We start from the raw sequence: 72,089 nt of genomic DNA, 5'->3' as shown, positions 1-72,089 counted from the left end.
AATAATAATATAAATATTGTACGAGCAAGAATTGAGTACGAGGCAGTTTAATTTGGGAACGAATTTTTACAAAGTCGAAATGGCGCCCCCCTAGTGTCAAGAGGTTTTAAAGAGGAATGGTCCAAAATGCCTCCTGACCATTGTGCAGGTCTGATCCGCAACTACGGAAAACGTTTGGTTGAGGTTATTGCTGCAAAAGGAGGGTCAATCTGTTATTAAATCCAAGGGTTCACATACTTTTTCCAACCTGCACTGTGAATGCTTACACAGTGTGTTCAATAAAGACATTAACAATTATAATTATTTGTGTGTTATTAGTTTAAGCAGACTGTTTGTCTATTGTTGTGACTTAGATGAAGATCAGATACAATTTATGCAGAAATCCAGGTAATTCTAAAGGGCTCACATACTTTGCCAGCTACAGTGGGAAGAAAAAGTAACTGCTGTTTAAATTAACAGAAAAAAAATAGTGTTTATTCGCAGTGCTGAGCTAGTATTGTAACTGACATGTAACGTTAGGTAATGTTTCATCCCCTCTTGACTGAGGTGAATGAATAAGCTATGCTAGTGAGTAGGTACCACAGCCAGGTCAGTTCTAGCAATCTGTCAGATAGTAATAATAGCAACCCCATAGCGCTATCTAACAGCAGTTGCTTGTATGGAAATGTGTTGTAGACTTTGTTTTGTCCTGTTTCAGAAGTTTTTGCCAGTTGACGTACTGTTAGAGAGAGCTGGCCAAAGGTTGGCTTACATTATCTATTTTTTTTTGCCTCAATCAAACTAGACCTGACTTAAACGATGAAACCATCGGCCAAATGATTGATATTCTGATGTTTTTTCAGTGCAACGTCAGTTGTATTAGTCAGTATGTCAATGTAATGTTATTGATCTGTCAGTTTCCCTAGCTAATTATCTACTTTTCACACTGACACAGTAATAAACAGCTCTAATGTTCCTCGGCTTCACTGTCACAGTGCACATTAGAAGTCTTTTCTGGGACGATTTCTTCATCCCGCTTAGGGCTGTTGAGGTGACCATATTACCGTCATGAAGGCAGTCAAATTCCATGTGACCCTTTAGTCACAGTAATTCGGCTTCTCCAATCTCTGATGCTGCTGATGGTCATGAGTAGCATACCAAACTTGCTAACTGCCTGCTACTCAGCACTCTATTGTCCCTCTAATCACTCTGACATCAATGCAAATGTAATCGAAAATCTAATCAAACAAGTCATGAGAGCCCAAGATCTCATGTTGCGCAACATTTGTATAGGCTATGCAATTGCACAAGAAAACAGAGTGATGGCCTCTTCAAACAAGAGGATCCCATCAGCTTTCTATAGGCTAGGCCTATGTAACGTTGTACGCTGATAGTTGGGAAGCATGTTCAGGGAATGAATACATTTAAGAAACAGGAACAGTGCACCAACATGACAGAGAAACAGAAACAATGACGCCTGGGGAAGAAACCAAAGGGAGTGACATATAAATGACTTAAATGTAAATAAAGGGCAGGTAATCAAGGAGGTGATGGAGTCCAGGTGAGTGTCATTATGTGCAGATGCACATTACAATGGTGACTGGTGTGCGCCTAGTGACCTAGAGGCCGGAGAGGGAGCACACGTGACCGCCTACTATATTTATTTCTCAACTTTACTAATATTAAGCACATTGTTTATCTTTACAACAGGAGTATAGCCTATCTGGCTGGCATGAAAATGAACCACGGGAAAAGGGTCCTCCATTCACTATTTAAGTGCATATACTGTATGACATGTGTTTTTACCTGCTGCCCCTGTTTTGAGATAGGTGCATGATAATGGTCCATTCTAATTCAAAACAAATGTCACACATATATTATTAGTATATGTAAAGACAAGATTAAATCAAGAATGGTCTGATGGGTGACAATATTAGCCAATTATATATTATCACTTTGTCACGCCCTAACCATAGAGAGCCCTCTGTGTTCTTTATGGTGTATAGGTCAGAGCGTGACTAGGGCGGTTTCTAGCGTTTCTATTTCTATGTTGGTGTGAGTATGGTTCCCAATTAGAGGCAGCTGATTATCGTTGTCTCTAATTGGGGATCATACTTAAGTTGCCCATTGTGTTCCCACCTGTGTTGTGGGATATTATTTTCAGTTAGTGTCTAAGTGCGCTCTGTACTGGACGTTCCTTTATTCTTTGTTGTTTTTGTTAAGTTTCATTTTGAAATAAAGTATGTGGAACTATACGCACGCTGCGCCTTGGTCCGCTCCTTTCGACGAACGTGACAGAATATCCCACCAAACAAGGACCAAGCAGCGTGCCAGGGAGGAGAAAGTGAGTTGGACATGGGAGGAGATTATGGGCGGACACGAGACCCTTCCTTGGCAGGAGTCGCAAAGGAGTATAGGGAAACAGCGACGACGCCGGGATCCGCGGCCACAGAAACCTCAAGATATTTTTTTTTGGGGGGGGGGGCACAAGGGGCAGTCGGCTGAGCAGAGGTGTGAGCCAGAGACCGTCTGGCAGACAATGGAGGTGTTTAATGAGGAATACCGGAGAGAGGTGTTGGCGAGGAAAATGCTGCAGCGTAGGCGTGCTGAAGAGCGTGTTGGGGGGGGGGGGCACAAGGAGCTGTCTGTTGAGCCGTGGAGAGAGCCAGAGACCGTCGGGGAGGTGATGGAGCTGTTGGAGGAGAGTGAACGGAGAGAGATGTTAGTTAGGTGTATTCTGAACGGCACTCGCCCTGAAGAGCGTGTCACCAGTCCGGTGCAACCTGTGACGGCTCCACGCACCAGGCCTCCAGTGCGCCTCTCCAGCCCGGTATTTCCTGTGCCGGTTCCCCGCACTCGCCCTGAAGAGCGTGTCACCAGTCCAGTGCCGGCTCCACGCACCAGGCCTCCAGTGCGCCTCCCCAGCCCGGTACGCCCTGTGCCTGCTCCCCGCACTCGTCCACCAGTGTGTGTGTTCAGCCCGGAACCTCCGGCGACGGTCTATGGCCCGGAGCCTCCGGCGACGGTCGACGTCCCGGAGTTTCCTCCCACTCCATGGCCGGAGCCTTCCTCTGCGCCGGTGTCCAGTCCGGGCACGGCGTCCAGTCCCGCTCCATGGCCGGACCCTTCCTCTGTGCCGGTGCCCAGTCCAGGGACGACGTCCAGTCCCGCTCCATGGCCGGAGCCTTCCTCTTCTCCAGTGCTCAGTCCAGGCACGGTGTCCAGTCCTGATCCATGGCTGGAGCCTTCCTCTGCTCCGGAGCTCAGTCCGGACACGGCGTTCAGCCCGGCTTCAGTGCCAGATCCGCGGTCTGAGCGGGGGCTTCGTCCCGCACCGGAGCCATCATCGACGCTAGTTGCTCACCCTAACCCTCCCCATCTAGGTTCAGGTTTTTGCGGTCGGAGTCTGCACCTTTGGGGGTGGGGGGGGTACTGTTAAGCCCTGACCATAGAGAGCCCTCGGGGTGTTTTAGGTCAGGGTGTGACTAGGGGGTGTTCTAGTCTTTAATTTCTATGTTGATGTGAGTATGGTCCCCAATTAGAGGCAGCTGATTACCGTTGTCTCTAATTGGGAATTAATGTTTAAGTGGCTACTGAACTGGAAGCAGCAAGAATGATGACAGCCACACTTGCTAACGTTTCGCATAGTCCTATAGGATATAGCCTACATTTTAGGAGGAACATTTGCAGGCAGAGACAAATAAATGTGTAATCCATAGTTATTGAAAATTTAAAAGGCGCAATGCTCGCTCACCATAGAAGCCTAACACGGAACCCAAACCGGCTGCACGCGTGCGCCATCGTGCGCCATCGTGCGCCATCGTGCGCCATCGTGCATATATGAATTTTGTCCCCCTACACCAAACGCAATCACGACACACAGGTTAAAATATCAAAACAAACTCTGAACCAATGACATTAATTTGGGGACAGGTCAAAAAGCAATAAACATTTATGGCAATTTAGCTAGTTAGTTTGCACTTGCTAGCTAATTTGTCCTATTTAGCTTGCTTGCTGTTGCTAGCTAATTTGTCCTGGGATATAAACATTGAGTTGTTATTTTACCTGAAATGCACAAACTTTCATAGTATTACTACACCGACCGGCAACACAGTTTGTCTTTCAATCACCCACGTGGGTATAACCAATGAGGCGATGGCACGTGGGTACCTGCTTCTATAAACCAATGAGGAGATGGGAGAGGCAGGACTTGCAGCGCGATCTGCGTCAGAAATAGAAAGGACTTCTATTTTAGCCCTTGGCAACGCAAACGCTCGCGAGCAGTGTGGGTGCAATAATTGAATAATATAGATTTCTAAATGTATCGCGCATGCGACGCGAGCGGTGTGGTCAGTCTGTAACGTATGTGTTCACCATAGTATCCTAACCTTTGTGGTCACCATAGTAACCTAATCTATGTGGTCACCATAGTAACCTAATCTATGTGGTCACCATAGAAGCCTAACGTATGTGGTCACCATAGTAACCTAATCTATGTGGTCACCATAGAAGCCTAACGTATGTGGTCACCATAGAAGCCTAACGTATGTGGTCACCATAGTAACCTAATCTATGTGGTCACCATAGAAGCCTAACGTATGTGGTCACCATAGTAACCTAATCTATGTGGTCACCATAGAAGCCTAACATATGTGGTCACCATAGTAACCTAATCTATGTGGTCACCATAGAAGCCTAACGTATGTGGTCACCATAGTAACCTAATCTATGTGGTCACCATAGAAGCCTAACGTATGTGGTCACCATAGTAACCTAATCTATGTGGTCACCATAGTAACCTAATCTATGTGGTCACCATAGAAGCCTAACGTATGTGGTCACCATAGTAACCTAATCTATGTGGTCACCATAGTAACCTAATCTATGTGGTCACCATAGTAACCTAATCTATGTGGTCACCATAGAAGCCTAATCTATGTGGTCACCATAGTAACCTAATCTATGTGGTCACCATAGAAGCCTAATCTATGTGGTCACCATAGTAACCTAATCTATGTGGTCACCATAGAAGCCTAACGTATGTGGTCACCATAGTAACCTAACGTATGTGCGCGTTGTGCATTTGACATGTTTTGATTGCACTTCCACTCACGTTAGTTGAGCGCCCTCCATTTTTCTTTTCATTATCAATATTTATTTACAGACACTGTAGTAAACTACAGTCTAAACATATTCAAGTTAACTGCCACGTGATTCTCTGCCCATGTATTTCATTGAGACCACGCATACTAGGCACACATGAAACCTCTCTCCCATCTAGGAGAGGTAGGCTATTGAAGTTAAAGCAGTGAATTCTGACTGTGTGAATAATGTGAGAAATATGTGTTTTTAATACAATAGGTAGGCTAACAGCATACAAATCAGAAAGAGGACCGTTTCTAAATAATTGGTCTGTCTGACTGCCCGCTCCGCCTGCACCACAGTGGAGTCAGTACACAACACTATGTTCATCATGTCTTAGCAGGATCAGATGGTGACAGGGGTCCTAGAAGGGTCAGACAGCCAGGAAAGACCAGTCTATGGAGCTGATGTGAATTTTGTAGTATATTCGGTGAATGACACAAAGTTCAATCTGGAATTGATGGGTAGACCTACAGTAGCTACGGTAGAGCAGATTGAGATTTAAAGCTACAGTCTGGGATCTGGGAAAAATTGTCATTTCAATTATTGAACCATTGATTCTATTCTTGGATAATATAATGCATGAATGAATTCTCTATAAAGCCTTTCTAGCCTAATTTGTTGTTCATATAGTGGCAATCCTTTTGTTGTTATCCGCAATACTGATGACAGAGCAGGAAGAGATTAGTCTAGGTGTGACCAGCAATCATCAACCATCATCAAGCCAGCAGCATACCACCCTGCATACCACTGCTGGCTTGCTTCTGAAGCTAAGCAGGGTTGGTCCTGGTCAGTCCCTGGATGGGAGACCAGATGCTGCTGGAAGTGGTGTTGGAGGGCCAGTAGGAGGCACTCTTTCCTCTGGTCTAAAAAATATCCCAATGCCCCAGGGCAGTGATTGGGGACACTGCCCTGTGTAGGGTGCCGTCTTTTGGATGGGACGTTAAACGGGTGTCCTGACTCTCTGAGGTCATTAAAGATCCCATGGCACTTATCGTAAGAGTAGGGGTGTTAACCCCGGTGTCCTGGCTAAATTCCCAATCTGGCCCTCAAACCATCATGGTCACCTAATAATCCCCAGTTTACAATTGGCTCACTCATCCCCCTCCTCTCCCCTGTAACTATTCCCCAGGTCGTTGCTGCAAATGAGAACGTGTTCTCAGTCAACTTACCTGGTAAAATAATGGTAAAATAAAAAAAAATCATCAAATCAAGCTTTATTTATACATTTCAGACATGGAATGCAACGCAATGTACTTCACAGGAAAAACGAATATAAAACAATGAAAATAAAAACTGAAATATTTACTACATAACAAACATTAGAGGACATAAAACTTAAGAATAACAATAAAAACGGAATGACTAAAAAGCACCCCAAGGAAAATCAAAGCTAAAAAGGTGTGTTTTAAGATCTATTTTAAAAATGTCTGTAGTTTTGGCCCACCTCAGGTTCTCTGGCAGGCTATTCCGGAGGCTGGGGACATAATAACTAAAGGCTGCCTCTCCATGCCTCTTGGTCATAGGCCTTGGGATAGTTAAAAGGCCAGTGCCAGAGGACCTGAGGGACCTAGTGGGTACATAACTTAAAAGCACGTCTGATATTTATTGGGGTGCACAATTGTGGATTGATTTAAAAACCAACAGAAGAATCTTAAAATGAATTCTAAAACTCACAGGCAGCCAGTGCAGAGACCTTAAAACCCGTTGTAATGTGTGCTCTCCGTCTGGTCTTGGTCTGTACCCGTGCTGCAGCATTCTGTATGTTATGCAGTTGACCAATGGCTTTCTTGGGTAGACCAGACAAGAGAGCATTACAGTAGTCAAGCATGCTTGTCTCTGTATCAGCCTGAGAGAGAAAAGGCCACACCCTTGCAAAAAAGCTATTTTGGCTATTGATTAACCATAACCCAACAATAAGTACCTCAGTCTTATCTTGATTAAGCTGGTGGAAGTTGTGTGCCATCCAAATATTTAAATCACTAATACAGTCTACTAATTTATCTGTGGAGCTCAAATTCTCTGGTGACACAGAAATGCCGAGTTGTATATCGTCTGCGTAGCAGTGAAAATCAATACTGTGGTTTCTGATAACGCTGCCAAGGGGTAACCATCAGTAGCCGGACACCGCCCGGCTACTCAACCCTGCACCTTAGAGGCTGCTGCCCTATAAACACAGACGTGAATCACTGGCCACTTTAATAATGTTTAGATAGTGCTTTACTCATCTCATATGTACACTACAGTTCAAAAGTTTGGGGTCACTTAGAAATGTCCTTGTTTTTTAAAGAAAAGGTACCTTTTTTGTCCATTAAAATAACATAAAATTGATCAGAAATACAGTGTAGACATTGTTAATGTTGTAAATGACTATTGTAGCTGGAAACGTCTGATTCTTAATGGAATATCTACATAGGCGTACAGGGGCCCATTATCAGCAACCATCACTCCTGTGTTCCAATGGTACGTTGTGTTAGCTAATCCAAGTTTATCATTTTAAAGGCTAATTCATCATTAGAAAACCCTTTTGCAGTTATGTTAGCACAGCTGACAACTGTTGTCCTGATTTAAACAAGCAATAAAACGGGCCTTCTTTAGACTAGTTGAGTATCTGGAGCATCAGCTTTTGTGGGTTCGATTACAGGCTCAAAATGGCCAGAAATAAACAACTTTCTTCTGAAACTCGTCAGTCTATTCTTGTTCTGAGAATGAAGGCTATTCCATGGAATATATATGTATGATTTTACTAGACATGTCCAAAGCTCTCCTGACTGCAGTAAGAGAAGTACTGAAATGAATATTAGTGAGTCTTGAAATATTAGTCATTTATATAGTATTAGAAAACACTGTGTGAGTCTAAGTCTTTTTCTCACAGAGGGAGTTGCTTGCTTTAGCAGAACCAACAGTGGAGTCGACCATGGGGATGCAAGAGGACTTAGCAGTGACTAGGACAGTGAACTTATCGACAGTCGTCAACAGAACCTTCCTGGACTCGGACTTCCGTTACACCCTCTTCCCAGTGTTTTACGGTGTTGTGGTCGTCCTTGGTCTGATAGCCAACAGTTACGTGCTGTTCGTGCTGCAGCACATGCACGACTGTTACGCACGCCTCTGAGAAGAGGGAACGCAACACCCTGCTACAACTCAACTCCCCGTGAAGCGAAAGAGGTATGGACTGTAGGTGCGAGTAAGGATGACAAAGGCAGAATTTACCGTTTACTAGGATTTATTTCCTACACGGTAATATGGGGAAAAGGGTCTGGACGGAACCAAAGGAAAGAAAGTAAATATCAAAGCTCCCCCTCTCCTATCTAACCTGCCTACCCACTTAACTTACCTAACTTAGCACCACCTGGTGCCCTAACCAAAATACAGGGGGTGGTCCGCCCAGGTCTTACCTAGTGTGCCTAGACATTGAATATACTATGGGTATATGTATGCCCTCGGGCCTCTTGCCTAAGCACTCCCTAAGTGCCTTCCCCTTCCCCCCTGGGAACAAATGAAACAGAATAATTATTAACAATTTCACAAACACCTTACAACAAAACTGAGTAAACTAACTCAGGCCACTAAAGAAGCTTTGACAAAGCAACAAACACAGAACATATCAAAGCTGCTACCAACAACAGCTAACACATTACATACCACACTTTCTGTTAAACAACCAACACTATATCACAATCTAATTCTCCAGCAAAAAAAAAATCTCTCTCTCTCTAATCTTTCTCATGATCTTCCTTCTTCTGAACAGAACACTGGCTTTTATATCTTCTGGTGGCAATGGTGATTAGAGTCAGCTGCTTCTTGACGAGGGGGCGGGGTCAGCTCCAATCATCAATTAGCCTGGGGTCGACCAATCAGCTGCTTGGGGAGTTACAGGAATTTCTCCTGAAACACACACACACACTCAAATACAAACCAGAACACAGAAACTGGGGAACGTAACAACGACACCAAGGCCATGAGCGAGATCCGCATCTACATGGCCAACCTGACTTGTGCCGACCTCCTCTTCGTGTGCGCCCTCCCCTTCTGGATTGGCTACTACCACCACCGCGGTGACTGGCGCTACGGCGACTTCCTGTGCCGCGTCACCGGTGTGTTCTTCTTCTTCATCAACACCTACTGCTCCATCCTCTTCCTCGCCGCCATCAGCGTCAACCGTTACTGGGCCATCACGCGCCCGTTGTATGCCGCCTCGTCCGACTGTTGGCGCCGCGGGGTGGCCATCACGGCGGTCATCTGGGTGCTCACTCTGTCCATGTCCGTGCCGTACCTCTTGGAGACGGGCATCCAGGTGGATGACGGCAACATGTCGCGCTGCTTTGAGGGCTACCACAACAAGACTGACGACGAGAAGCGGACTGTGGCCACCACCCACCTCATCATCGTGGGGTGCTTCGTCTTGGTCTTCTTCCTCCAGGGCCCCTGGACTCTGGCTGTACTGGAGATCAAGGAGGGCTGGGGCAGAATGGACTGGGGCCAGCGGACCAGGCAGTGGCTTAACGATGCCCACCAGGTCACCTTGATGCTGATGGGGCTCAACTGCCTCCTGGACCCTGTAGTGTACTGCTTCGCCACCAGGAAGTTCCGCCTTGTCACCAGGAAGTTCCGGGAGGGGGAAAGGATGCTCGGAAACAGCCATCACACACATTTCTAGGGTGGAGTGCAAGAATGTGAGCCAGCGGCTCCATAGCGAACAGAAGCAGCTCAAGGTTTAAATCTCTAGATGACATTGTATTGTAGATATTGTGTCTAATGCTAATGCTGACTGTTGTTAGTGACCACATCCTCAGGGTGCTTCATTCCATCACACCCACACCTAACAATGCACACAGTGCAGAACATGCACTCTGCTATGTAGCCTCATGTTCATTCAGACACATTCACATGAACAGATGCACCACCACACAGCCCCACCCAGAGTATGGTTCCCCTCTAGATGTCTTCCCTGTAGGGATTTGTCCTGGCCACTGTGCCAGCTATAATCAGTGCTTTAAAGAATCTTTGGACCATTGATTCTTTGTTTTCACATTTCAGTTGTACTGTACATTTTATCTCATAATGTATCTTAGTTTGTTCTTGTGACAGACTTGCGACCGTCAATTTCATCACATCTGTTTCTTCCTGTTCTTCTAGTGTAATCAGAGGAGTGTAATCAGAGGAGAAAAGCAGATGTTTTATTGGGAACAGGAGCTTCTATAAATGATTGCACAATAGCTCTACAAACTCAGTCCCAAGCCACTAGACTAGATGCTTAGATAAAATGGATATCAAATTACATTTTAAATATCACATGCGCCAAATACAACAGTGAATTGCTTACTTACAAGCCCTTAACCAACAATAGTTCTATCACTGTTGGAGCCTTCTAAATTGGGTGCTGAACAATAGCTGGTCGTGAGCAAGGAATAAAAAAATCCTTGGTCTTGAGCACCTAATATGGACATATATTCACACGTAAAAATAAGGTTTAGGATGCTGGCTGTCCGTCAAGTTCATGCATGTTGTGATACACTAAGCTTTGTAATGATCTGAAACTGTAATTGTGAAACTAAGAATTGCATTGATTTTAGCCTGCAGGGTCTTCACCACTTATGGAATTGGCAAAACTGTTCATGTGTGGTGAGATGTGAAACTGTATTTGTTTTGCAATTAAATTTAGTAACATAGCAAAACAAATACTGGGAGTTTTTTTAAAAATAAATATGTGAAGCATCGCTATCCCACTGGGCACAGACAGTTCAACTTCTAGTATTGATTAGAAGTTGGTTGAGTTGTCAACTAACGTGAATTCAATGTGAAATCAACAAATGTAAAAATAGAAATGTTGAAATTACGTGGAAACAACATTGATTCAACCAGTTTTTGCCCAGTGGGATTATTGTTATAGTAAAGAATGAGGGAATAACAAGCTTCCCGATCCTTTTATGAGGCTGCCAGCTACTGAAGTATTAACAGAGACGTGTGGGTTATGAAGTTAATAGACCTCTGTTATAAATGTTGCAGTAACTGTAACTCTGTGTATGTGATGCATTTAAAACATATTGTGTAATACGCTGTACTGCATTCTCAATGTAAATATGAACTAACAGATATATTGTTATTGAAATGCCTGTTTTTTTGTTTCACAGTCATTTTTTCCATTAAAAGATTCTGACAAATATCACTATGAATGCAGACAAATTAGAAAAATAAGACTTTTCAAGCCTCTTTACTTTTTAGAGATCAAGTCTAGCTTCTCTTTAAATATTAAACAAACTCTAAATATTAAACAAACTCTAACTCTCTTAAGGACAGTTTCTCTGACACAGATTAAACATAGTCCTGGATGAAAAAGCACGGTCAATAGAGTATCTCTTGATAGTTTTTAAGTCCAGGACTATGTTTAATCTGTGTCTGGGAAACTGCCCCACAGTGTTTTAGAATGAGCAAAGGATGATTTAACTCTTCTGTTATCTTCAGTATGTGATTTATCAAGCAGGTTATTTTAGTGTTACATTCATGTCACATATGCATATGTTGTTCCTGTCCTTGGGTAAGTCCCATCACCCTCTCTCATGACAAGGCGTAGGAATCATCCCAAGGTGGCGTAGGAATCATCCCAAGGTGGCGTAGGAATCATCCCAAGGTGGTGTAGGAATCATTCCAAGGTGGCGTAGGAATCATCCCAAGGTGGCGTAGGTATCAGCACCATCGAGAGCATCCTGACTGGTTGTATCACTGCCTGGTATGGCAACTGCTCGGCCTCCGACCACAAGGCACTACAGAGGGTAGTGCGAACGGCCCAGTACATCACTGGAGCCAAGCTTCCTGCCATCCAGGACCTCTATACCAGGCAGTGTCAGAGGAAGGCCCTAAAAATTGTCAAAGACTCCAGCCACCCTAGTAATAGACCGTTCTCTCTGCTACCGCACGGCAAGCGGTACCGGAGTGCCAAGTCTAGGTCCAAGATGCTTCTAAACAGCTTCTACCTTCAAGCCATAAGACTCCTGAACATCTAATCAAATGGCTACCTAGACTATTTGCATTGCCTCCCCCTTTACACCGCTGCTACTCTCTTATCTATGCATAGTCACTTTAATAACTTTACCTACATGTACATACTACCTCACATTGACTCTGTATCGTTATTCCCTGTATATAGTCTCACTATTGTTATTTTACTGCTGCTCTTTAATTACTTGTTACTTTTATGTCTTATTCTTTTCCGTATTTTTTAAAACTGCATTGTTGGTTAGGAGCTCGTAAGTAAGCATGTGACTAATAAAATGTTATGTGATTTGAAGTTGGCGTAGGAATTATCCCAAGGTGGCGTAGGTATCATCTCTTGTCATGTAGGCGGGGCACATGTCGCTGTAGGCTTGGTTGGTTTCACCACAGTTCATGTAGACTTCTCCCTCATCCCCAGCCTGGGCCTGACTCCTCCCCCTAGTGGTGACAGCAGACACATGATCAGCATAGTGATCAGCATAGCGATCAGCCTAGCGATCCGCATAGCGATCAACATAGCATTATGCTGATTTACTAATTATAATCTCATACACAGGAAGACAAATGTAAAACACATAAATATGATTTGTTCATCATGCTCTTACTTTGGTGCTTTTGCAGGTCCAGTAAATCCTGGAAGTGCATGGAAAATACATCTCAGTAAATCAAACCAACACTCACAATGTCTGAATGAACATTGTAGGCTTTTCAGAAACCTACTATAGATCTATATTTTGATCATTTAGGAATGAACTGCAAAAATCTCTGAAGCTGGAGAGTCATATCTCCCTCACTAGCTTTAAGCACCAGCTGTCAGATCATCTCACAGATCACTGCACCTGCACATAGCCCATCTGTAAACAGCCCATCCTTTCTACCTAACTCATCCCCATACTGTATTTATTTATCTTGCTCTTTTGCACCCCAGTATCTCTACTTGCACATTAATCTTCTGCACATCTACCATTCCAGTGTTTTAATTGCTATATTGTAATTACTTTGCCACCATGGCCTATTTATTGCCTTAAAAACCTTTTCTCAATAGGGGGGCGCCATTTCGACTTTGTAAAAATTGGTTCCCAAATTAAACTGCCTCGTACTCAATTCTTGCTCGTACAATATGCATATTATTATTACTATTGGATAGAAAACACTCTCTAGTTTCTAAAACCGTTTGAATTATATCTGTGAGTAAAACAGAACTCATTTTGCAGCAAACTTCCTGTCAGGAAGTGAGAAATCTGAAATCGGGGGCTCTGTTCCAGGGTCAGTTTATTAATTTGCATGTAATCTATGGGTCTACATGCACTGCATACGCCTTCCCCTAGATGTCAGTAAGCAGTGAGAATTGGAATGGGGTGTCTAGGTAGATCTGAGGCCGAACAAGAGCTCTTGGAACCGGGTGTGCAGTCTTTTCTACGTTCGTCATGACGCGAGACAGACCTCAGGATTGCGTCCTGAAAAGCTGTTGTTATAGGCGCTAGATATATCCGGCTCTGATTTTATTCGATATACGTGTTAAAAACATCATAATGTAGTTATTTTAAACCGAGTTATATCAGTTTATATCAGTATATTGCGATTTTCGGGATTTTCTTTGTTCTGCGTTATGCTGAGTTGGACACGTCTGCACCACATGGCTAACGTTTGCTGCTAATTCCACAGTTGAAGATGACCTTCTACAACCGAGCAACGATTATTCTGGACAAATGACAACTTGTACAAGATTCTGATGGAAGCTCATCAAATAGTAAGAACTATTTATGATGTTAATTCGTAATTTCTGTCGAAAAAGTTAAACTATTATTCCGCCATTCATTTCGGGGGTTGCATTAAGAACTAATGTATCTTTCATTTGCTGTCCAACCTGTATTTTTTAGTCAAGTTTATGATTAGTTATTGATTAGATTAGGTGCCTCTCCCAAGATTTCTCCCGACATTGTGTTTGCAGTTTGGCTACTATTCTCATTGTATAACCACGATTTGTGCCGCTAAATATGCACATTTTCGAACAAACCATATATGTATTGTGTAATATGATGTTATAGGACTGTCATCTGATGGAGTTTGAGAAGGTTAGTGAAAAAATGTATATCTTTTGCTGGTTTATTCGCTATCGCTAACGTTATGTTGAATGAATGGGGCTGTGTGGTAGGCTATTGTAGTAAGCTAATATAATGCTATATTGTGTTTTCGCTGTAAAACACTTAAAAAATCTGAAATATTGGCTGGATTCACAAGATGTTTGTCTTTCATTTGCTGTACACTGTGTATTCTTCATAAATGTTTTATGATGAGTATTTAGGTAATTCACGTTGGTCTCTGTAGTTATTCTAGCTGCTTTGGTGAGATTTTGTGATGGTGGCTGCAATGTAAAACTATGATTTATACCTGAAATATGCACATATGCACGAACAAAACATATGCTATACAATAAATATGTTATCAGACTGTCATCTGATGAAGTTGTTTCTTGGTTAGTGACTATTTATATCTTTATTTGGTCGAATTTGTGATAGCTACCTATGGAGTAAAAAAATGGTGGAGAAAAAAAAGTTGGGTCTTTTGCTATCGTGGTTAGCTAATAGAAATACATATTGTGTCTTCCCTGTAAAACATTTAAAAAATCAGAAATGATGGCTGGATTCACAAGATGTGTATCTTTCATCTGATGTCTTGGACTTGTGATTTCATGATATTTAGATGCTAGTATTTACTTGTGGCGCTATGCTAGGCTATGCTAGTCAGCTTTTTTACTGATGAGGGTGCTCCCGGATCCGGGATGAGTACCAAGTAGAAGTTAACTCCCTTATCTTACCTCATTTGCACTCACATTGTATATAGACTTTTTGTTTTCTTTTTGTTCTACTGTATTATTGACTATGTTTTGTTTATTCCATGTGTAACTCTGTGTTGTTGTATGTGTCGAACTGCTATGCTTTATCTTGGCCAGGTCGCAGTTGCAAATGAGAACTTGTTCTCAACTAGCCTACCTGGTTAAATAAAGGTTAAATAAAAATGATTATTATTATATATATTTTATATATATATATTTATATATTACTTCCTGTAACTACAGTAGCCTACATGTTACAATTATAACTGCAGTATAGCTGAAGACTTGGCAGAACTGTTGATACAGTGCAGTACACTTGACAGTGTCACTCACCTTTGGCCGGTGCACTATTGGTGGCCAAGGTCTCCTGACCGGCTTTCCCTTTGGCCCGCTGCCTCCAGAGCCACAGCAGCAACAAGGGCAGTAAGACCCCGGCAAGGAGAACCAGCACCAACCCTGCCACTCCTGCATACACACTGCCTAAGGGGAGAGGAGGAACAGTCAATTGAACTGCATTGACATTGATGTGCCACAGGCTTACACTAAAATGATAAACTTTACAAACCTATGCTATAAAGTACTACTGTGCATCAAATATTGATACATACATTGAACAGCAGGGTTTGACAACATAAAACTATTGATAAATGCAATCCAAAGTTATAAAAACTGAATAATGACATGGTAATGTGAGAGGCACCATGCCAGTACATTATCTTTTCTTTTGGTACATTGTCTCTATCACACCACCATTACCACACATCATCGTCATCAGCTCAGTTCTCTACTAATGGAACACATCTCATTATCGTTCGTCATTTCCTCAAACTGAGCTATTCTCCATCTTGAGCTGAGAGGAAGCTAAATGTGTTTGACTCATGATAAATAATGTGGATGTTATGATTGATGAGTAGATTACCAGTCATGGGGAAGTAGACGATATAGACTGTGTGGGAGGGGCTTTGTTGCTGCTGCGTCAGGGCCAAGAAGTTGCTGTAAGCCTGGCAAATGTAGTGCCCACTCTCACTTGCCATGCTCAGGGTCAGCTCTCGCCCGATGCCCACCTCCTGCCTCCCACCCTGCTCGTCCAACCTGATCCAGCTCCAGAGGACAGCGGGGGGGTGGGAGATGGCCTGACAGTACAGGGTGACACTCTGCCCCTCCATGGAGACCAGGTCCTTGGGTGTGGATGACACCCACACATTGGAGAGTGTCTCTAGAGAGAGGAGGGGACATGATAAACTACTTTGTGGTACTCAAATAAACACAGATTACAGATCCAGACTAAATCCTTAGAAATAAGTTTCGAAAGGGTTCTTTGTCTGTCCCCATAGGAGAACCCATTTTGGTTCCAGGTAGAACCCTTTTTGATTCCAGGTAGGATTGTAGAAGGATAGAATAGCGTGGGAGAGGGGGGTGTAGATTGTAGAAGGATAGAATAGTGTGGGAGAGGGGGGGTGTAGATTTTAGAAGGATAGAATAGTGTGGGAGAGGGGGGGTGTAGATTGTAGAAGGATAGAATAGTGTGGGAGAGGGGGGTGTAGATTGTAGAAGGATAGAATAGAGTGGGAGAGGGGTGTAGATTGTAGAAGGATAGAATAGAGTGGGAGAGGGGGGTGTAGATTGTAGAAGGATAGAATAGTGTGGGAGAGGGGGGTGTAGATTGTAGAAGGATAGAATAGAGTGGGAGAGGGGGGGGTGTAGATTGTAGAAGGATAGAATAGAGTGGGAGAGGGGGGTGTAGATTGTAGAAGGATAGAATAGAGTGGGAGAGGGGGGGTGTAGATTGTAGAAGGATAGAATAGAGTGGGAGAGGGGGGGTGTAGATTGTAGAAGGATAGAATAGAGTGGGAGAGGGGGGTGTAGATTGTTGAAGGATAGAATAGAGTGGGAGAGGGGGGGTGTAGATTGTAGAAGGATAGAATAGAGTGGGAGAGGGGGGGTGTAGATTGTAGAAGGATAGAATAGAGTGGGAGAGGGGGGGTGTAGATTGTTGAAGGATAGAATAGAGTGGGAGAGGGGGGTGTAGATTGTTGAAGGATAGAATAGAGTGGGAGAGGGGGGGGGGGTGTAGATTGTAGAAGGATAGAATAGAGTGGGAGAGGGGGGTGTAGATTGTTGAAGGATAGAATAGAGTGGGAGAGGGGGGGTGTAGATTGTAGAAGGATAGAATAGAGTGGGAGAGGGGGGGTGTAGATTGTTGAAGGATAGAATAGAGTGGGAGAGGGGGGTGTAGATTGTAGAAGGATAGAATAGAGTGGGAGAGGGGGGTGTAGATTGTAGAAGGATAGAATAGAGTGGGAGAGGGGGGGTGTAGATTGTAGAAGGATAGAATAGAGTGGGAGAGGGGGGTGTAGATTGTTGAAGGATAGAATAGAGTGGGAGAGGGGGGGTGTAGATTGTTGAAGGATAGAATAGAGTGGGAGAGGGGGGTGTAGATTGTAGAAGGATAGAATAGAGTGGGAGAGGGGGGTGTAGATTGTAGAAGGATAGAATAGAGTGGGAGAGGGGGGTGTAGATTGTAGAAGGATAGAATAGAGTGGGAGAGGGGGTGTAGATTGTAGAAGGATAGAATAGAGTGGGAGAGGGGGGGTGTAGATTGTTGAAGGATAGAATAGAGTGGGAGAGGGGGGTGTAGATTGTAGAAGGATAGAATAGTGTGGGAGAGGGGGGTGTAGATTGTTGAAGGATGGAATAGAGGGAGGGGGGTGTAGATTGTTGAAGGATGGAATAGAGGGAGGGGGGTGTAGATTGTTGAAGGATGGAATAGAGTGGGAGAGGGGGGTGTAGATTGTTGAAGGATAGAATAGAGTGGGAGAGGGGGGTGTAGATTGTTGAAGGATGGAATAGAGGGAGGGGGGTGTAGATTGTTGAAGGATGGAATAGAGGGAGGGGGGTGTAGATTGTTGAAGGATGGAATAGAGGGAGGGGGGTGTAGATTGTTGAAGGATGGAATAGAGGAAGGGGGGTGTAGATTGTTGAAGGATGGAATAGAGGGAGGGGGGTGTAGATTGTTGAAGGATGGAATAGAGGGAGGGGAGTGTAGATTGTTGAAGGATGGAATAGAGGGAGGGGGGTGTAGATTGTTGAAGGATGGAATAGAGGGAGGGGGGTGTAGATTGTTGAAGGATGGAATAGAGGGAGGGGGGTGTAGATTGTTGAAGGATGGAATAGAGGGAGGGGGGTGTAGATTGTTGAAGGATGGAATAGAGGGAAGGGGGTGTTGAAGGGTGGAAGCAGACAGACTACAATGCTGCTGGGTCATTATCCTAGCCAGGGGCGGGGCTGTTACTATAAACACTGACATAACTGTGCTGGGTTCTGCTCCGCTGAAAAACAAGTCAAAACAATTCAGCCTGGCTGAACTACTTAACTCTCCCTGCCTGCTGTGCTTCTGTCGTCTTAGTGGTTTTCCAACAGGAAGCTTTAACTGCAGTCCCTGACATCCCTTTGTGTCTCTAAATGAGTAGGGTTTTCTCGCATAAATCCAGGAAGCTATTTGGCGTTGCCTTGGTGTTGGCTGTGTATGTTCCCCTGGGACAGGAAAATAATGAGTGGGTGAAAAAAAGTTGAAAAACACAATCCCCTATTCTAGCATCCACAAACATGCCATGAGAATGAACCATTTGTTTCGTGATAACTATGAAGTTAACGGGACTTTTATGATTTAAAATAACTTCCAGTCACGTACCTACCACAGTCAGGTTTACTGTATTACTGTAGGACAGTGTTCCATTGTAATAACCTGAACACTTGTATTCTCCAGAGTCCTTAGTGGTGACAAATAGAGTCAGAATGCTGCTGTTAATGTTCATAGCTGTGTATGTGGTCTGGTTCACACGGTACCAGGTGTATTTCTTCACAACAAATGATGCCTCACAAAACATTTGGACGATCTGACCAGCATGCATGACCGGCGCTCCACTCTGGAAGATCAATCTGACCCTTTGGCTCTCCTGGAGAAAAGCTGTCAAAAGAAACAGAGACAATGGTTAGAGAAGGCAATTAAAAAGCCCTGCTTGTAAATGGAACACTTACTATACGAAATGGACACTTTTAGCCTTAACTACACTGTACTCACCAACTGGTGACACAATGTATATTTTAATGGGTAGTGTTGGCAGATTAATTTGTTGTGATGACTGTAATCATTAAAGGTCCAAATCCTAATTTGAGATCCATGCACTTCGACTTTTGCGTAAATTATGTAAATGAAGGTAAATGCAAAAAACATTGAGTTACGGGTGCAGATCTCCAGTTAGGATTCAGCCCTAATACAGTACATACTTAATATGAACCAATATACAGTAGAACATAATGAGAGGTTTTACCTGGTTTAACAAACAAACAGAGCAGAAGAATAACAAGTTGCATGTTTAGTAGCTGTAGTTGTTTGATCTGCGTTGACACCTGATACGATGACACTCTGGACCTGTATGTGTTGTGCTTTACTCTGTCTTAAAGTCCTGCTGGGGGAAGTTTAAAATGGGAAACAAAGGGGACAGGAACTTTGAGCTTCCCCCTGACTGTTAATCTGTTAACACAGTTTCATCCTCGGGTTGAACTGGAACAATATTATTGCATGTCTATGGTTTAGATAACCTTTCTGTTTATATCTGTCCAAACAGCTTTGTTTCTCCACATCTCTACTATCTGTTCTCAATTATTTAGTAATAACTCACTCCAACTAAACTCACTCTAATCTCTTGAGGCCTCTGTGAGTCGCCATTTCATTCACCTCACAAAATAGCTTGGCCAACTTCAATCTCACCCTGAACTTTATTAGCTAGGCTCCATATTATCTACTGTGACTACAGAAATACTGAGCGCTAATGCCAGGCTCCCCTTCAGAAAGAGTATACTCTATCTTGGGCTGGGGTAGAGGTTACATATAGGCTCCATCCCAGATTGCACCCAATTCCCTATAGAAATTATTCTTACCCCTTGACTTATTCCACATTTTGTTGTGTTCCAGCCTGAGTTCAAAATTGATTAAATATATGTTTTTCCTCACCCATTTACACGGAAGTGATCACGTGCTTATGCCCATATATGGGCATCATGTTCCTGTTCTCACGCCTTAAACTGTATGTACTAAATATTTTGAATTAAATAAAAAAAATTAAAAGCAGTATCTCACATTTTAACGAAGGGGTTCTGTCTTTTCGCTCTATCACCAAAGTATGTCACGGAGACAAAAACTTTTGGAAAAGACGGGAGCGTGCGCGTCGGTGTATGCGTGTGCGGGCGTGTATGTGTGTGTGTGTGTTTCAAAAACAAAAGGGGAGGGGTGTGTGTTCAACAATGCCCTGGCATCTGCACTCAAGGCTCTCTCTCTCTCTGCATGGTTCGTTTGAAACCAAGGTTTGTACTATCATGCAAACGGTATGTACAGATATCTGCCTACCCCCCATCAAAAAGTGTGTCGGCGTCTCTTAAAATGGGCACTTTACGATTCATTAACACACAAGCCTTTTCAAATCCGTATTACATCCCAGAGGATGTGGGGGCTAAAGAGTCAAACACCCCAGAAAGAATACAATATGTCTAGACCGACCCCCCGGGTTAAAACATTGTTATTTCTAATCAGCGCATATACTAACGGTGCCCCCACCCCGGTCTATAAATTTACATCGGACACCCCCCAAGGTGCTACCCCTAAGGTGCTATGAAGCATAAATGCAATACTGGCAGACAGAATGTGTCTCGACACCCCCTCCTGGTACTCCAGGCCCATTTTTTAGCATAGAGGATGTCGCCCAAAAGAAAAACGTCACCCCATGCCTTGTAAACTCATTCCGTACTATCTCTCCTTTTGAGCCAAGACGGCGAACGAGTCTAGTGAAACAGATACTTTCCCACTCTGTTAGCACCGCTTTAGCGACAACTACAAACCCCACAGGCCAACAGCCCCGAATAGTTATCGGACTGAACATTTAAAAGATAATCTGTGAATCCAGCCTAATGGAGCTTTCTGAAGGTGAGTTAGTGAAAAAATATTATTAATGTATACAATATATTTGTTTATTAGACATTCCAACATATAACACAATATTGAGATACCAAAAAATGTATATGCAATATTTTCTCTAGATGACCTTTTTATTTTCTCTAATTTCAAGAACTACAGGCAATTACACTAATATGGGTAAATTACATATAGTTTTTACAACTCTTTTTATAATCTAAATGTATGTGTTGTGCAAAGTATTTTTATTCTCAGTCCGCAGAATGGACCACGTATCATTGAACCATGATAACGTGAGGTACCAACGATATACACTAATAGTTTCAGGGAAATACATCCTTGTTTCTATCACTTCTAGCATATTTATTTTGACCCCATTCATGAAAGCTCAACCTTCCGGGAAAACATAATTTTGTTCCCCCACAACGTAGACCAGTTATAACAATCCCATATGTGTGGATTATGTCTGGATTTAGTACTAGCAGAGCATACCTATAAAGCAAAAAAGCAAGGGGATGACAGTTGAGAAAATATTGCATATACATTTTTTAGTATCTCAATATTGTGTTATCTGTTGGAATGTCTAATAAACAAATATATTGTATACATTAATAATATTATTTTGTCAGAAATTCATGCCGTTGATACAGTTGTGTACTCTATCGTCCGCCCTTTTGATCGTGCTCTATCTGAACTACATTATGATTTCATTATTTTGCATCAAATCTTTATTGACCTTAAATTATTATAGAATACGTGTAAAACTAAGTATATGTTGTTTTCTCGATAACTATTGTCAATAACTATTGTCTATTGTTAGTCTCAGTGACCTTACTGACAATATCAACGTTTTATACAGATCGAAAAACATTGTTGGATACAGTTTTCATGTCTTTCATTATGCAGACATTTGTTTATTAGATTATATTTCTCATTAAGAATACTGTTGTTTTAATTCTATATGGTTCCTGCATTGCCGTGGTCCCGTGTTCTCTTATGGGTCGTTGCTTTAAATTACAATATATCATTACTTGGAAGGGCTTGTGGTCCCACCCCTCCCGAGTGTTTCCAGGTCCATATTTGGGAGCCCTTATACATTCAAGATGTAAGGCTTACTAGTTATGTCAAATGTTAGGAAGACCTGTTGGTTGTAACAAAAACAAAACATAAAAATTACATTTGACCCCATCTTTTCACATACTTTTTATATGGGTCATTTTAATTTAGCCTGTTGTATGGCTCCAGCCACTTGGAGGCTCGGTGCATCTACATAGAAAAAGTACCAAATTCAACCATTGGTGGATGGTAACTAAAATAATGGCAGTGCATGTAGTCATGTTAAGGTTTTCATTGTTTTCTTGTCAGAGTTTTATGGTTTTGCATATGACTGTGCATTATATGATGTCGTAATAGGGTTGAGGATCAGATCATGCCTATTGGTATTCTTGATCAATTATTGATCCAAAAAAGACACACACCGGTTCTGGGTTAATTCCCTAGCTGTTTGCATGGCTTGGTAGTGTATTAGCCTGGTATGAGGCAAGATAAATAATACAATTTAAGTAAAGTATAAAATAAACAGTATTATCCTAAATTGAGAGATGAATTAAAAATCACATCAACATCATAATCTTTCAGAATGTACCTGTTTTCCGTATAGAATGACATGTATTGTCACGTTCTGACCTTTATTTCCTTTGTTTTGTCTTTATTTAGTATGGTCAGGGCGTGAGTTGGGGTGGGCAGTCTATGTTTGTATTTCTATGTTTTGCTATTTCTGTGTTTGGCCTGATATGGTTCTCAATCAGAGGCAGGTGTTTGTCATTGTCTCTGATTGGGAACCATATTTAGGTAGCCTGTTTTGTCTTTTGGTTTGTGGGTGTTTGTTTCCTGTGTCAGTGTTTGTGCCACACGGGACTGTTTCGGTTAATTTCACTTTGTTATTTTGTATTGTGTATTATTCAGTTTATTCTATTAAAACATGGACACTTACCACGCTGCGTTTTGGTCCGATCCCTGCTACACCTCCTATCAGACGAAGAGGAGGAAATCTGCCGTTACATGTATACATATTATATTACAACTTTTTGTGTTTTGTCTTAGTGGTTGTTCTTTAGTAAATAGGAAACTCAACAGTGTGTTAGTCCGAGAAACATTATTTAGATGGTTGTTTAATTGTTGTTGAAAGCTTGAAATGTACACAATGAGAAGTGATATTGTAACAACAGTTTTAACGTTGGTAATTGTATCAAATATATATCTTTGCATGTTTGAACAAGAGCTCCTTCAAAATGTTTTCATCACTGCCTGGTAAACACATTCTTGTAAGTTGTCTACGTTGACATTTCTGGGTATGTCACACATGTAACATAATAATACTAAAGATTATGATAATAATGTTATATTATTTTTATAATAACACAAATCTGTCAACCAAATGTATTTCTGAAAACCCCTTTTTGCATCTTCAATAGTTGTCACAATGTGTTTAACAGATACCACGGCTATAAAATCTAAGACCTATCAATGCATATGCCTTAGCACAGCCTCTTGGAAACACGCCCTAGAAGTCATAAACCTAGGAACAAAAATATAGAGGTACCATGCTCTAAGTGGACATTTAAGAGCACATGTGCCCCTTATTTTTGTTCTAGATGTTCCAACGTTCGTAGATGATCCTCAGGGTCATATAACAATCAGGGTTGCTGTAGAGTGGGCATAAGTTCAACACTCAGGAGTCAATAATCATACTTTCTAGTCTGAGAGGTCTGATTTAATAAGCGGGTCAAGTAGACCCTAAGAGGGCAGAAGCTATTGTTACAAACAGTATGAATAAAGACAATGGTTCATTGTATAAATAGCCTTCATTTTTAAAAACATACATGTAAATGCCTAGAATTAATACCTCTCATTCTTAGATAATATATATCTATATACATACATCACCTTGAATGTTCAACTCCCCTTCAAAAAGTTCCATGAGGAAGGAAGGATTCACCGATTATCATTTTATCTGTCCTGGGCTGCTGGCTGGTGTTTGGAGTTAGGGTAAGGCCGTTAGTACAAAACCGTAGAATTGCATCTGTTTCATCTGCTCTTCCGAAGTCGTTCAGAGTCCCTAATGCTGCATGTACCCCTGTTTGTTGGCTGTCCGCTGTAAACACAAAAAAATTGCTTTTAAAATAGGGTGCACACTTTTTGTTTTTAATGTATAAATATTATTATGGATTTTATTTATTTTTTGGACTTACGTCGAAAAATAGTGTGTTGGTGAAGGGCTACGTAAAGGACCGGGCGCAGTTTGCTTCTGTGAATCGCCGTCTAACGCTGTCGGTTCCCAATCAATTATGCCCGGTAGCCTCTGGGTATCATACCGACGTTAGATAATGTTAACCTGTATTTATACGAAATAGATACATTTTAACTTATAAGAATACGTCCATTTGACATATTGCCGAAAAAATATATAAAAAAAAATTAAAATAAAATAAAAAAAACATTGTCCATCCGTTTCTGAATATCTGTAAAAATCGTTGTCTTCCTGTTTTAGAATATCATGACTGAATGTTGTTTCTGTCTCGGAGTTGTCCTTAACCTGTTTTCTGCCCATTTCAAACAACCGCAAATCAGCGACCTCCGAAATGTCATTTAAAGCGGTGAAATCGTCCGAATTCATTGTTTTACTCTCTATGTTCCGGGGTACCCCTTCCGTTTCGACCATGTCCTCCAGGGGTGTAGGGGGTTCGATGTCGGTTGTACATTTTATCATAAAAGATACATACAGTTGACATATAGATATCTCGTAAAATTCTGTGTCCGTCCGTTGCTCCTCGGAATTCCATTCTAACGAAGGTTGTTCCATAGCATGTATTCCCGGGTGCAGTTGGCTTAATGTTGGATATCCTGCGAACGTTAGATAATATTAACATGTTATCCTATATACATTTTTAACTTATAAGAATACGTGCATTGCCCCACGTTTAAAACACATATAACTCATGTTTAATATTACAATAATATCATTAATGTTCAAACAATTCCCCGCATCCAAATCTAATATATTTCTTTTCACTAACTCACCTTCAGAAAGCTCCATTAGGCTGGATTCACAGATTATCTTTTAAATGTTCAGTCCGATAACTATTCGGGCCTGTTGGCCTGTGGGGTTTGTAGTTGTCGCTAAAGCGGTGCTAACAGAGTGGGAAAGTATCTGTTTCACTAGACTCGTTCGCCGTCTTGGCTCAAAAGGAGAGATAGTACGGAATGAGTTTACAAGGCATGGGGTGACGTTTTTTCTTTTGGCGACATCCTCTATGCTAAAAAATGGGCCTGGAGTACCAGGAGGGGGTGTCGAGACACATTCTGTCTGCCAGTATTGCATTTATGCTTCATAGCACCTTAGGGGTGGCACCTTGGGGGGTGTCCGATGTAAATTTATAGACCGGGGTGGGGGCACCGTTAGTATATGCGCTGATTAGAAATAACAATGTTTTAACCCGGGGGGTCAGTCTAGACATATTGTATTATTTCTGAGGTGTTTGACTTTTTAGCCCCCACATCCTCTGGGGGGTGAGATAAATTCGGATTTGAAAAGGCCTGTGTGTTAATGAATCGTAAAGTGCCCATTTTAAGAGACACCGGCACACTTTTTGATGGGGGGTAGGCAGATATCTGTACATACCGATTGCATGATAGTACAAACCTTGGTTTCAAACGAACCATGCAGAGAGAGAGAGAGCCTTGAGTGCAGATGCCAGGGCATTGTTGAACACACACCCCTCCCCTTTTGTTTTTGAAACACACACACACACATACACGCCCGCACACGCATACACCGACGCGCACGCTCCCGTCTTTTCCAAAAGTTTTTGTCTCCGTGACATACTTTGGTGATAGAGCGAAAAGACAGAACCCCTTCGTTAAAATGTGAGATACTGCTTTTAAAACAATTTTATTTAATTCCAAATATTTAGTACATACAGTTTAAAGCATGTTATTTTCACACTCACTCTAAGGCGTGAGAACAGGAACAGGATGCCCATATATGGGCATAAGCACGTGATCACTTCCCGACAGGATGTCCTGACCGGATGCCCAACTATGGGCATGCACACGTCATCCGGACATAGGGTCATAAATCAAACGTTTGACGTGTGCCGTCTACTTTATTCTCTCTGGTGACTTGTTAAGCAAATGTTTACTCCTGAACTTATTAAGGCTTGCCGTAACTAAGGGATTGAATACTTATTGACTCAAGACATTTCAGCTTTTCATTTTTTATACATTTTTGAAGAACATTTTTAAAAACATGATTCCACTTCAATGTCATGTGGTATTGTGTGTAGGCCAGTGACAAAACAAATATATTTAATCAATTTTAAATACAGGCTTTAACACAACAACATGTGGAAAAAGCCAAGGGGTGTGAAAGTAATGCACCAGATAGGGAAAAGGGTGCCATTTGGAACACAGACAATAGACTATGACAGGTGACCGGGGCTCTGGGGGATGTTTAATGCATCCTCTCTCCGTTGACGTTGGGTTCACTGTCGGTACTCTGCAGGAATTATGACATAAGGAAAATAACTATTTTCTGGATTAGTCTTGGCTTTAGAGACTTCCTGACATTGTGTTATAAGGAAAAGTTTATTTAGTTTTTCAGCTAAACCTCACAGTATGAGAGCAGGCTGTCCTCTGTAGGGCACCTTGTTCTCTATACAGTTCTCTATCTTTTTGACCAGGTCATGGGCTCTGGTCCAAACTAGTGCACTATATAGAGAATATGGGTGGCATTTGGGATGTGGCCTACAGTGCCTTGCAAAACTATTCATCCCCCTTGGCGTTTTTCTTATTTTGTTGCATGACAACCTGTAATTTAAATTGATTTTTATTTGGATTTCATGTAATGGACATACACAAAATAGTCCAAATTGGTGAAATGAAATGAAAAAATAAATAAAAAATTAAACGGTAAAGTGGTGCGTGCATATGTATTCAACCCGTTTGCTATGAAGCCCCTAAATAAGATGTGGTGCAACCAATTACCTTCAGAAGTCACATAATTAGTTAAATAAAGTCCACCTGTGTGCAATCTAAGTGTCACATGATCTCAGTATATATACACCTGTTCTGAAAGGCCCCAGAGTCTGCAACACCACTAAGCAAGGGGCACCACCAAGCAAGCGGCACCATGAAGACCAAGGAGCTCTCCAAAGTTGTGGAGAATTACAGATCAGGGTTGGGTTATAAAAAAAATTGCTGAAACTTTGAACATCCCACGGAGCACCATTAAATCCATTATTAAAGAAATGGAAAGAATATGGCACCACAACAAACCTCCCAAGGGAGGGCCGCCCACCAAAGCTCATGGACCAGGCAAGGAGGGCATTAATCAGAGAGGCAACAAAGATACCAAAGATAACCCTGAAAGAGCTGCAAAGCTCCACAGCGGAGATTGGAGTATCTGTATGCAGGACCACTTTAAGCCGCACACTCCACAGAGCTGGGCTTTACGGAAGAGTGGCCAGAAAAAAGCCTTTGTTTAAACTTCTTGCCACTAGGGGGGTGCCATTTCGACATAGCACAAATTCGTATCCAAATTAAACTGCCTCGTACTCAATTCTTGCTCGTACAATATGCATATTATTATTACTATTGGATAGAAAACACTCTCTAGTTTCTAAAACCGTTTGAATTATGTCTGTAAGTGAAACAGAACTCGACTTAGAGCAATTCTCCTATGAGGATTTGAAAATGGTGAAATCTGCTTGCTGTTCCCAGACCTGTAGATAACCCTGACTGTCTTCTATTGGTTGAGATGCACTGCATACGCCTTCCCCTGGTTGTTAGCGAATAGGGAGAGTTGAAATGGAGTCTCTACGTAATTCAGAAAGTTGATAAATTGATTGGAACTGAGGTGTCCACCCTTTTGGACCTTCGCGCTGACGCAGAGAGGGTCTTGGAATGTCTTTTTAGAAGCTCTGGTTTTAGAAACTAGATATATCCGGCTCTGTTTTTATTCGATATAGGCTTTAAAGACATCATAATCTTGTTATTTTAAACCGATTTATATCAGTTTATGTCAGTATATTGCGATTTTCGGGCATTTCATTTTCTGACGTTGTATTGAGTTGGGTATCTCTCTCTCGAATGCCATTGTGTACTGCTAATTGCAACGTCGAAGGAAACATTCTCCAACCCAGCAACGATTCTTTTGGCCAACGGACACCTTTCCCAAGATTCTGATGGGAGTTCAGCTAATAGTAAGTACTATTTATGCTGATAATTCGTTGTTCTGTTGAAAAAGTAAAATGTATAAGACGCCATTATTTTCCGTGTAGCGTTGCGCTATCGCACCCTGTATTGCACCCAGTATTGCGCAGTAAGGTTAATTTTAAAAATGTAATTCAGCGATTGCATTAAGAACTAATTTGTCTTTCAATTGCTGTCCACCCTGTATTTTTTAGTCAAGTTTATGATTATTTATTGATTAGACTAGGTGACTCTCCAAGATGGTGCCCGACATTTTCTAGGGCAGCTTGGCAACTTTTCTCATTGTATAAGCACGATTTGTGCCGCTAAATATGCACATTTTCGAACAAACTCTATATGCATTGTGTAATATGATGTTACAGGACTGTCATCTGAAGAATTCTGAGAAGGTTAGTGAAAATTAATATTTTTGGTGGTGGATACGTTATCGCTATGTTTGGCTGGAATCAATGCTGTTGTTTGGTTTGCTACTGTGCTAAGCTAATATAACGCTATATTGTGTTTTCGCTGTAAAACACTTAGAAAATCTGAAATATTGTCTGGATTCACAAGATCTGTGTCTTTCAATTGCTGTACGCTGTGTATTTTTAAGAAATTTTTTATGATGAGTAATTAGGTAATACACGTTGCTCTCTGTAGTTATTCTAGTCGAGTTGTGATGGTGGCTGCAATGGTAAACTATGATTTATACCTGAAATATGCACATTTTTCTAACAAAACCTATGCTATACAATAAATATGTTATCAGACTGTCGTCTGATGAGGTTGTTTCTTGGTTAGTGGCTATTTATATCTTTATTTGGTCGAATTTGTGATAGCTACTGATGGAGTCAAAAACTGGTTGAGTAAAAAAAAAAGTGTCTTTTGCTAACGTGGTTAGCTAATAGATTTACATATTGTGTCTTCCCTGTAAAACATTTTAAAAATCAGAAATGATGGCTTGATTACCAAGATGTGTATCTTTCATCTGGTGTCTTGGACTTGTGATTTAATGATATTTAGATGCTACTATTTACTTGTGACGCTATGCTAGCTATGCTAGTCAGCTTTTTTACTGGTGGGGGTGGTGGGGGGTGCTCCCGGACCCGGGTTTCTGAGGAAGTAGAGGTTAAAGAAAACAATAAGCAAACATGTTTGGTGTTCGCCAAAAGGCATGTGGGAGACTCCCCAAAAATATGGAAGAAGATACTCTGGTCAGATGAGACTAAAATTGAGCTTTTAGGCCATCAAGGAAATGCTAAGTCTGGCGCAAACCCAACACCTCTCATCACCCCGAGAACACCATCCTCACAGCATCTTGCTGTGGGGATGTTTTTCATCGTCAGGGACTGGGAAACTGGTCAGAATTGAAGGAATGATGGATGGTGCTAAATACAGGGATGTTCTTGAGGGAAACCTGTTTCAGTCTTCCAGAGATTTGAGACTGGGACGGAGGTTCACCTTCCAGCAGGACAATGACCCTAAGCATACTGCTAAAGCAACACTCGAGTGAATTAAGGGGAAACATTTAAATGTCTTGGAATAGCCTAGTCAATGCCCAGACCTCAATCCAATTGAGAATCTGTGGTATGGATTAAAGATTGCTGTACACCAGCGGAACCCATCCAACTTGAAGGACCTGGAGAAGTTTTGCCTTGAAGAATGGGTAAAAATCCCAGTGGCTAGATGTGCCAAGCTTATAGGGACATACCCCAAGAGACTTGCAGCTGTAATTGCTGCAAAAGGTTGCTCTACAAAATATAAACTTTGGGGGGGTGAATAGTTATGCACGCTAAAATTTTCTGTTTTTTTTTGTGTTATTTCTTGCTTGTTTCACAATAAAAAATATTTTGCATCTTCAAAGTGGTAGGCGTGTTGTGTAAATCCAAAAATAAAATGTTATTCCAGGTTGTAAGGCAACAAAATAGTAAAAATGCCAAGGGGTTGAATACTTTCGCAAGCCACTGTAGATTGTTATCACACAAACAGGACACCTGCAGAGCTACTTTCAGATCTTGCGTCTCAACCTGCTGAGAAGAGTTGCTAAGTTATCTTGTCTCACCTAAGATTCTATGAAAATAAAAAAAAAGCAGATGTTTCCACTCTGAGAGAGTTGAGAGATGGTAATTCTCAACCCCCCTGTATCTGCATCCTTCTTGTTGAAGGGGAAATCCGGAATTGGTACATCACATTTTTTACTTTAAATTATTTATAGCTATTGATTCTTTAAGAATATGACTTTTAATTGTGTGTGTATGTGTGTGTGTGAGACTGTCTTCCTTCCAAGGTTTAAATTGTTCTGTCTGTGTCGCTGTAGTTACGCTGCCTGCTTCCTACCTACAACAGTCCTGGCTGTTGCTATGTGGACCACACTGTTAGCCGCCAACACATTTGGCGGGGTCTCTGACTGTCCCAGTGGTCCCAGTGGCCGGCTGTAACTAGTTTTGTTGTCATGGGGATGGTTCCCTGTTAATATGTAGTTCCTATTGCAGCATGGAATTGTGAAAATGAATGGGTTCTCATAAATGTATGGAAACTCTTTTTATAAAAACATTTTTTTACCCCTTTTTTTCTCCCCAATTTCGTGGTATCCAATTGGTAGTAGTTACAGTCTTGTCTCATCGCTGCAACTCCCGTACGGACTCGGGAGAGGCGAAGGTTGAGACCCATGCGTCCTCCGAAACAAAACCCAACCTAGCCGCACTGCTTCTTGACAAAACGCACCTCCAACCCGAAGCCAGCCGCACCAATGTGTCGGAGGAAACACCGTACACCTGCCGACCTGGTCAGCATGCACTGCGCCCGGCCCGCCACAGGAGTCGCTAGTGCGCGATGAGACAAGGATATCCCTGCCGGCCAAACCCTCCCTAACCCGGACAACGCTGGGCCAATTGTGCATCGCCCCATGGACCTCCCGGTCGCGGCCGGCTGCGACGGAGCCTGGGCTCCAACCCAGAATCTCTGGTGGCACAGCAAGCACTGCCTTAGACCACTGCGCCACCCGGGAGGCCCAATGTATGGAAACTCAACTAGCTCATTTGAAATAGGCCTAAGAGCCACTGCTATTTATACTGCAGCAAAGACTGTTTGTTTACATTGACAGCCTACTCCGGCCAAACCCAGACAACGCTGGGCCAATTGTGCGCCGCCGTATGGGACTTGCAATCACAGCCAGTTGTGATACAGCCTGGAATCAAACCATTGTGGTCCAACTACCAGTTGTCATGACAAAGACAAAATTTGGGACATGATACCTCTCTGCTTGGTACTGGATTGGGCCTAAGGCCATGTGATAGACTAACATTCTTTTCAGGGGGTGTACATCAAGCTGCCTCATGCTACAGAAACAGGAAATAGGCTCTTGCCCTATGGACATTCTGATTCAGACAAGCCTTACTTACTTACTTGAACTTAAAGAACAAGACTTGCATGCAATGATAACTTCTCAATGGCTTCATCTTTCTGCCTCTCTTTTAGATTTCTTACTAGGCATTTTTGAATGTCCTTTCAGTTAAACCATTGACTGTAGGGTATTTCCAAGCTCACCAAGTAATTCTGAAAGAGCCATGTCTATGTCTCCACAGTGATCTGTTCTACAAAGGACAACTTAAGACAACACAGTTTCCCACCATTACTCTAGATCAGGAATCATCAACTAGATTCAGTAGCGGATGGTCGGTGGGGCCAGAACATAATTACTAATAATTTGTAGACTGCAAATTGACACAGGAAGCCCAAACAGATATAATGTTTGACTAAAACATAATAATTTCAAACCTTACTTACATTTGTATATGATCACGTGTCTCTCCACTTTGAGTGGAAATACATGGGAACAGATTTCCCAAATTAAAATCACTTGGAGCTGATTTCCTTTATTTTTTTTGCTCAGCAAACTTGGGGGGCCAAATAAAATTTCAGCCCGCAGGCCCCCAGTTCGGGAACCCTGCTCTAGATTCTTGCCCACAATGTATGGATTTGGCTACAGGGTGGTGCCCTATCCTCATCTTTCTTATCGACCTGGCCCGGGTATCCTGGAAGAATATTGACCTCATCCCATCAGTCGAGGATGCCTGGTCGTTCTTTAAAAGTAATTTCCTCACCATCTTAAATAAGCATGCCCCTTTCAAAAAAATGTAGAACTAAGAACAAATATAGCCTTGGTTCACTCCAGAACTGACTGCCCTCGACCAGCACAAAAACATCCTGTGGTGGACTGCAATAGCATCGAATAGGTCCGCGATATGCAACTGTTCAGGGAAGTCAGGAACCAATACACGCAGTTAGTCAGGAAAGCAAAGGCTAGCTTTTCAAACAGAAATTTGCATCCTGTAGCTCTATCTCCAAAATGTTTTGGGACACTGTAAAGTCCATGGAGAACAAGAGCACCTCCTCCCAGCTGCCCACTGCACTGAGGCTAGGAAACACGGTCACCACCGATAAATCCATGATATTCAAAAATGTAAATAGGCATTTCTCTACGGCTGGGCATGCTTTCCTCTTGGCTACCCCAACCCCGGCCAACAGCTCCGCACGCCCCGCAGCTACTTGCCCGAGCCTCCCCAGCTTCTCCTTCATCCAGATAGCAGATGTTCTGAAAGAGCTGCAAAACCTGGACCCGTACAAATCAGCTGGGCTAGACAATTTGGACCCTCTCTTTCTAAAAATATCCGCCGCCATTGTTGCAACCCCTATTACCAGTCTGTTCAACCTCTCTTTCGTATCGTCCGAGATCCCTAAAGATTGGAAGGCTGCCGCGGTCATCCCCCTCTTCAAAGGGGGTGACACTCTAGACCCAAACTCTTAAAGACCTATATCCATCCTGCCCTGCCTTTCTAAAGTCTTCGAAGTTAATAAACAGATCACTGACCATTTCGAATCCCACCATACCTTCTCCGCTGTGCAATCCGGTTTCCGAGCTGGTCACGGGTGCACCTCAGCCACGCTCAAGGTACTAAACGATATCATAACCGCCATCGATAAAAGACAGTACTGTGCAGCCGTCTTCATCGACCTGCCCAAGGCTTTTGACTCTGTCAATCACCGTATTCTTATCGGCAGACTCAATAGCCTTGGTTTCTCAAATGACTGCCTTGCCTGGTTCACCACCTACTTCTCAGACAAAGTTCAGTGTGTCAAATCGGAGGGCCTGTTGTCCGGACCTCTGGCAGTCTCTATGGAGGTACCACAGGGTTCAATTCTCGGGCCGACTCTTTTCTCTGTATATATCAACGATGTCGCTCTTGCTGCTGGTGATTCCCTGATCCACCTCTACGCAGACGACACCATTCTGTATACCTCTGGTCCTACTTTGGACACTGTGTTAACTAACCTCCAAATGAGCTTCAATGCCATACAACTCTCCTTCCGTGGCCTCCAACTGCTCTTAAACGCTAGTAAAACCAAATACATGCTTTTCAAACTTTCGCTGCCCGCACCCGCCCGCCCGACTAGTATCACTACTCTGGATGGTTCTGACCTAGAATATGTGGATAACTACAAATACCTAGGTGTCTGGCTAGACTGTAAACTCTCCTTCCAGACTCATATTAAACATCTCCAATCCAAAATCAAATCTGGAATCGGCTTTCTATTTCGCAACAAAGGCTCCTTCACTCACGCCGCCAAACTTACCCTAGTAAAACTGACTATCCTACTGGTCCTCGACTTCGGCGATGTCTTCTACAAAATAGCTTCCAATACTCTACTCAGCAAACTGGATGCAGTCTATCACAGTGCCGTCCGTTTTGCTACCAAAGCCCCTTATACCACCCACCACTGCGACCTGTATGCTCTAGTCGGCTGGCCCTCGCTACATATTCGTCGCCAGACCCACTGGCTGCAGGTCATCTATAAGTCGATGTTAGGTGAAGCTCCGCCTTATCTCAGCTCACTGGTCACGATAACAACACCCACCCGTAGCACGCGCTCCAGCAGGTATATCTCACTGGTCATCCCCAAAGCCAACACCTCTTTTATTTATTTATTTCAAAAAACACAAGGAAGGGGTAACATTAAAGTATTAGAACATGAAGGACAAACAATACAGCATCAAGACACAATCAAACATATATCAGTCTTTCCGCAACAGAGCCATCCTTATGTGTGAGGGTGCGTGTGTGTGTGCATGATCGTGATATAAAATATATGTCATAGTTTCCTTTTTCATGATCACAATCTTGTGAAACCCGAACCCTCCAAGATCCCCCCACAGTTCCCCAATAGCTGCCCCTCAACCATTCGAGACCCCTCCCACAGTCCCCACCCAAGAACCCCCCAATGCACCAACAACCAAGAGAATGAACTTAAGAGAAAAAAGGAAAAGACAGAAGAAAACAGCAAACAACAATGCAATAATAATAATAATAATAATAATAATAATACATGTAAAACAAAGGACATCAAGGACAACTGAAATCATAACAGCAATGCCTACGTTATATGTTTGTGTGCATGTCTGGCACTATTACATGTATGTGTGTGTTCTTGTATGTGTTTATTTGAATGAGAGTGTGTGTATATGCATGACTACAAACAGAGGCATCAGCCTCAGGCAAACCAGCATTAGTTGTAAAAACACTGCCACTTAGTGTCATTCAAATGTACTTTTATTATGTTTTATTTTGACTTTTTTTTGCCTTTATCTTTTGACCATCATTCTCTCTCACACACAGCAACTCCACTCCCACTTGTCTCCAATTCCACATACCAACCCTCAGCTTCCCTCAGCCCATCCCATCTCTCTGCTGGCCATCCCCGAGCTTACAAGTTGAAATCTGTCGTTCTGCCCCTGAGCAAGGAAGTTAACTCTCTGTTCCCTGGGGGCCAAAAACGTGGATGGTTGATTATGGCTGCTCCCCGCACCTCTCTGAGTCAGAGGGGTTGTGTTAAATGTGGAAGACACAATTCAGTTGTACAACTGATTAGGTGTCCTTTATTATAATTCTCATCTCCTCTCTTGTCATTAGCAAGCTGCCTGCTAATGAATTTTCTTATCTCCCAATTTCAATGGCCGCCATGATAAGGTTTTATTATTTTTAGAATTAGTATGCCCGACATCAGAAATGCAGAAAGGAGAGAAAATAGAGAAGAGGAGAAGAAGATCGCCTGGGGAGGGAGGAGAGAATAGAGCGACTCTCGAGTGGTGGAGGCTCGTCCAAAACGGCCCTATCTATCTCCCTCTCTGTATGTGTGGGGGAGGATGGGAGTATTCACAGAGATCTAAATGTAGAGATACAGAGATAAACAGGAGGAATGAGAGAACGAGGAAAATAAATATCAAAGAAAGGGATAGAACGATAAAGAGGATAAGGGATAGAGAGAAAGCGAACAGGCCTTGGTAAGAGAGAAAGAGAACATGCCTTGGTTAGAGAGAAAGACAACAGGCCTTGGTTAGAGAGAAAGCGAACAGGCCTTGGTTAGAGAGAAAGACAACATGCCTTGGTTAGAGAGAAAGACAGCATGCCTTGGTTAGAAAGAAAGACAACATGCCTTGGTTAAAGAGAAAGAGAACAGGCCTTGGTTAGAGAGAAAGACAGCATGCCTTGGTTAGAAAGAAAGACAACATGCCTTGGTTAAAGAGAAAGAGAACAGGCCTTGGTTAGAGAGAAAGACAACATGCCTTGGTTAGAGAGAAAGACAACAGGCCTTGGTTAGAGAGAAAGAGAACATGCCTTGGTTAGAGAGAAAGAGAACATGCCTTGGTTAGAGAGAAAGACAACAGGCCTTGGTTAGAGAGAAAGACAACAGGCCTTGGTTAGAGAGAAAGACAACAGGCCTTGGTTAGAGAGAAAGACAACATGCCTTGTTTAGAGAGAAAGAGAACATGCCTTGTTTAGAGAGAAAGAGAACATGCCTTGTTTAGAGAGAAAGAGAACAGGCCTTGGTTAGAGAGAAAGAGAACAGGCCTTGGTTAGAGAGAAAGAGAACAGGCCTTGGTTAGAGAGAAAGACAACAGGCCTTGGTTAGAGAGAAAGAGACCAGGCCTTGGTTAGAGAGAAAGAGACCAGGCCTTGGTTAGAGAGAGAGAGAACAGGCCTTGGTTAGAGAGAGAGAGAACAGGCCTTGGTTAGAGAGAAAGAGACCAGGCCTTGGTTAGAGAGAAAGAGACCAGGCCTTGGTTAGAGAGAAAGACAACAGGCCTTGGTTAGAGAGAAAGACAACATGCCCTGGTTAGAGAGTCACATTTTAAAAGAGGGTGAATAGAAAAGAAAAAGAGAGAGAGATGCTTGTGGGAAACCAGGCCCTGGTCTGTTGCTACTGTTCCTTAGTCTAATTAATGTCCATGAGAGGGTGGTCTGGACACTACCTCCCTCCTAACCATAGCCGTGGTAAGTAGGGGTGCAGCACCCCCTGAATAGTATGAATACAAAAATATATAATAAAAAAATAATTATTATAATAATTATTATCTTCACAAAAGTAGTGCACTGGGCCTTTACTACTCCTGTATTACTGGACCAATATAGCCGCCTGTAGCATAGTGTCATGACGTTGCCCTCTTTGGGTACAGCGAGCACCATCCCCCTCTCTCTGTCTCCTACACTCAGGCTGCTGCGACCTCAGGTTGTAAATTCCTGGAGGAGATTATCTCCTCATGGCCACAGTATATAGAGGGTGAGTTTCATAGAGAGAACAAATGAATTTCTTCCATCTCACAGAACTGGAGAACCAAACGAAGTTTATGTTCTGGAGAAGGTACAAAAGATCGGTGAAGAATCCAGCTACGAACTGGTCTGTTTGGTACAATTTTGTGAAACTCATGGGAGACAATACGGCCACATTACCATAACGCTGTTTATATAATAGCCTCAGTTATGAGGCTTACATCTAATTGTTGTATAAGATGAATGAGTGAGGATGATACTGTTTGTGAAATTGTGTAATGTGATTTTGGACTGTTTAATGAAGGAAACTACAATTCCCTTTGGAGTTTAACTAAATCAGAGGACCGCCCATGAGCACAGTTATGGTCTGGCGTCCTGGGACCGGCCCTTTTCTGCTCTTCCGAATTAAACCCCCACCCGGGTTTTCTATCACCAGAGCATGTTTCTCTCAATTCCGAGATGACTAAGGTTGAGACCAGCTTACCTCGATAACGAGAGGGCCAAGGTTTGAGAGGAGACCGAGCTTAAGGTTTGAGTAGATGGCTAAATCTTTTAACCATACCACGTGGTTAAACTCTTAGACTATCGATACCGACAGAATAGAACAAGTCTTTGATATTAATTACTAGTCTGCAGCTAGGAATTCGGTATCATTGAACGCGAAGACCGACAACCGCCGAAACATCTATTCTATAACGACATGAATGAATGTCACTCTGAACTATCCATTCTAACCACACCAGAGAGAGGGCGGACAAACTCTCCAACAGAAACAAACTTTTCAACAGAGATCCCGACAACACACTGAGCGTAAATATATATATTGATTGCATTTATTCCCGAATGAGTGAGCGTTCATGTGCAAAGGATTAGCATTTCAATTGTTATAATTATCAACTTTTTTGTGTCTTTCTGTGAATTACTTAGTAAATAAATTATTTTAGACAATTGATGTATGGATGACTCATGACCCTATTTCGCAAAAAAAGCATCCTTCACTCATGCTGCCAAACATACCCTTGTAAAACTGACCTTCCTACCGATCCTCGACTTCGGCGATGTCATTTACAAAATAGCCTCCAACACCCTACTCAATTAATTGGATGCAGTCTATCACAGTGCCATCCGTTTTGTCACCAAAGCCCCATATACTACCCACCACTGCGACCTGTACGCTCTCGTTGGCTGGCCCTCGCTTCATACTCGTCGCCAAACCCACTGGCACCAGGTCATCTACAAGACCCTGCTAGGTAAAGTCTCCCCTTATCTCAGCTCGCTGATCACCATAGCAGCACCCACCTGTAGCACACGCTCCAGCAGGTATATCTCTCTGGTCACCCCCAAAACCAATTCTTCCTTTGGCCGCCTCTCCTTCCAGTTCTCTGCTGCCAATGACTGGAATGAACTACAAAAATCTCTGAAACTGGAAACACTTATCTCCCTCACTAGCTTTAAGCACCAGCTCTCAGAGCACCTCACAGATTACTGCACCTGTACATAGTCCATCTATAATTTAGCCCAAACAACTACCTCTCCCCCTACTGTATTTATTTATTTATTTATTTTGCTCCTTTGCACCCCATTATTTCTATCTCTACTTTGTACATTCTTCCATTGCAAATCTACCATTCCAGTGTTTTACTTGCTATATTGTATTTACTTCGCCACCATGGCCTTTTTTTTGCCTTTACCTCCCTTATCTCACCTCATTTGCTCACATTGTATATAGACTTATTTTTCTACTGTATTATTGACTGTATGTTTGTTTTACTCCATGTGTAACTCTGTGTTGTTGTATGTGTCAAACTGCTTTGCTTTATCTTGGCCAGGTCTCAATTGTAAATGAGAACTTGTTCTCAACTTGCCTACCTGGTTAAATAAAGGTGAAATAAAAATAAAAAATTTAAATAGTGAAGACTGGGTTCGTGCAGATAACCAACAATTTACGACGTTTGGAATGAGACTAACATGAGGTAAATAATAATTAATGAATTCGAAGACTAAGTGATCAGATATTCAAATATCTGAATGTTTATATTAGGAAAATTATAACTTTATAATCTGAATATTTTCCTTGGTGCCCCGACTTCCTAGTTAATTACTGTTACATGATTAATCAGTTTAATCGCGTAATAATAATTACAGAGTTATTTGATAAATAGTCTTCAGTTTTAATGATGCCAAAAACACGACAATAGGCAAAACAATTATATTCAGCCTACCCCTGAGTCCAGGTTGCAGTATATCAGCCTAGTCTCAAAGTTACGCCTACCCCTGAGTCCAGGTTGCAGTATACCAGCCTGGTCTCATAGTTACGCCTACCCCTGAGTCCAGGTTGCAGTATACCAGCCTGGTCTCATAGTTACGCCTACCCCTGAGTCCCGATTGCAGTATACCAGCCTGGTCTCATAGTTACGCCTACCCCTGAGTCCAGGTTGCAGTATACCAGCCTGGTCTCATAGTTACGCCTACCCCTGAGTCCAGGTTGCAGTATACCAGCCTGGTCTCATAGTTATGCCTACCCCTGAGTCCCGATTGCAGTATACCAGCCTGGTATCATAGTTACGCCTACCCCTGAGTCCAGGTTGCAGTATACCAGCCTGGTCTCATAGTTACATCTACCCCTGAGTCCCGATTGCAGTATACCAGCCTGGTATCATAGTTACATCTACCCCTGAGTCCAGGTTGCAGTATACCAGCCTGGTCTCATAGTTACGCCTACCCCTGAGTCCAGGTTGCAGTATACCAGCCTGGTCTCATAGTTACATCTACCCCTGAGTCCCGATTGCAGTATACCAGCCTGGTCTCATAGTTACATCTACCCCTGAGTCCAGGTTGCAGCATACAAGCCTCATCCTGTACTACTGTTTTTGTTATCATACCATGAATACAATTAATAAACAGAGAGAGGAGTTGGCTAACACTTCGATCAGACCGATAGCATCAATACATCAATGCTGTGTAAAAAATTCTGCAGTCAAACTTATTTCATTATGTAACCCAACATTTTCTGTGGATATGTGTGCAACAGAAGATCCACAATCACCTTTTGCTACTATTTCTTTCAAGTCTACGTAAAACAATTTGATGCATATGTTGGATAAATCACACCACACAGAACATAGAACGCACTGACACTGCCTCTGCAACACAATGCTGCAAGGCACATTTCCATTGGAAATGAATGTACTTCTGGAGTACCAAAATGCAATGACGTTGTCGGAAAGCTCAAACAGACTGGGTAAGGCTGCTAGGCCTACTTTAATGACAACATTTCCATCTTTGAGGATCACGTCAGGTCGTTTTGATCTGAAGCCATATGAATATAGCTTGTATCAGCTGGTGAATGTCCTTATTATAAGACTGTCACAATTAAAGCTACAGTATGGGATTGGTAGATACATTTTTGGTGCTCTGTTCATTAATTTGAGAGGGGTTAGCCTACTTTTCCCTATCCCTATCCCTCAGCGGTATACCAAAATAAGTGGTAGGGCGGCCACTTTGTTGTTTTTTAATTGCAGACTGTAGCTTTAAGGAGTGATGTTCTTCCATAGTTTTATAGGACATACCACAGCTTCTTCTCATCAGGCCCGCCCTAAAACGTGTGGCGAGGCGGCATTAGACACAGCACTTTTCAATCAGCCACAGCACTTTTGATCTAGTTTAATAAAATATATTGATGCAAAATGTTAAAAAGAGTGGCAAAGTTATGTTTTTTGGGTGGGACCGATTAGCCTCACTCCTTCACGTCAGAGTGCTGTTGCAGGCTCATTGCCTGTCATGACCAATCAGATTTTTTTTAAATCACGTCGCACGGGGCGGGCACAACGCTCAAGGCGCGCCCTCCACTTTACTTCTGTATTTATTTAACCTCATGATAACACCACTCTTGACAGACACAAGCAAAAACTCTTACATAAATGTAGCAGCCTAGTGAGCCTATACACCTAAACATTAGCGATCTGTATTGCTTGGAAACAAGACTATTTTCAGTCTGATCAACTGTAACAACAGCAGGCTAGTCTAGCTAGTCTACTATGCACCCTGTCCCTCTGGCCAGGTGTCACGACTCCGACCGAAGGTGGCTCCCCTTCCCGTTCGGGTGGCGCTCGGCGGTCGTCGTCGCCGGCCTACTAGCTGCCACTGTTTCTTTCTCCCCCTCCTTATATGTTTATTGATTACACCTGTTATGAGTTGTGGTGATTGGTAGGGCTTTATTAGTCAGCCGGCCCGCCTGTTTCTTTGTGCGGGATTGTTTGGTGTAACATTTGTGTACGTTGGAGACGAACGTGTTTGTTCCTGTTCGTGGGTTTTTGCTATACTGTTTTAGTCCCTGTGTTTGGGGCGTTTGTTTTGTTCGGCACCCAGTGGTTTTGTGAGGTGGCCTGTGTCAGCCGTTTGTGCAATAAAGAGCACTATTTTGAACTCTCTGAGGTACTGGAACACATGGAAAAAATAAATAATCTTTATAATCAAATACATTTTTTTTTGGTCACATACACATGGTTAGCAGATGTTATTGGTCACATACACATGGTTAGCAGATGTTATTGTGAGTGTAGCAAAATGCTTAAGCTTCTAGATCAGACAGTGCAGCAGTATCTAACAGGTAATATCGAACAATTCCACAACGAAACCTAATATCTAAGAAATTCCACAACAAAACCTAATACACACAATCTTGTAAAGGAATGGGATGAGAATAAGTATAAAATATATGGATGAGCAGTGACCAGAGCGGCTAAGATGCAAAAGATAGTAGAGAATAGATAGTGAAGGATACAATATATACATATGAGATGAGTTATGCGAGATATATAAAAACATTATTAAAGTGGCATTATTAAAGTGACTTGTGTTCCATTTATTAACCTCTCTAGGGTACGTGAGACGTTAGCGTCCCACCTCTTCAACAGCCAGTGAAACTGCAGGGCACCAAATTCAAATACAGAAATACTCATTATAAAAATTCAGAAAACAAAACATATTTTACATAGGTTTAAAGATTAACTTCTTGTGAATCCAACCACGGTGTCAGATTTAAAAAATGCTTTACGGAGAAAGCATACCTTACGATTATTTGAGAACATAGCCCAGCAGACAAATCATTACAAACAGTAACCAGCCAAGTAGAAGAGTTACACAAGTCAGAAATAGAGATAAAACCAATTATATGAAGTCTGTAGGTAGACAGCAGCCTCTCTGTGCTAGTGGTGGCTGTTTACCAATCTGATGGCCTTGAGATTGAAGCTGTTTTCAATCTCGCTGTCCCAGCTCTGATGCACCTGTACTGACTTCGCCTTCTGGATGGAAGTGGGGTGAACAGGTAGTGGCTCGGGTGGTTATTGTCCTTGATTATCTTTTTTGCCTTCCTGTGACATCGGTGCTGTAGGTGTCCTGGAGGGCAGGTAGTTTGCCCCCGGTGATGTGTTGTGCAGACCGCACCACCCTCTGGAGAACCCTGCGGTTGTGGGCGGTGCAGCTGCTGTACCAGGCGGTGATACAGCCCGACAGGATGCTCTCAATTTGCACCTGTAAAAGTTAGTGAGGGTTTTTGGTGACAAGCCAGATTTCTTCAGCCTCCTGGGGTTGAAGAGGCGCTGTTGCGCCTTATTCACCACACTGTCTGTGTGTGTGGACCATATCAGTTTATCGGTGATATGTACACAGAGGAACTTAAAACTTTCCACCTTCTCCACTGCTGTCCCGTCGATGTGGATGGGGATGCTCCCTTTGCTGTTTCCTGAAGTCCACAATCATCTCTTTTGTTTTGTTGACATGGAGTGAGAGGCTATTTTCCTGAAACAAAGCAGGTAATCAAGCCTATCACTGTATTGTTGTCTGCAAACCTGATGATTGAGTTGGAGGCGTGCACGGCCACGCAGTCGTGGGTGAACACAGGAGTACAGGAGAGGGCTGAGAACTCACCCTTGTGTTGGCCCCAGTGTTGAGGATCAGCGGAGTGGAGATGTTGTTTCCTACCTTCACCACCTGGGGGCAGCCTCTCAGGAAGTCCAGGACCCAGTTGCACAGGGCGGTGTCGAGACCCAGGGTCTCAAGCTTCATGATGAGTTTGGAGGGTACTATGGTGTTGAATGCTGAGCTGTAGTCAATGTACAGCATTCTTACATAGGTATTCCTCTTGTCCAGATGGGATAGGGCAGTGTACAGTGTGATGGCGATTGCATCGTCTGTGGACCTATTGGGGCGGTAAGCAAATTGGAGTGGGTCCAAGGTGACAGGTAGGGTGGAGGTGATATGATTCTTGATTAAAAATACTTAGGTCTAAACCCGACAAATAAAAACAGCAGAAAATATCCTGTTTGTATGATGCTTTTTTAATTCAATGATACGTATATTTTTTTACATTGTTTACAAACTGATATGTAACATGTATTAATGCCAAAATAACATGAAAAACAGGCCCCCCCAAAAACTAAAAAAGATATATACATATATATATATATATATATTTTATTTTTTTGTGCAAAAAATATGGGTCTCAAAACAGGTGGGGCTCTGCCCCAACTGCCCTGAATGACGGTTCGCCACTGTTTCAATCACATCCATCTCTCCACTCCACCTGTCTGCCTCCCTTTCTATCTGTCTTGTCATGGAAATTCTAACAAGTGAGAGAGACTTCTTGTCATTTCTTCAAACAGTCACTTTTATTAATAAGAATTGCAATAATGAAGCTGGTCGGCCACACACTCTTGAGTGTAGGACCGAGAGTTCAACAATACCGAAAATGCAGAAGTCTTATACAGTAGACATAAAAATGCTTTGTCATGGCTGGTACCACCCCTCCCGGTAGAGCAGGGCCTCATAAACTATTGGGTGTGTGAGATCATAATGCACAAACAAGTGATAACGCCAGTTCCGTTAGGCCCTTTTCTCAAGCCAGCCTCTGTTCTCCACACAGTTATTCCCATGAAAGATAGAAAAAGAACAGGATGGACTGAAGAGCTGCAGTCACTCTCAAAGGCTCTTTGTCTTTGGCCACGTGACCAAGTTGCTCAGAAGCAAAGATGATTAGAAACAATAACATGTCTATTCTATTCCTCACGTTATCTCTATCTAGAGTCACACCATGTCCTTGACGATATACCCAGACCAGCTGCAGTGAGCTAGAGGGGAACCATCCTTTCTCAAAAGCACAGCATCGGTAGTTATGAAAATCTTTTACTATTATTAAATATATAATTGTTAACTATTAATATTAAACAAAGCAGGTAAAAACCACATTTCTCTCTCACAGTCTTCACTTGAGCTATTGCTAGAGAAGTGCAACATTGTATCAAATCATCACTGGGTTTGGCTGAAGCTGTCCCTAGCGAACTTGCAACATTGTATCAACTAGCCTATTCCGGGCCCTCAGAGTTTCCTGTGCAAGTGAGCTTGGGACAGACAGCTGTATATAGGGGATCATCAGATCATGATATTTTGCTCGTTCACACAGAGGCTTGGTGATTATTGAGGCCGGGAGTGTTGGAACGATTTTTCAAATACTGAGGAACTTTAATTCGCAATGGATGTTAAAAAAACTGACTTTGTTGACTTGTGTGAGTCACTCAAGGACAACTGTGTGTGTGACCTTATATAAACCCAGCAAAAAAAGAAACGTCCCTTTTTCAGGACCCTGTCTTTCAAAGATATTTCATAAAAATCCAAATTACTTCACAGATCTTCATTGTAAAGGGTTTAAACACTGTTTCCCATGCTTGTTCAATGAACCATAAACAATTAATGAACATGCACCTGTGGAATGGTTGTTAAGACACTAACAGCTTACAGACGGTAGGCAATTAAGGTCACAGTTTTGAAAAGTTAGGACACTAAAGAGGCCTTTCTACTGACTCTGTTTAACACCAAAAGAAAGATGCCCAGCGTCCCTGCTCATCTGCGTGAACGTGGCTTAGGCATGCTGCAAGGAGACATGAGAACTGCAGATGTGGCTAGGGTAATAAATTGCAATGTCCGTACTGTGAGATGCATAAGACAGAGCTACAGGGAGACAGGACGGACAGCTGATTGTCCTCGCAGTGGTAGACCACGTGTAACAACACCTGCACAGGATCGGTACATCCGAACATCACACCTGCGGGACAGGTACAGGATGGCAACAACAACTGCCCGAGTTACACCAGGAACGAACAATCCCTCTATCAGTGCTCAGACTGTCCGCAATAGGCTGAGAGAGGCTGGACTGAGGGCTTGTAGGCCTGTTGTAAGGCAGGTCCTCACCAGACATCACCGGCAACAACGTCGCCTATGGGCACAAACCCACCGCCGCTGGACCAGACAGGACTGGTAAAAAGTGCTCTTCACTGACGAATCGCGGTTCTGTCTCACCAGGGGTGAGGGTCGGATTCGCGTTTATCATCAAAGGTATGAGCGTTACACCGAGGCCTGTACTCTGGAGCGGGATCGATTTGGAGGTGGAGGGTCCGTCATGGTCTGGGGCGGTGTGTCACAGCATCATCGGACTGAGCTTGTTGTCAATGCATGCAATCTCAATGCTGTGCGTTACAGGGAAGACATCCTCCTCCCTCATGTGGTACCCTTCCTGCAGGCTCATCCTGACATGACCCTCCAGCATGACATTGCCACCAGCCATAAAGCTTGTTCTGTGCGTGATTTCCTGCAAGACAGGAATGTCAGTGTTCTGCCATGGCCAGCGAAGAGCCCGGATCTCAATCCCATTGAGCACGTCTGGGACCTGTTGGATCGGAGGGTGAGGGCTCGGGCCATTCCCCCCAGAAATGTCCGGGAACTTGCAGGTGCCTTGGTGGAAGAGTGGGGTAACATCTCACAGCAAGAACTGGCAAATCTGGTGCAGTCCATAAATATTTACACATTTTAAGTTTGCTGAAAATAAACACAGTTGACAGTGAGAGGATGATTCTTTTTTTGGTGAGTTTAGATAGACAGGTGTGTGCCTTTCCAAATCATGTCCAATCAATTGAAATTACCACAGGTGGACTCCAATCAAGTTGTAGAAACATCTCAAGGATGATCAATGGAAACAGGATGCACCTGAGCTCAAATTCGAGTCTCATAGCAAAAGGTCTGAAAATGTATGAAAATAAGGTATTTGTGTGAATAGGTCGTGGCTCGGGTGGTTGATGTCCTTGATTTATATTTTTGTCATTCATGTGTCATCGGGTGCTGTCGGTGTCCTGCAGGGCAGGAAGTGGTATTTCTAGGCTACAATGTTGCGCAAACCATAAACCTGGGCTGACCCAACACTAATTCATTCTTAGACTATCAGTCACTTTTTAACAATTACGTTTTATAGAGGGCAGGACAATTACAGAGGAAGCAACTCGAATTAACACTGATAGCTTTTATTGGAAATTATAGATTGCAAACAGTGAAAAAGAATGTTCATGCTAGATGTTCCAGATCTGGACAACTTGGTTCTGGAACGAAACAGGATCTGGCTCAAATTAAGTAGCCTACTGGGTAAGACACTTTTGTGTACTGCAACTGTGGCTGACTGTATAATACCCATACTATCTAGCCTGTTTTAAATATCGAATCGGCATTAGGGCCCCCAGGCCTAAGCGCCTTTATTATTGTTTTCGTGTTGTTGATGAAAACAGAGGAGAAGAGCATTCAGCAACATGGTAAAAACAAAAATACTGCGCATATTCAGCTGTCCTATCATGCGTGCAATGATGTCTGAGGGGGAAAACAGTGTTTGTTATTTTTACTAAGTTATTTGTTGTTGTAATACCCCAAATGGATGTGGCAGTTTCACCAATTAAGGATTCCAGATTAAAAGGTGGTAATTACTGTAGTAGTATAAGCCTAACATTGTGCAGGCCTTTCTGTTATTTTCTAAAGATAAGACCCCCTATCCACCGTAACTTAGGATCCTTAGTTGTTCAATTCTAAATACCACCAGGGGTGCACGTACTGCACGTGAACAATACTTGGGTTTTTCCATTGAAGTTGATGCTTGTTCAAACCTCTTGATATAGGGCAAGCTATGGGGGGTGATTCATGCCAGAATTAAGCCTTGTGAAGCTACTGATACCTCTCACCAAGTCACCTTCCTAGCGCCATAAAATAACGCCATAAATTAACATGGACTGTCAATGGAGACAAGTTTGTTTCTAAGGCAAACTACCGACGCGTTCACGTCAAGTGACACATACACGTTATGTAGACGTAGTGTTCACGTGGTGTTCACGTCGCATAACGTGTCACTGACACGTCACGTGTCAGTTTGTGTGTAAGTTTATTATGAATGATCTTACCATGAACGCCTTAAAAAGGTCTAAATGTGTTACGCGTCACGTGCTACTTTAAGTGTCGCCCAGCATGCTTTGCTCCACATCACCGGTGGGCGGAGCTACAGCTCGCCTATGGTGAACTAATATTTACTCTCAATAGTCTTTTGTACAGCTGGAAGTGGCGGTTACTTAACGTGATCCAGTGGTTAGCCTTCAGATTGACTATTTGGAGAAACCCCGGGGCCAGTGCTAGGAGCACCAAGCTTTCCCAGGTCTCACCTTCCTTTTCCAAATCTACCAGTTATATGCATATCATATATTCTGGGCCCGAGATGCAGGCAGTTTAATCTCTTTCAGCTAGGGGCACTATTTTTATGTTTGGAAAAATAACGTTCCCAAGGTAAACGGACTATTTCTCAGGCCCATATGCTAGAACATGCATATAATTGACAGATTATGATAGAAAACACTCTAAAGTTTCCAAAACTGTCAAAATATTGTCTGTGAGTATAACAGAACTGATTTTGCAGGCGGAAACCTGAGGAAATCCAACCCGGAAGTGCCTTTTATTTGGAATAATCCCTGTTCCATTGCCTGCCCCTCCTCCATTTAAAGGGTTATCAACCACATTTTATTGCTTTTCTGACTTTCGTGACCAAGCTAATTTGCGGCTAGCTGTTCTTGCTGTTTTGTCTAGTGATTGATAAACTCACAAACGCTTGGATTGCTTTCGCTGTAAAGCATATTTTCAAAATCTGACACGATTGCTGGATTAACAACAAGCTAAGCTGTGTTTTGGTATATTTCACTTGTGATTTCATGATTATAAATATTTTTAGTATTTTTTTGAATTTGGCGCTCTGCAATTCAGCGGTTGTTTACAACAATGATCCCGCTAAAGGGATCCGTGCGTCAAGAAGTTAATTTGGGCATGCATTTCATCCAAAATTCCGAATGCTGCCCCCTACCCTAGAGAAGTTAAACTAACACGAAAGTTAACCATTTCACATTTATACTTGATAGAGGTAGGGACATCCCAAGGATCCCGAATAGCACAGATCCTTTGGGAAAATCTATGAACTCCTCTGTTCGACTGAATGGACATCCCAAGGATTCCGAATAGCGCCTATGAACTCCTCTATTCGACTGAAAGCCATGGACACAACTCTTATTGGTTGTCTGATGTAGGCTACTGGGAACTGTTAACAACATAGTCTGTGATTGGCTAACAACATTTAGATCTGTATACAGCGAGATAAGATAACATACCATACCATGAGGTGTTGAAAGAAAGACAAATTACCTATAGATCGGACATAATCTTTTCCAGGCCATTAGCGATAACAGGAAATACACACGACGTAGGCTACACCATAGATCAAGGTGGCTACTTCGGGAATGTGTGCTTGCAGGGGAACATTTTTAAGTTTCTAACATTTATGTTTGAGATTTAATTAATATATATATATATATAAACTAGGGACATTATGGCATTCATTAACACGCAACACAGGCGTCACTCAGATGTTAGTAAGGCGTTGGTAACATGTCATGTCAGTCAGACGTTCAATGCTAGGCAACAGCCACATTGTGGTACAGTTGCCTAGGCTTATATATGTCTCTTATCACCCCTTATAGCAGGTAGCGCAACCAGTCTGTTAAGTACACCTAGCCGGAGTTGCCCGCCTCAGATCTTCATGGTCGATTAATTTCAGGAATTTCTCTTGTTTCTAGAAACATTATTGTAGTATGTATATTCGCGCACATGTATTAGGCTATAGAGATGTTTACGATGTAGCCTAACATATGCTGGTTTCAAGGTAACCTAATAGCGTTTATCTAGAACACACACACACACAGAGAAATACAGAACGAAACGAGGAAGGAGCCACGCGCTCGGGTAAGCGCAAATTTATTAGTAATTTCATAGAAAACACAACTGTTTTTTAACAGAAAAAGTAGCCAAATACTAGGATCCACATGAACTTTTTGCTTGAAATGTCAAATATGTTTTGCATTTCTTTATTAGCCTACCTGTGAAAATGTTTATAATTATTTATTGTTTAAAAGTTTAAACAAATGTACACGTCTAACATCTTTCATTGCATTAGTAATGAGTCTCTACTAGAGCCAGAGTTAAAGCTGCAATATGTAAATTATTGGGCTACCCAAACAAATTCACATACGTATAGTTATACAGTTATAGAGTTATAGATCTGTCATTCTCATTGAAAGCACATCTAAGAAGCGGTAGATATGTTTTATGAAAAATAAGGTCCCACTATTGTTTGTAGAGAAACGCTATAAAGCATTTTTTACTTTTCCTATTGAAAAACGATATGCGGGAACAATAGAGGAATAGAGGAGCACGTCCAGTCACTCAGGTCAGAGGCAGTAGGGATGAAAATGCATTATTGATATGTGCGCGCATTTTCCATCATGCTGTCCTGCATGAGCATTCGAAATGGAACAAGTACTTTTGGGTGTCAGGAAAAAAATGTATGTGAGTAAAAAGTACATATTTTCTTTAGGAATGTAGTGGATAAAAATTTGTAAAAACTATAAATAGTAAATTAAAGTACAGATACCCCCCGAAAAATGACTTAAGTAGTACTTCAAAGTATTTTTAGTTAGTTATTTTACACCACTGGTCATGTGTTAATGTTGCTGTTGTAAGTTTACTTTACTGTATTCTTTTTATTTATCTTATCAGACATGACACAATGGAAGTTCCCTCTGGAAAAATTATATTCTAACCTATTCTAATCTAGGGCTGTAACAGGTTTCTTTTTCGTTTCAAGTATGAATGAGTGTGAATATTTCACATATTAAGCCTTTATTGTCCGTTTTCTTGAAAATAGTGTGGGATTTACTGTAACCAGGACCATTTTTAGTGATGTAGTTCATCCAGAATGTGGGAATCCCATACTATGGAACTGGCCAGGGTAAATTCAGTTCAATCTCCCTTTCCGCTTGGTCTCAGTGGCTTCCCATTCCTAAGTGAATGTCACTAGGGTGACAAAATAGTTATATAACATTTGGCAAAGCACCAGTCAAGATATCATGTCATGTCATATAATAATATAGAAATATATATATGTAAGATAATATAATATATGCCATTAAGCGGACGTTTTTATCCAAAGTGACTTACAGTCGTGTGTTTTACAGTCATACATTTGATGTATTGGTGGCCCCGGGAATGTTGTATCATAGCATCTTTTATGTAGCACCATTTATATGACTTTGCTAATAAATGCAATGTAAAGCCACTAAGTAGGGTTTATGAAGACTTCATGAAATCTCTATAAAGATGTATAGTCTAATTTGTTGTTAATATAAAGTGGCACTCCTTTTGTTATTGTCTGCTATACTAATGACATTTGTCTAGATGTGACTGGAAATATGGTCATCAACCAGCAATCATCATAAACAAAGCGCGGTTGCCATGGTCACATGCTAGTCGCGTTCAACGAATCAGCAAGTCGGAAATGTCAGAGTTCTGACTAGCATGTGAATGCGGCACGTGTTGTTGCTTAATAGCAGACCAGAAAAGGCTGGTGACACAAGTGTTGTAAGACACTTCCTGTATGTGTCATAGCTGACTGTTACCATAGGTGTGTTTTATGGTTTCTATAGATACAACTGTATTTGATTTACATTTACAGTAAGTTGTGAAACTCTCAAATATGGTGGTATGATACACTTTGTGTGTTTATCAGGAGTGGATTCAGTGAATCAAAAACTGCACAGACTGGATAGGCCTATAGCTATTCATTTCACCTGAGAGTGACAATAGACATGTCCAGAGTCCTCCTACTGACTACAGTAAGAGTTGTACCAAAGTGAACATGACAGAGTGATTCTTGAAATATGAGTCTAATATGAAGTATTTTTCTCACAGATGGAGTTGCTTGCTTTAGCAGAACCAACAGTGGAGTCGACCATGGAGATGGAAGAGGACATGACAGTGAACACGACAGTGAAACTATCGACAGTCGGTAAAATAACCTTTCTGGACTCTGAGTTCCGTTACACCCTCTTCCCAGTGTTTTACGGTGTTGTGTTCGTCCTTGGTCTGATAGCCAACAGTTACGTGCTGTTCGTGCTGCAGCGCCTGCGCCACGCCAAGGCCATGAGCGAGATCCGCATCTACATGGCCAACCTGACTGTTGCCGACCTCCTCTTCGTGTGCGCCCTCCCCTTCTGGATTGGCTACTACCACCACCGCGGTGACTGGCGCTACGGCGACTTCCTGTGCCGCGTCACCGGCGCGTTCTTCTTCATCAACACCTACTGCTCCATCCTCTTCCTCGCCGCCATCAGCGTCAACCGTTACTGGGCCATCACGCGCCCGCTTGATGCCGCCTCGTCTGACCATTGGCGCCGCGGAGTGGCTGTCACCATGGTAATCTGGGCGCTCACTCTGTCCATGTCCGTGCCGTACCTCTTGGAGACGGGCATCCAGGTGGACGACGGCAACGTGTCGCGCTGCTTTGAGGGCTACCACAACAAGACTGACGACGAGAAGCGGACTGTGGCCACCACCCACCTCATCATCGTGGGGTGCTTCGTCTTGGTCTTCTTCCTCGTAGTAGTCTGTAACCTGCTCATCGCCCGTGCCCTGCTCGCCCAGTCCCCTACCCAGACTCGGGGCTCCAGTTCATCCCAGCTCCGGGGGGTTAAGGGCCAGGCCCTGCAGATGCTGTGTGCCGTGGTGGGGGTGTTCGTGGTGTGCTTCCTCCCCCACCACATGGTCCAGGGCCCCTGGACTCTGGCTGTACTGGAGATCAAGGAGGGCTGGGGCAGAATGGACTGGGGCCAGCGGACCAGGCAGTGGCTTAACGATGCCCACCAGGTCACCTTGATGCTGATGGGGCTCAACTGCCTCCTGGACCCTGTAGTGTACTGCTTCGCCACCAGGAAGTTCCGCCTCTACATCAAGGACCATCTGAAAAAGGTGGGGAGGGGGAAAGGATGCTCGGAAACAGCCATCACACACATTTCTATGGTGGAGTGCAAGAATGTGAGCCAGCGGCTCCATAGCGAACAGCAGCAGCTGTTTAAATCTCTAGATGACATTGTATTGTAGATATTGTGTCTAATGCTAATGCTGACTGTTGTTAGTAACCACATCCTCAGGAGGCTTCATTCCATCACACCCACACCTAACAATGCACACAGTGCAGAACATGCACTCTGCTATGTAGCCTCATGTTCATTCAGACACATTCACATGAACAGATGCACCACCACACAGCCCCACCCAGAGTATGGTTCCCCTCTAGATGTCTTCCCTGTAGGGATTTGTCCTGGCCACTGTGCCAGCTATAATCAGTGCTTTGAAATATTTGGACCATTGATTCTTTGTTTTCACATTTCAGTTGTACTGTACATTGTATCTCACAATGTATCTTACAGTTTGATCTTGTGACTGACTTGCGACTTCAACTTCATCACCGCTGTTTCTTCCTGTTTTTCTAGTGTAATCAGAGGAGTTTAATCAGATGAGAGAAGCAGACATTGTATAGGGAACTGGAGCTTCTATAAATGATTGCAAAATAGCTCTACAAACTCAGTCCCAAGCCACTAGACTAGATGCTTAGATAAAATGGATATCAAATTACATTTTAAATATCACATGCGCCAAATACAACAGTGAATTGCTTACTTACAAGCCCTTAACCAACAATAGTTCTATCACTGTTGGAGCCTTCTAAATTGGGTGCTGAACAATAGCTGGTCGTGAGCAAGGAATAAAAAAATCCTTGGTCTTGAGCAACTAATATGGACATATATTAATAACAATTAGCTTTTCAGGATGCTGTCTCCGTAAAGTTAAAGCATTTTGTGATAAGCTAACCTTTGTAATGAAGTGAAACTGTAATTGCCAAACGAGATATGCAGGATGTGTTGATTTTAGCCTACAGATTATTTTAGCCTACTCTCACGTGGTACGATGTGAAATTGTATACATTTTGCAATTTTTGTAAGATTGCAAAAGAAATACTGTGAGGCAAGAAGTACTTTCGGTCACACTTTCTTTGGACAATCTGGATAACCCATCTAGAGATTCTGTACATACTATGAATAAGCTATCTGTTGATAAGAAATTGCTTGCTAAGGTTACACTTATGGTTAGAATAAGTGTTAGCTTAAGGGTTAAGGTTAGGATAAGGGTTATGTTTAAGATTAGGGTTAAGTGCTAGTGGATAGTTGAAATGTCAGTGATATTATTGTTACAGCTACTTATTGCACAGAATGAGGGAATAATAAGCTTCACTGCCCTTTTTAAGAGGCTGGTAACCATGTGAGGAACTTGATGACTTCTCAACTGCCAGCTACTGAAGTATTAACAGAGACGTGTGGGTTATGAAGTTAATAGACCTCTGTTATAAATGTTGCAGTAACTGTAAATCTGTGTATGTGATGCATTTAAAACATATTGTGTAATACGCTGTACTGCATTCTCAATGTAAATATGAACTAACAGATATACTACCATTCAAAAGTTCGGGGTCACTTAGAAATGTCCTAGTTTTTGAAAGAAAAGCTCATTTTTAATCCATTAAAATGACATCAAGTTGATTAGAAATGCAGTGTAGACATTGTTAATGTTGTAAATGACTATTGTAGCTGGAAACGGCTGATTTAATTTTTTTTTTTGAATATCTACATAGGCGTACAGAGGCCCATTACCAGCAACCCTCAGTCCTGTGTTCAAATGGCATGTTGTGTCAGCTAATCCAAGTGTATCATTTTAAAAGGCTAATTGATCATTAGAAAACCCTTATGCAATTATCTTAGCACAGCTGAAAACAGTTGTTCTGATTAAGGAAGCAATAAAACTGGCCTAACAACATTAACAATGTCTACACTGTGTTTCTGATCAATTTGATGTCATTTTAATGGACATAAAATGGGCTTTTCTTTCAAAAACAAGGACATTTCTAAGTGACCCCAAACTTTTGAACTGTAGTGTATATTGTTATTGAAATGCCTGTTTTTTGTTTCACAATAGTTTTTGAATTCAAAGCTTCCATTAAAAGATTCCGAGAAATATCACATCAGCACATTTGTTTTGTATGTGTTTTTAAATTGAACCTTTATTTAACTAGGCAAGTCAGTTAAGAACAAATTCTTATTTACAATGACGGCCTACTCCGGCCAAACCCGGACGACGCTGGGCCAATTGTGCGCTGCCCTATTGGACTCCCAATCACGGCCGGATGTGATACAGCCTGGATAAAATGTAGACAAACAAGAAAAAGAAGACTTTTCAAACCTCTTTACTTTTTAGAGATCAAGTCTAGCTTCTCTTTAAATATTAAACAAACTCTAAATATTAAACAAACTCTAACTCTCTTAAGAACAGTTTCTCTGACACAGATTAAACATAGTCCTGGATGAAAAAGCACGGTCAATAGAGTATCTCTTGATAGAGTTTTTAAGTCCAGGACTATGTTTAATCTGTGTCTGGGAAACTGCCCCACAGTGTTTTAGAATGAGCAAAGGATGATTTAACTCTTCTGTTATCTACAGTATGTGATTTATCAAGCAGGTTATTTTAGTGTTACATTCATGTCACATAAGCATATGTTGTTGCTGTCCTTGGTTAAATCCCATCACCCTCTCTCATGACAAAATATAGGAATCATCCCAAGGTGGTGTAGGAATCATCCCAAGGTGGTGTAGGAATCATCCCAAGGTGGTGTAGGAATCATCCCAAGGTGGCGTAGGAATTATCCCAAGGTGGCGTAGGAATTATCCCAAGGTGGTGTAGGAATCATCCCAAGGTGGTGTAGGAATCATCCCAAGGTGGTGTAGGAATCATCCCAAGGTGGCGTAGGAATCATCCCAAGGTGGCGTAGGAATTATCCCAAGGTGGCGTAGGTATCATCTCATGTCATGTAGGCGGGGCACAGGTCGCTGTAGGCTTGGTTGGTTTCACAGCAGTTCAAATAGACTTCTCCCTCATCCCCAGCCTGGGCCTGACTCCTCCCCCTGGTGGTGACAGCAGACACGTGATCAACATAGTGAGCAGCTAATTATAATGTCATACACAGGAAGACAAATGTAAAAAACACAAATATGATTTGTTCATCATGCTCTTACTTTGGTGCTTTTGCAGGTCCAGTAAATCCTGGAAGTGCATGGAAAATACATCTCAGTAAATCAAACCAACACTCACAATGTCTGAATGAACATTGTAGGCTTTTCAGAAACCTACTACAGTCCTATATTTTGATCATTTACAAACTGAATCATAGATTGAAACATAGGTGCCTCTATTTGGGTTGGCCAAATAACAACACATTACTTCCTGTAACTACAGTAGCCTACATGTTATAATTATAACTCTGCAGTATAGCCGAACACTTGGCAGAACTGTTGATACAGTGGAGTACACTTGACAGTGTCACTCACCTTTGGCCGGTGCACTATTGGTGGCCAAGGTCTCTTGACCGGCCCTCTCTTTGGTCTGCTGCCTCCAGAGCCACAGCAGCAATAAGGGCAGTAAGAACCCGGCAAGGAGAACCAGCACCAACCCTGCCACTCCTGCATACACACTGCCTAAGGGGAGAGGAGGAACAGTCAATTGAACTGCATTGACATTGATGTGCCACAGGCTTACACTAAAATGATAAACTTTACAAACCTATGCTATAAAGTACTACTGTGCATCAAATATTGATACATACATTGAACAGCAGGGTTTGACAACATAAAACTATTGATAAATGCAATCCAAAGTTATAAAAACAGAATAATGACATAATAAGCGGCGGAGGTGTTGGAGGTGTTGCTAACATTTACTGTAGCAAATTTCAATTTACAAAAAAAAAAATGACATTTTCATCTTTTGAGCTTCTAGTCATGAAATCTATGCAGCCTACTCAATCACTTTTTATAGCTACTGTTTACAGGCCTCCTGGGCCGTATACAACGTTCCTCACTGAGTTCCCTGAATTCCTATCGGACCTTGTAGTCATAGCAGATAATATTCAAATTTTTGGTGACTTTAATATTCACATGGAAAAGTCCACAGACCCACTCCAAAAGGCTTTCGGAGCCATCATCGACTCAGTGGGTTTTGTACAACATGTCTCTGGACATACTCACTGTCACAGTCATACTCTGGACCTAGTTTTGTCACATGGAATAAATGTTGTGGATCTTAATGTTTTTCCTCATAATCCTGGACTATCGGACCACCATTTTATTAATTTTGCAATCACAACAAATAATCTGCTCAGACCCCAACCAAGGAGCATCAAAAGTCGTGCTATAAATTCTCAGACAACCCAAAGATTCCTTGATGCCCTTCCAGACTCCCTCTGCCTACCCAAGGACGTCAGAGCACAAAAATCAGTTAACCACCTAACTGAGGAACTCAATTTAACCTTGCGCAATACCCTAGATGCAGTTGCACCCCTAAAAACTAAAAACATTTGTCATAAGAAACTAGCTCCCTGGTATACAGAAAATACCCGAGCTCTGAAGCAAGCTTCCAGAAAATTGGAACGGAAATGGCGCCACACCAAACTGGAAGTCTTCCGACTAGCTTGGAAAGACAGTACCGTGCAGTATCGAAGAGACCTCACTGCTGCTCGATCATCCTATTTATCCAACTTAATTGAGGAAAATAAGAACAATCCGAAATGTATTTTTGATACTGTCGCAAAGCTAACTAAAAAGCTGCATTCCCCAAGAGAGGATGGCTTTCACTTCAGCAGTAATAAATTCATGAACTTCTTTGAGGAAAAGATCATGATCATTAGAAAGCAAATTACGGACTCCTCTTTAAATCTGCTTATTCCTCCAAAGCTCAGTTGTCCTGAGTCTGCACAACTCTGCCAGGACCTAGGATCAAGAGAGACACTCAAGTGTTTACGTACTATATCTCTTGACACAATGATGAAAATAATCATGGCTTCTAAACCTTCAAACTGCATACTGGACCCTATTCCAACTAAACTACTGAAAGAGCTGCTTCCTGTGCTTGGTCCTCCTATGTTGAACATTATAGATGGCTCTCTATCCACTGGATGTGTACCAAACTCACTAAAAGTGGCAGTAATAAAGCCTCTCTTGAAAAAGCCAAACCTTGACCCAGAAAATATAAAAAACTATCGGCCTATATCGAATCTTCCATTCCTCTCAAAAATGTTAGAAAAAGCTGTTGCGCAGCAACTCACTGCCTTCCTAAAGACAAACAATGTATATGAAATGCTTCAGTCTGGTTTTAGACCCCATCATAGCACTGAGACTGCACTTGTGAAGGTGGTAAATTACCTTTTAATGGCGTCAGACCGAGGCTCTGCATCTGTCCTCGTGCTCCTAGACCTTAGTGCTGCTTTTGATACCATCAATCACCACATTCTTTTGGAGAGATTGGAAACCCAAATTGGTCTACACGGACAAGTTCTGGCCTGGTTTAGATCTTATCTGTCGGAAAGATATCAGTTTGTCTGAATGGTTTGTCCTCTGACAAATCAATTACATTTCGGTGTTCCTCAAGGTTCCGTTTTAGGACCACTATTGTTTTCACTATATATTTTACCTCTAGGGGATGTCATTCGAAAACATAATGTTAACTTTCACTTCTATGCGGATGACACACAGCTGTACATTTCAATGAAAAATGGTGAAGCACCAAAATTGACCTCGCTTAGAAGCCTGTGTTTCAGACATAAGAAAGTGGATGGCTGCAAACTTTCTACTTTTAAACTCGGACAAAACAGAGATGCTTGTTCTAGGTCCCAAGAAACAAAGAGATCTTCTGTTGAATCTGACAATTAATCTTGATGGCTGTACAGTCATCTCAAATAAAACGGTGAAGGACCTCGGCGTTACTCTGGACCCTGATCTCTCTTTTGACGAACATATCAAGACTGTTTCAAGGACAACTTTTTTCCAACTACGTAACATTGCAAAAATCAGAAACTTTCTGTCCAAAAATGATGCAGAAAAATTAATCCATGCTTTTCTTACTTCTAGGTTAGACTACTGCAATGCTCTACTTTCCGGCTACCCGGATAAAGCACTAAATAAACTTTTGTTAGTACTAAATACGGCTGCTAGAATCCTGACTATAACCAATTTTTTTTATCATATTACTCCAGTGCTAGCCTCCCTACACTGGCTTCCTGTTAAGGCAAGGGCTGATTTCAAGATTTTACTGCTAACCTACAAAGCATTACATGGGCTTGCTCCTACCTATCTTTCTGATTTGGTCCTGCCGTACATGCCTACACGTACGCTACGGTCACAAGATGCAGGCCTCCTAATTGTCCCTAGAATTCCTATAGAGCTCAATTTTTATGGAATGGTCTGCCTACCCATGTGAGAGACGCAGACTCGGTCTCAACCTTTAAGTCTTTACTGAAGACTCATCTCTTCAGTAGGTCATATGATTGGCCACCCCACATAGCCTGGTTCCTCTATAGGTTTCTTCCTAGGTTTTGGCCTTTCTAGGGAGTTTTTCCTAGCCACCGTGCTTCTACACTTGCATTGCTTGCTGTTTGGGGTTTTAGGCTGGGTTTCTGTACAGCACTTTGAGATATCAGCTGATGTAAGAAGGGCTATATAAATACATTTTATTTTATTTTATTTGATAAGAGGGCGCCGATAGAGATGGCAGCTTAGCTCAAGTCCTTAGGAAACTGTGCAGTATTTTGTTTTTATGTATTATGTCTTACATTGTTAGCCCAGAAAACCTTAAGTCTTATTACATACAGCCGGGAAGAACTATTGGATATCAGAGAGACGTCAACTAACCAGCACAACCAGCACTACGACCAGGAATACAACTTTCCCAATGCGAATCGTCTGTCTGCACCTCCCAGGGCATTTGAACTGATTCCAGATGCCGACCCAAAACAACGCCGTCGGAGGAGAGGGTGCTGGAGTGGTCTTCTTGTGAGTCTTCGGGTGCGCGCACACCACCCACCGCTTCCGAGTATATTACTCGCTAGCGTCCAGTCCCAAGTTAACAAAGTCGCCAAAATTTCCAAAGAGATATCCGGGATTGTAACATACTCTGTTTCACGGAGACATGGCTAGCTGGGGACATGCTGTTGGAGTCCGTACAGCCAACAGGATTGTCAGTGCATCGCACCAACAGGAACAAACATCTCTCTGGTAAGAAGAAGGGCGGTAATGTATGTTTCATGATTAACGGCTCATGGTGTAATTGTAACAACATACAAGATGTCACGCCCTGACCTTAGTTCCTTTGTTATGTCTCTATTTTGGTTTGGTCAGGGCGTGAGTTGGGGTGGGCATTCTATGTTTTTGTTCTATGTTTTATATTTCTATGTGTTTGGCCGAGTGTGGTTCTCAATCAGAGGCAGCTGTCTATCGTTGTCTCTGATTGAGAACCATACTTAGGTAGCCTCATCCCACCTGTGTTTTGTGAGTAGTTTTTTCCTGTTGTGTGTCTGCACCAGCCAGAACTGTTTCGGTCGTTATTCTTTGTTATTTTTGTTATTTAAGTGTTCATTTAATAAATATGGACACGTATCACGCTGCACCTTTGTCCTCTCCTTCCAACAGCCGTTACACAAGAACTCAAGTCCTTTTGTTCACCTGACCTAGAATTCCTCACAATCAAATGCCGACCGTATTATCTCCCAAGAGAACTCTCCTCGGTTATCGTCACAGCCGTGTATATTCCCCCGTAAGCGCATACCAAGACGGCCATCAAGGAACTTCACTGGACTTTATGCAAACTGGAAACCATATATCCTGAGGCTGCATTTATTGTACCTGGGGATTTTAACAAAGCTAATCTGAGAACAAGGCAACCTAAATTCTATCAGCATATCGATTGCAGTACACGAGCGAGTAACACTTTCGACCACTGCTACTCTAACTTCTGCGATGCATAAAAGGCCCTCCCCTCCTTTTGGCAAATCTGACCATGTCTCCATATTGTTGCTCCCCTCCTATAGGCAGAAGCTAAAACAGGAAGCGCCCGTGCTTAGGTCTATCCAATGCTGGTCTGACCAATCGAATCACGTGGACTGCGATATGTTCCGGGTAGCCTCAGACAATAACATTGACGTATACGCTGACTCGGTGAGCGAGTTTATAAGGAGATGTTGTACCCACTGTGACTATTAAAACCTTCCCGAACCAGACACCATGGATTGATGGCAGCTTTCCTGCAAAACTGAAAGCACGTGCCACCGCATTTAATCATGACATGGCGACTGGAAACATGACCGAATACAAACAGTGTAGTTATTCCATCCTTAAGGCAATCAAACAAGCAAAGTGTCACTTTATAGACAAAGTGGAGTCACAATTCAATGGCTCAAACACGAGACGTATGTGGCAGGGTCTACAGTCAATCACAGATTACAAAAAGATAACCAGCCCGTCGCGGACATTGACATCTTGCTCACAGACAAATTAAACAACTTCTTTGCACTTTCTGAGGACAAAACAGTGCCACCGATCCGTCCCGCTACCAAAGACTGTGGACTCTCCTTCTCCGTGGCTGACATGAGTAAAACATTTAAACGTGTTAACCGTCGCAAGGCTGCCGGCCCAGACGGCATCCCTAGCTGCGTCCTCTGAGCCCGCACAGACCAGCTGATGGTGTGTTTACGGACATATTCAATCGATCTCTATCCCAGTCTGCTGTGCCCACATGCTTCAAGATGGCCACCATTGTTCCTGTTCCCAAAAAGGGTTATCCTATGGGGACAGACAAAGAACCCTTTTGGAACCCTTTTTGTAAGAGTTTAGTCAGGATCTGTAATCTGTGTTTATTTGAGTAACACAAAGAAGTTTATCATGTCCCCTCCTATCTTTTAAATTTACATTACATTTAAGTCATTTAGCAGACGCTCTTATCCAGAGCGACTTACAAATTGGAAAGTTCATACATATTCATCCTGGTCCCCCCGTGGGGAATGAACCCACAACCCTGGCGTTGCAAGCGCCATGCTCTACCAACTGAGCCACACGGGACCGTATCTTCCTAGAGGGACTCTCCAATGTGTTGGTGTCATCCACACACAAGGACCTGGTCACATGGATGGGCAGAGTGTCATCCTGTCTGATTTGTCTGATGACTCTGATGTGAAGGGGGGCCGAAGGAGACAGGAATGAGTAATCACTGCCATGAGGTGACCACGCATTGAACTGGCGCGTTCACGTGAGAGGGAGCTCCGTTCCATCGGTCAACTGAAGTCAATGTAATTCTCCGGTTGGAACGTTATTCAAGATGTATGTTAACAACATTCTAAAGATTGATAAAGTACATCATTTGACATGTTTCTACTGACTGTTACAGAACTTTTGGACATTTCGTCACGTTATAGTGGACGCGGTTTGTGACTTTGGTTAGCATGTTTGGTAAACAATTCCAAAGTAGCAACTTGTACATAAATAACGGACATTATCGAACAAATCAAGCATTTATTGTGGAACTGGGATTCCTAGGACTGCATTCTGATGAAGTTCATCAAAGGTAAGGAAACATTTATCATGTATTTTCTGGTGTCTGTTGAGTCCAACATGGCGGCTAATTTGGTATTGTTCTGAGCTCCGTCTCAAATTATTGCATGGTGTCACGTTCTGACCCTAGTTATTGTGTTAATCCTTTGTTTTTTGGTCAGGACGTGAGCTGGGTGGGCATTCTATGTGTTGTGTTTCTATGTTGGGTTTAATGTGTTGCCTGATATGGTTCTCAATTAGAGGCAGGTGTTTGACGTTTCCTCTGATTGAGAACCATATTAAGGTAGGCTGTTCTCACTGTTTGTTTGTGGGTGATTGTCTTCCGTGTCTGTATGTATGTTCGTACCACACGGGACTGTAGCGTTGGTTTGTAGTCTGTACCTGTTCGTGCGTTCTTCGTGTATTTGTAAGTTCTCATGTTTTAGGTCAGTCTACGTCGTTTTGTTGTTTTGTAATTTTCCAAGTGTTTTTCGTGTTCGTCTTCGTCTTTAAATAAATTAATTATGTATTCACAACCCGCTGCATTTTGGTCTGATCCCTACTCCTCCTCTTCAGACGAAGAGGAGGAGAGAAACCGTTACACATGGTTTATTTTTCCGTAAAGTTTTTTTGAAATCTGACACAGCGGTTGCATTAAGGAGAGGTATATCTATAATTCCATGTGTATAACTTGTATTATCATCTACATTTATGATGAGTATTTCTGTTGACACGATGTGGCTATGCAAAATCACTTGATGTTTTTGGAACCAGTGAATGTAACGCGCCCATGTAAACTCAGATTTTTTTATATAAATATAAACTTTATCAAACAAAACATGCATGTATTGTGTAACATGAAGTCCTATGAGTGTCATCTGATGAAGATAATCAAAGGTTAGTGATTCATTTTATCTCTATTTCTGCTTTTTGTGAAAGCTATCTTTCGCTGGAAAAAATGGCTGTGTTTATTGTGGTTTTGTGGTGACCTAACATAATCGTTTGTAGTGCTTTCGCTGAAAAGCATATTTGAAATCGGACACTTTGGTGGGATTAACAACAAGATTACCTTTAAAATGATATAAGACACATGAATGTCTGAGGAATTTTAATTATGAGATTTCTGTTGTTTGAATTTGGCGCCCTGCACTTTTACTGGCTGTTGTCATATCATCCCGGTGACGGGATTGCAGGCATAAGAAGTTTAAGTTGGAGTCATTAAAACTTGTTTTTCAACCACTCCACAAATTTCTTGTTAACAAACTATAGTTTTAGCAAGTCGGTTAAGACATCTACTTTGTGCATGACACAAGTCATTTTTCCAACAATTGTTTACAGACAGATTATTTCACTTATAATTCACTGTATCACAATTCCAGTGGGTCAGAAGTTTACATACACAAAGTTGACTCTGCCTTTAAACACTTGGAAAATTCCAGAAAATGATGTCATGGCTTTAGAAGCTTCTGTTAGGCTTATTGACGTCATTTGAGTCAATTGGAGGTGTACCTGTGGATATATTTCAATGCCAACCTTCAAACTCAGTGCCTCTTTGCTTGACATCATAAGAAAATTCAAAGAAATTAGCCAAGACCTCAGAAAAAAATTGTAGACCTCCACAAGTCTGGTTCATCCTTGGGAGCAATTTCCAAATGCCTGAAGTTGCCACGTTCATCTGTACAAACAATAGTACGCAAGTATATGGGACCACGCAGCCGTCATACCGCTCAGGAAGGAGACACGTTCTGTCTCCTAGAGTTGAAAGCACTTTGGTGCAAAAAGTGCAAATCAATCCCAGAACAACAGCAAAGGACCTTGTGAAGATGCTGGAGGAAACAGGTACAAAAGTATCTATATCCACAGTAAAACGAGTCCTATATCGACATAACCTGAAAGGCCGCTCAGCAAGGAAGAAGACACTTCTCCAAATCCGCCATAAAAAAGCCAGACTACGGTTTGCAACTGCACATGGGGACAAAGATCGTACTTTTTGGAGAAATGTCCTCTGGTCTGATGAAACAAAAATATAACTGTTTGGCCATAATGACCATCGTTATGTTTGGAGAAAAAGGGGGAGGCTTGCAAGCCGAAGAACACCATCCCAACCGTGAAGCACTGTGGTGGCAGCATCATGTTGTGGAGGAGCTTTTGTGCAGGAGTGACTGGTGCACTTCACAAAATGGATGGCATCATGAGGAATGAAAATTATGTGGATATATTGAAGTAACATCTCAAAACATCAGTCACGAAGTTAAAGCTTGGTCGCAAATGGGTCTTCCAAATGGACAATGACCCCAGGCATACTTCCAAAGTTGTGGCAAAATGGCTTAAGTACAAGAACGTCAAGGTATTGGAGTGGCCATCACAACAAAGCCCTGACCTCAATCCTATAGAAAATTTGTGGGCAGAACTATAAAAGCATATGCGAGCAAGGAGTTACACCAGCTCTGTCAGGAGGAATGGGCCAAAATTCACCCAACTTATTGTGGGAAGCTTGTGGAAGGCTACCCGAAACGTTTGACCCAAGTTAAACAATTTAAAGGCAATGCTACCAAATACTAATTGAGTGTATTTAAACTTCTGACTCACTGGGAATGTGATGAAAGAAATAAAAGCTCAAATAAATCATTCTCTCTATTACTATCCTGATATTTCACATTCTTAAAATAAAGTGATGATCCTAACTGACCTAAGACAGGGTATTTTTTACTATGATTAAATGTCTGGAATTATGAAAAACTGAGTATAAATTTATTTGGCTAAGGTGTACATAAACTTCCGACTTCAACTGTACATATGAGATGAGTAACGCGAGATAGGTAAACATTCTTAAAGTGGCATTATTAAATTGACTAGTGTTCCATTTATTCAAGTGGCCAATGATATCAAGTCTCTAGGTAGCCAGCCGACTCTGTGCTATTGGTGGCCGTTTAACAATCTGATGGCCTTGAGATTAAAGATGTTTTTCAATCTCTCTGTTCCAGCTCTGATGCACCTGTACTGACCTCACCTTCTGGATGGAAGCGGGGTGAACAGGTAGTGGCTCGGGTGGTTATTGTCCTTCATTATCCTTTTTGCCTTCCTGTGACATCGGGTGTTGTAGGGGTCCTGGAGGGCAGGTAGTTTGCCCCCGGTGATGTGTTGTGCAGACCCCACCACCCTCTGGAGAACCCTCCGTTTGCCGGCGGTGCAGTTGCGATACCATGCGGTGATACAGCCTGACGGGATGCTCTCAATTGTGCACCTGTAAAAGTTAGTGAGTGTTTTCGGTGACAAGAAAAAAAAATTCAGCCTCCTGAGGTTGAAGTGGCGCTGTTGCGTGTGCGTGGACCATTTCAGTTTGTTGGTTGATATGTACACCGAGGAACTTAAAACTTTCCCCCTCCTCCACTGCTGTCCCGTCGATGTGGATAAGGGGGTGTTCCCTTTTTTGTTTCCTGAAGTCCACGATCATCTCTTTTGTTTTGCTGACATGGAGTGTGAGGATATTTTCCTGACATCACACTCCGAGGGCCCTCACCTCCTCCCTGTAGGCTGTCGCCTCGTTGTTGGTAGTCAAGCCTACAACTGTAGTGTCGTCTGCAAACTTGATGATTGAGTTGGAGGTGTACATTGCCACACAGGATGAACAGTGAGTACAGGAGAGTGCTGAGAACTCACCCTTGTGGGGCTCAGCGGAGTGGAGATGTTGCTTCTTACCTTCACCACCTGAGGGTGGCCCATCAGGAAGTCCAGGGTCCAGTTGCAGTGGGCGGTGTCGAGACACAGGGTCTCAAGCTTAATGATGAGTTTGGAGGGTACTATGGTGTTGAATGCTGAGCTGTAGTCAATGTACAGCATTCTTACATAGGTATTCCTCTTTTCCAGATGGGTTAGGGCGGTGTGCAGTGTGATGGCAATTGCATCGTCTGTGGACCTATTGGGGCGGTTAGTAAATTGAAGTGGGTCTAGGGTAACAGGTAGGGTGGAGGTAATATGATTCTTGACTTGTCTTTCGAAGCACATCATGGTGACAGAAGTGAGTGCTATGGGGTGATAGTCATTTTGTTCAGTTACCTTAGCTTTCTTGGTTCCAGGTAGAACCATATTGGGTTTCAGGTAGGACACTTTTGGGTTCCAGGTAGGACCCATTTGGGTTCCAGGTGGGACCCTTTTTGGGTTCCATGTAGAACCATCTGTGGAAAGGTTTGACCCCATAACCTTAGCCTCAACCACATTAACCACACCCCTCTAGCCTGACTACACTTCACATGACACACCATGAACACATTGTCTTTGTGTTGCTAAACCATACCCATCAACACACTCATCAAAGAAATGTTCAAAGCCAAGAGTGGGGGGTGTAGATTGTAGGGACGGACGGTGGCCACTACCCACCTCATCATCGTGTGGTGCTTTGTCTTGGTCTTCTTCCTTGTAGTAGTCTGTAACCTGCTCATCGCCCGTGCCCTGCTCGCCCAGTCCCCTACCCAGACTCGGAGCTCCAGTTCATCCCAGCTCCGGGGGGTTAAGGGCCAGGCCCTGCAGATGCTGTGTGCCGTGGTGGGGGTGTTCGTGGTGTGCTTCCTCCCCCACCACGTGGTCCAGGGCCCCTGGACTCTGGCTGTACTGGAGATCAAGGAGGGCTGGGGCAGAATGGACTGGGGCCAGCGGACCAGGCAGTGGCTTAACGATGCCCACCAGGTCACCTTGATGCTGATGGGGCTCAACTGCCTCCTGGACCCTGTAGTGTACTGCTTCGCCACCAGGAAGTTCCGCCTCTACATCAAGGACCATCTGAAAAAGGTGGGGAGGGGGAAAGGATGCTCGGAAACAGCCATCACACACATTTCTATGGTGGAGTGCAAGAATGTGAGCCAGCGGCTCCATAGCGAACAGCAGCAGCTGTTTAAATCTCTAGATGACATTGTATTGTAGATATTGTGTCTAATGCTAATGCTGATTGTTGTGTGACCACATCCTCAGGATGCTTCATTCCATCACACCCACACCTAACAATGCACACAGTGCAGAACATGCACTCTGCTATGTAGCCTCATGTTCATTCAGACACATTCACATGAACAGATGCACCACCACACAGCCCCACCCAGAGTATGGTTCCCCTCTAGATGTCTTCCCTGTAGGGATTTGTCCTGGCCACTGTGCCAGCTATAATCAGTGCTTTGAAATATTTGGACCATTGATTCTTTGTTTTCACATTTCAGTTGTACTGTACATTGTATCTCACAATGTATCTTACAGTTTGATCTTGTGACTGACTTGCGACTTCAACTTCATCACCGCTGTTTCTTCCTGTTTTTCTAGTGTAATCAGAGGAGTTTAATCAGATGAGAGAAGCAGACATTGTATAGGGAACTGGAGCTTCTATAAATGATTGCAAAATAGCTCTACAAACTCAGTCCCAAGCCACTAGACTAGATGCTTAGATAAAATGGATATCAAATTACATTTTAAATATCACATGCGCCAAATACAACAGTGAATTGCTTACTTACAAGCCCTTAACCAACAATAGTCCTATCACTGTTGGAGCCTTCTAAATTGGGTGCTGAACAATAGCTGGTCGTGAGCAAGGAATAAAAAAATCCTTGGCCTTGAGCACCTAATATGGGGGTTGCTTCGTCTTGGTCTTCTTCCTCGTAGTAGTCTGTAACATGCTCATCTCCCGGGCCCTGCTCACTCAGTCCCCTACCCAGACTCGGGGTTCCAGTTCATCCAAGCCCCGGGGGGTGAAGGGTCCTGCAGACGCTGTGCGCTGTGGTGGGGGTGTTCGTGGTATGCTTCTTCCCTTACCACATGGTACAGGGCCACTTGTACTGGAGATTCTATGACAAAAAAAGCAGATGTTTCCAATGTGAAAGAGTTGAGAGATGGTAATTCTTATCTCCCCTGTGTATGCATTGGCATGCTTCCTGTTGAAGGGGCAATCCAGAATTGGTATACCACATTTTTTACTTGGTAATTCTTATCTCCCTCGTGTATGCATTGTCATGCTTCCTGTTGAAGGGGCAATCCAGAATTGGTATATTACATTTTTTACTTTTAAGTTAATTATTTATAGCTATTGATTCTTTAATAATATTACTTTTAAACATGTGTGTGTGTGTGTGTGTGTGTGTGTGTGTGTGTGTGTGTGTGTGTGTGTGTGTGTGTGTGTGTGTGTGTGTGTGTGTGTGTGTGTGTGTGTGTGTGTGTGTGTGTGTGTGAGACTGTCTTCCCTCCAAGGCTTTAATTGTTCTGTCTGTGCTTTTGTAGTTACGCTGCTTCCTACCTACCAGCTAGCTACAACAGTCCTGGCTGTTGCTATGGGGACCACACTGTCAGCCACCACCACATTTCACCCAGAGGTCTCTGACTGTCTCTCCATGGTCCCAGTGGCCGGCTGTAACTAGTTCTGTTGTCATGGGGATGGTTCCCTGTTAATATTTAGTTCCTATCGCAGCATGATAATGTGAAAAGGTGAAAATGAATGGGTTCTCATAAACGCATGGAAACTCAACTAGCTCATTTGAAATAGGCCTAAGTGCAACTTCTATTTATGCTGCAGCTAAGAATGTATAAACATATTCCATGGGAATATTTGCACAGCCCACTGTGTGAGCTGTGCAAATGGAAACGTTCTGGATTGCTCCGGTAGCTCGGTCCCCTCCCATGACATGAGTAGGTCAGATCACGTCATTCAGATCACACCTCTTGACCTGTTTAGTCAACATAGTAATATGTTCAAGATTAAATATTTATGAAAGAATGCATTAATATAAGTCTGTGGGTCTCTTTAGGGGTAGGAACTAAAATATGAAACCAGATCAGTGGCCTTGTGGTGAGAGTGTCTGCCCTGCGTTTGGAAGGTTGGTGTTCCAAATACCAGTTGTCATGACAAAGACAAAATTTGTGACATGATACCTCTCTGCTTGGTACTGGATTGGGCCTAAGGCCATGTGATAGACTAGTGTCCTTTTCAGGGGGTGTACATCAAGCTGCCTCATGCTACAGAAACAGGAAATAGGCTCTTGCCCTATGGACATTCTGGTTCAGACAAGGCTTACTTACTTACTTGAACTTAAAGAACAAGACTTGCAATGATAACTTCTCAATGGCTTCATCTTTCTGCCTCTGTTTTAGATTTCTTACTAGGCATTTTTGAATGTCTTTTCAGTTAAACCATTGACTGTAGGGTATTTCCAAGCTCACCAAGTCATTCTGAAAGAGCCATGTCTATGTCTCCACAGTGATCTGTTCTACAAAGGACAACTTAAGACAACACAGGTAATTAAACACCCTGCTCTCGATTCTTCCCCACAATGTATGGATTTGGCCACTGGGTGGTGTCCTATCCTCATCTATTTAGACAGTTTCCCGATCAGCCATAAATGTCAGAATAAAGAGCACACACATCTCCTATTGGCTGAGATTCCTACCTGTCCAATATGGACACTGAATGGGCTTCTGAGTTATTCACGTTCACCAGGGAAAGACTGCAAAGGTTAACAAAGGCTCAGTATGTTGTGTGTCTCTCTGGTGTCGTATTGTGTCGTATTGTGTCTCTCTGGTGTCGTAATGTGTCTCTCTGGTGTCGTATTGTGTCTCTGGTGTCAAATTGTGTCTCTCTGGTGTCGTATTGTGTCTCTGGTGTCGTATTGTGTCTCTCTGGTGTCGTATTGTGTCTCTCTGGTGTCGTATTGTGTCTCTCTGGTGTCATATTGTCTCTCTGGTGTCAAATTGTGTCTCTCTGGTGTCGTATTGTGTCTCTGGTGTCGTATTGTTTCTCTCTGGTGTCGTATTGTGTCTCTGGTTTCGTATTGTGTCTCTCTGGTGTCGTATTGTGTCTCTGGTTTCGTATTGTGTCTCTCTGGTGTCGTACTGTGTCTCTCTGGTGTCGTATTGTCTGTCTCTGGTGTCGTATTGTGTCTCGCTGGTGTCGTATTGTGTCTCTCTGGTGTCGTATTGTGTCTCTCTGGTGTCGTATTGTGTCTCTCTGGTGTCGTACTGTGTCTCTCTGGAGTCATATTGTGTATCTGGTGTCGTATTGTGTATCTCTGGTGTCGTATTGTGTCTCTCTGGTGTCGTATTGTGTATCTCTGGTGTCGTATTGTGTCTCTCTGTTGTCATATTGTGTCTCTGGTTTCGTGTCGTATTGTGTCTCTCTGGTGTCGTATTGTGTATCTGGTGTCGTATTGTGTATCTGGTGTCGTATTGTGTCTCTCTGGTGTCGTATTGTGTCTCTCTGGTGTCGTATTGTGTCTCTCTGGTGTCGTATTGTGTCTCTCTGGTGTCATATTGTGTATCTGGTTTCGTATTGTGTATCTGGTGTCGTATTGTGTATCTGGTGTCGTATTGTGTCTCTCTGGTGTCGTATTGTGTCTCTCTGGTGTCGTATTGTGTCTCTCTGGTGTCGTATTGTGTCTCTCTGGTGTCATATTGTGTATCTGGTTTCGTATTGTGTCTCTCTGGTGTCGTATTGTGTCTCTCTGGTGTCATATTGGGTATCTGGTTTCGTATTGTGTCTCTCTGGTGTCGTATTGTGTCTCTCTGGTTTCGTATTGTGTCTCTCTGGTGTCGTATTGTGTCTCTCTGGTGTCATATTGTGTATCTGGTTTCGTATTGTGTATCTGGTGTCGTATTGTGTATCTCTGGTGTTGTATTGTGTATCTGGTTTCGTATTGTGTCTCTCTGGTGTCGTATTGTGTCTCTCTGTTGTCATATTGTGTCTCTCTGGTGTCGTATTGTGTCTCTCTGGTGTCGTATTGTGTCTCTCTGGTGTCGTATTGTGTCTCTCTGGTGTCATATTGTGTATCTGGTGTCGTATTGTGTGTCTCTGGTGTCGTATTGTGTCTCTGTTGTCGTATTGTGTCTCTCTGGTGTCGTATTGTGTATCTGGTGTCGTATTGTGTCTCCCTGGTGTCGTATTGTGTCTCACTGGGGTCGTATTGTGTATCTGGTTTCGTATTGTGTCTCTCTGGTGTCGTATTGTGTCTCTCTGGTTTCGTATTGTGTCTCTCTGGTGTCGTATTGTGTCTCTCTGGTGTCGTATTGTGTCTCTCTGGTGTCATATTGTGTATCTGGTTTCGTATTGTGTCTCTCTGGTGTCGTATTGTGTCTCTCTGGTTTCGTATTGTGTCTCTCTGGTGTCGTATTGTGTCTCTCTGATGTCGTATTGTGTCTCTCTGGTGTCATATTGTGTATCTGGTTTCGTATTGTGTCTCTCTGGTGTCGTATTGTGTCTCTCTGGTTTCGTATTGTGTCTCTCTGGTTTCGTATTGTGTCTCTCTGGTGTCGTATTGTGTCTCTCTGGTGTCGTGTTGTGTCTCTCTGGTTTCGTATTGTGTCTCTCTGGTTTCGTATTGTGTCTCTCTGGTGTCGTATTGTGTCTCTCTGGTGTCGTATTGTGTCTCTCTGGTTTCGTATTGTGTCTCTCTGGTGTCATATTGTGTCTCCCTGGTGTCGTATTGTGTCTCTCTGGTGTCGTATTGTGTATCTGGTGTCGTATTGTGTCTCTCTGGTGTCGTATTGTGTATCTCTGTTGTCGTATTGTGTCTCTCTGGTGTCGTATTGTGTCTCTCTGGTGTCGTATTGTGTCTCTCTGGTGTCGTATTGTGTCTCTCTGGTGTCGTATTGTGTCTCTCTGGTGTCGTATTGTGTATCTGGTGTCGTATTGTGTCTCTCTGGTATCGTATTGTGTGTCTCTGGTGTCGTATTGTGTCTCTGTTGTCGTATTGTGTCTCTCTGGTGTCGTATTGTGTATCTGGTGTCGTATTGTGTCTCCCTGGTGTCGTATTGTGTCTCTCTGGTGTCGTATTGTGTCTCTCTGGTGTCGTATTGTGTCTCTCTGGTGTCGTATTGTGTCTCTCTGGTGTCGTATTGTGTCTCTCTGGTGTCGTATTGTGTATCTGGTGTCGTATTGTGTCTCTCTGGTGTCGTATTGTGTATCTCTGTTGTCGTATTGTGTCTCTCTGGTGTCGTATTGTGTCTCTCTGGTGTCGTATTGTGTCTCTCTGGTGTCGTATTGTGTCTCTCTGGTGTCGTATTGTGTCTCTCTGGTGTCGTATTGTGTATCTGGTGTCGTATTGTGTCTCTCTGGTATCGTATTGTGTGTCTTTGGTGTCGTATTGTGTCTCTGTTGTCGTATTGTGTCTCTCTGGTGTCGTATTGTGTATCTGGTGTCGTATTGTGTCTCCCTGGTGTCGTATTGTGTCTCTCTGGTGTCGTATTGTGTCTCTCTGGTGTCGTATTGTGTCTCTCTGGTGTCGTATTGTGTCTCTCTGGTGTCGTATTGTGTCTCTCTGGTGTCGTATTGTGTCTCTCTGGTGTCGTATTGTGTTTCTCTGATATAATAGAATACTGGAAATATAATACAAAGGTCCTATACATTTTTGACTACATCATTTGGTTTAGATATTTATATTACATGTATTATATATATATTTATTATTCAAGTTTGAACTCTCAGGTCACCCTCATTAAAGGTGTTTCTAACCTCTAGGGTATTTCCTGGTTAAAATAAAGGTTGAATGAATAACTAAAGTCTGTAGAGTAAGCATCTAGAGGTGGGTACGAGTTTATCTCCATAGAATTAATTAATAAATTGTGCACTGTGTGTGCAGCGCATCCAAATACCACCC

At 42.7% G+C, this 72,089-nt stretch overlaps 2 protein-coding genes across 2 annotated transcripts; both read left to right on the top strand.

Moving 5' to 3' along the window:
- Positions 1–8,038: 8,038 nt before the first annotated feature.
- LOC120059750 (platelet-activating factor receptor-like) lies at positions 8,039–9,781 on the top strand. The gene is made up of 2 exons (XM_039008805.1): positions 8,039–8,224; positions 9,080–9,781. Exons 1-2 carry the CDS (start codon positions 8,039–8,041, stop codon positions 9,779–9,781), a joined length of 888 nt encoding a protein of 295 aa, XP_038864733.1.
- A 38,936-nt stretch (positions 9,782–48,717) lies between these two features.
- Positions 48,718–53,542, top strand: LOC120059814 (platelet-activating factor receptor-like). Its single transcript, XM_039008864.1, has 2 exons — positions 48,718–48,916; positions 50,921–53,542. Exon 2 carries the CDS (start codon positions 50,921–50,923, stop codon positions 52,106–52,108), a length of 1,188 nt encoding a protein of 395 aa, XP_038864792.1. The 5' UTR covers positions 48,718–48,916; the 3' UTR covers positions 52,109–53,542.
- The last annotated feature ends 18,547 nt before the right edge of the window (positions 53,543–72,089 follow it).

This window comes from Salvelinus namaycush, chromosome 15, assembly GCF_016432855.1.
Source record: "Salvelinus namaycush isolate Seneca chromosome 15, SaNama_1.0, whole genome shotgun sequence".
In the NCBI taxonomy this organism is placed as follows: Eukaryota; Metazoa; Chordata; class Actinopteri; order Salmoniformes; family Salmonidae; genus Salvelinus; species Salvelinus namaycush.
The sequence above is the reverse complement of the archived record's forward strand: the minus strand, read 5'-3'. Positions and strand labels throughout refer to the sequence as shown.

What these genes read in the sequence shown, in the direction of transcription:
- LOC120059750 (XM_039008805.1), top strand. Translation starts at nt 8,039, where the DNA reads ATGGGGATGCAAGAGGACTTAGCAGTGACTAGGACAGTGAACTTATCG. An exon ending in AGCACATGCACGACTGTTAC is followed by an intron (nt 8,225 to 9,079) that starts GCACGCCTCTGA and finishes AACGACACCAAG; the next exon opens with GCCATGAGCGAGATCCGCAT.
- LOC120059814 (XM_039008864.1), top strand. Translation starts at nt 50,921, where the DNA reads ATGGAGTTGCTTGCTTTAGCAGAACCAACAGTGGAGTCGACCATGGAG.